The 71,758-nt window shown below is 42.5% G+C and overlaps 2 protein-coding genes and 1 pseudogene across 3 annotated transcripts; 2 read left to right on the forward strand and 1 right to left on the reverse strand.

Moving 5' to 3' along the window:
* Positions 1 to 410: 410 nt before the first annotated feature.
* On the forward strand, positions 411 to 24,901 carry Fem1c (fem-1 homolog C). Of its 2 annotated transcripts, none has more exons than XM_045133961.1 (3): positions 411 to 497; positions 1,402 to 2,005; positions 20,403 to 24,901. In XM_045133961.1, the coding sequence occupies exons 2-3, from the start codon at positions 1,462 to 1,464 to the stop codon at positions 21,710 to 21,712; spliced, it is 1,854 nt and encodes a 617-aa protein (XP_044989896.1). In that variant the 5' UTR covers positions 411 to 497; positions 1,402 to 1,461; the 3' UTR covers positions 21,713 to 24,901. The 2 variants fall into 2 exon arrangements, with proteins under 2 accessions (XP_044989896.1, XP_004651624.1); XM_004651567.2 differs by having other exon boundaries at positions 424 to 497; positions 1,291 to 2,005.
* A 35,327-nt stretch (positions 24,902 to 60,228) lies between these two features.
* LOC101605376 lies at positions 60,229 to 61,862 on the reverse strand (annotated as a pseudogene).
* Positions 61,863 to 64,829: 2,967 nt separating this feature from the next.
* Positions 64,830 to 65,481, forward strand: LOC123454569 (vesicle-associated membrane protein-associated protein A-like). Its single transcript, XM_045133243.1, has one exon. It carries the CDS (start codon positions 64,830 to 64,832, stop codon positions 65,442 to 65,444), a length of 615 nt encoding a protein of 204 aa, XP_044989178.1. The 3' UTR covers positions 65,445 to 65,481.
* Positions 65,482 to 71,758: the final 6,277 nt, after the last annotated feature.

The following is a 71,758-nucleotide window of genomic DNA, read 5'->3' on the forward strand; positions in this document are numbered from 1 at the left end:
GAGCGCCCCGCCCTCTCCGCGCCGCGCGCAGGCGCATTCTCCTCAGAGAGCGCGAAGGCCCCGCCTCCCCTGCGGTGCCCCGCCCCATCCATCCCGCCCTCGTCCCGCCCCGAGGCGGTTGCTGCCGGCGGCCGCCGCCCTCCTCGCGTCCAATGGCGCGGCAGCGGCGTCAGTAAATGTGAAGCCGTACGCTGGCTTGTCCGGCCCTCCTCCCTCTGGGCCCCGCAGCCCATTACACCACCGGCCGGGAGCGGCGCGCACGGCCTGGGAGGGCGGGTGCCGGCGGCTCCGCGGGGCGGGGCGGGGCAGGAGGGGCGGGGCGAGCAGCGCGGCCGGATTCATTCCTGTGGGGCGCGGGGCATGGAGGAGCTGCGCGGCCTCCGACGGAGCAGGGCGGCCCGGGCGGCGGCGGCGACGGCGACGACGACGACAACGGTTTCCATTTGAGCAGGCGGCCCGAGCAGCTGGCGGCGGCGGGGGGCACCGGCCCCGGGCAGGTAGTGGCGGCCGTCGGCCAGGGCTGCGGCCCGGGGAAAGGCAGGCCTGGCGGGAAACGGGGCGCCGGCGAGGCGAAAGGCTGGGGAGGCCCGGGCGGCTCGGCCCCTCCGGGGGGCTGGAGGTCAGCCGAGCGGTTCCCGAGGGCCCGGCGCCCCGGGGTGGAGGGGAACCTGGGCGGGGGCGGTGGTGGTAGTGGACGAAGGTGACCGCGGGGCGGTACGGGCCGACAAGTTGATGGCTCCGAGGCGGCCGGATTTCCTGAGAGCCTCGAGGACTTGGCGGGCAGACGAGGTTCGGGCGAGGAGCAGAGCTGGCCCCGCGGTCGGCGTGTGCGACCTTTTTTGTTCCTCCTCGGAACCCGTCCCGGCCACCATGAGGCCTTCCAGCCTGGCGCCCTGGGCTACCGGCTCTCGCTCGCTCTCTCTCTGCAGATGGAGAGAGAGACATTTGTAAGCGCCCCGCGTCCCCCCTGCCTCTGCCGGCCACTCGCCCTGGGCGTGTGCCGAGCAAAACTAGAACAAAGATGGGCTGCCTCGAGCCCCGGACCCCGAGAACCAGTTGCGCGGAGTGTTTTTAAATTTTCCGCACGCTGGGAAGACACTACCTCCCCACCAAAACATTGTGTGAACCCGTTTGTATTTTATTTTCCCAACCTTTTTTGGGTGTGTGTGTGTGTGTGAAGAATCGTCCCTCCCCCGTTTCTTCCCACAGAAATAGAAAATAATCCTAGACAGTGTTTCCATCTTTACTTATATGGGAAACTCAAAACTGCTACTCCCCCCCCCCCTCTAGTTTGGTGCTCTGCTTGTCGGATGTTGGAGTGCAGTAAAACAGAACACATTCTTCGGGGTTTTATGTCCGTCCTGGGGTGCAGTGACTAACATTGAACTTTGGCTCCTGTAGCGTTAAGCTGGAGCTTGGCTCTGAAGGATAAATAAAGCACAGCCTCTCGACTGGACATAAATGGATCTAAAGACAGCAGTGTTTAACGCAGCTCGCGATGGCAAACTCCGGCTCCTCACCAAGTTGTTGGCAAGCAAGTCCAAAGAGGAGGTTTCCTCCTTGATTTCTGAAAAAACAAATGGGGCCACGCCACTCCTGATGGCTGCGAGGTATGGGCACCTCGACATGGTGGAATTCCTTCTAGAGCAATGCAGTGCATCCATAGAAGTCGGGGGCTCTGTCAATTTTGACGGCGAAACCATTGAGGGTGCTCCCCCTTTATGGGCCGCTTCTGCAGCTGGACACTTGAAGGTTGTCCAGTCTTTGTTAAACCATGGAGCATCAGTCAACAACACGACTTTAACCAATTCAACTCCTCTTCGAGCTGCATGTTTCGATGGCCATTTGGAAATAGTCAAGTACCTCGTAGAACACAAAGCTGACTTGGAAGTGTCAAATCGGCATGGTCATACGTGCTTGATGATTTCATGTTACAAAGGACATAAAGAGATTGCTCAGTATTTACTTGAAAAGGGGGCAGATGTTAATAGAAAAAGTGTTAAAGGTGAGTTGTGCTTTGTTGTTATTTTTTTAAGTGACTACCACTTATTTTCAGGAAGTTTGGTACACAATTATAAGCACTGGTGTTGAGTAACAACATTGACAGACCTGTTTTGATGAGGTAAGCCTTCCAGAATTACTTTGTTGAACGTTTCTTTGTTATAATAATACATAGAAAAAATATTATAGAGGCTAGACACTATGTTAAACAGCGTTTTCTCTTTTATTTGAAGTACTTCCAATTCCTGGAAGTTCTCTAAAGTCAGAACATTTTCATGGTAGTTGAGCTGAACCTTTGCTTTATAATTTAATCTATTTAAGGAATATAATTAAATGGAATACATTTTTTTTAGAACAGCCTTGGAGTAGAAAACTACTATATTTAGTGAGTCATCATCTTGTTTCTTTTAGGTAGGCATTTTATTTGTTACTCGTACCGGGGAAGGCTAGGCCAGACTGACTTGAAAGGGTGGAATCTGAAGAATGACAATTTATATTCCCTGATTTCTACATTGATTTGTCACCAGTAATACATGTCCTTTTATGGAGGACATGTATGAAACGTAGCAAGAGAGAAAACATATTTTTAAAAACTGCTCCGTACTGAGAGAGCAAAGAAAGGACCAGGTTAAACAGAGGTTTGTTGGTTAGTATCAATGTTTTAAAGACCTTTTCCAGAGAGAGTAGGTTTACAACTGTGTAGTTTTCATTGAGTGTAATAAATTAAAAGTAGCAAATAAATCATAGGTTACAATTGTTTTAAATTAAGCTATTTTTTGACAACCTGGCCATAGTTTTCTTGCCTAAATCTGCACAACAGCAGGGTAAATCATTACCTAATTTTCAAAAGCTATTAAAATTAAAAGTATAAATTCAAACAACCTAAGTTGGTTTACATTATTTTAGACCTCCAACCTACCACTATAATTTGTTTTTACCTTTAGAGATAATCTATGCAAATACAAGCATCTTTCCTTCTCTTTGCTTCCCTCATTGTTGGTTGACATACTGGTCTTTTTTTTTTTTTTTTTTTTTTTTGAGATAGAGAAAAAGGGGGGGGAGAGAGAGAGAGAGAGAGAAAGGGAATGAGAATGGCAGATGCATTGTATGCGCCACCTTGTGCGTCTGGCTCATGTGTGTCTTGGGGAACTGAACCTGGGTCCATTGGCTTTGCAGGCAAGTGCTTTAACCACTAAGCCATTTCTCTAGCCCCTGGTCTTTTTTTTTTTTTTTTTTAAACCTTAACTTGGATGCCAATTAGCTACAGCACAAGTGGCTATCTCATTCTTGTTGCATGGCTATAGAGTATTATGTTGAATGTACACAAGCTAGTCTGTATTGGACATTTAGGTTATATCCAGAACTGTGCTAATATAACCAGTGCTGCTGTGAATATTCTTGAATGATGGTGTAACTTGGTACACTTGCTTGTGGATAGCTATAGTATAAAAAAATACCTGGCTTTTGGAATTGTTAAAAGTACGAATGCACTGTGGTAAGTGTTGGATTGTCTTTTACTTCAAGTATTTATGTATCCATCTCCTCATAGAAAGGACTATAAAACAGGGCTTGCCAATTGCCTGTTATGATTTTCTTTTGTAAAAAACATTTTTATTTATTTATTTGCAATGAGACAGGGAGGGAGAGAGAAAGAATGAATATGGGCACACCAGGGGTTCTTGCCACTGCAAATGAACTCCAGAACATGTCTCACTTTGCATCTGGCTTTATGTGCGTACTAGGGAATCAAACTCAGGCTGTCAGGCTTTGTAAGCAAACACCTTTAACCACTGAGCCATCTCTCCAGCTCCAGGAGATGATTTTTTTTTTGAGGGGGGTTTTCCGAGGTAGGGGCTCACTGTAGCTCAGGCTGACCTGGGATTCACTATCTAGTCTCAGGGTGGCCTCAAACTCATGACAATTCTCCTACCTCTGCCTCCCGAGTTCTGGGATTAAAGGTGTGTGCTACCACACCTAACTTTCTTTTTATTTTTGAGGTAGAGTCTGTGTAGCCAGGCTGACCTGGAATTGATGATGTAGTCTCAGGGTAGCCCTCCAACTCATGGTGATCCTCCTACCTCTACCTCCCAAGTGCTGAGTTGGCGTGCACCAACATGCCTGACCCTGCAGATGATTTTCATAATGGATGGGATAAGCACGAGGTCCCTGGTCTCAAAGACTCAGTATGCCAGAATGTAGTTATATGACTTTCTCTTTTAAAGATTCTAGTTATTTATCCACTGAAAAACTTTTGGTGGCTTAACATTTATGACAAGTACAATTAAACTTCTTGATCTAGAATTCAGTGTTTTTTGTAATCTAGACCTGAGTGTCCTCTGGTCCATGCCTATTTTCCAGTTCCTGGACCCTCAAAGCATGCTACTCCATGCACTTGCCCTGTGCCATTTTCTAAGCCTGAAAAACTATACCAAAACCTTTCTCCGCATTTGAACCCAACATTCATATCAAAGTTCGTTCTCCATGAAGCTTACATACATTTATTCCATTCATTTAGCAGATAGCAGTTGTAATGCCCTTACTCTCACAACCTACAGAAAGTTCAAGAAAATTACTTGCCTACAAAGTGTCATACTAGTGATTGATAAAAATGTACGTCATGGGCTGGAGAGATGGCTTAGTGGTTAAGCGCTTGCCTATGAAGCCTAAGGACCCCGGTTCAAGGCTCGGTTCCCCAGGACCCACATTAGCCAGATGCACAAGGGGGCACACGCATCTGGAGTTCGTTTGCAGTGGCTGGAGGCCCTGGCATGCCCATTCTCTCTCTCTCTCTCTCTCTGCCTTTCTGTCTGTGTCTGTCTCTCTCAAATAGATAAATAAAAAAAATTTAAAAAAAATGTACGTCATTACCTTGAATATCTAAAGGGACTGACCACAAGTGAAGATGCAATGTCTTCTAGACCTGATTTCCTAATCCTATCATAGAATTAATTGATGTTACATGTCTTAAATCAAGCATGCTTAGCTGCTAAATTTTCCAGATTTGGTGTAGAAGCAGATTTGAAGGGTATAAGTAACTTCACCTCAGATTTGAAAAGTCCTCTTTAAGTCCAAGCAAAAATAAGAACAATCTCAAAACAAAAGAACTAAAACGTGAAGTGCTGAGAAGGGTTTATATAAAAATCTATTCAAGAATTGTAGGACTTTGGTTTTAAATAGCAAACAATTCATGTCTTAAAAATCAATTGTTATCTTAAACCAGAAAGTTATTCCTGAATATCTGAACAATTTTCTTACCGTTTGGAATTTTGGGGGTCAAGGGGGAGAGGATCTTACTCAGTGCCCCTGTTGGTAATACGTTGTTATAGATAAAGTTATTTCAAATATTCAGTAGAAGAAAGAATTGTTGTTGTGTTTACTGTACTATGGTTTAAGTATCTACTTAATTAATCTGTCTCTTGCATCAAACCTCTACAGTAGAGAGAATCAAGAACTGGCAATCTTGTATTATACTTCTTTGGCTATCTTAAGTTTAACAGCCTGGCACACTAAGGGACTCAATAAATGCTCTTTCAATGAATGAATTCCACCACAGGTTAAAACATGTTCAAAATGTCAACAGTCTGTTAAAAAGTAATGGAAAAAAGTTAAGTAATACAGTCAATTTTCAACTGTTTGTTAGAAAGCGATGGAATGTAGAAGTCACATGTATTTTATAGTTAAACAAACCAGACAAAGCACAATCTCTTGACATTTCCTTTTTTCCAGAACCATTTCCAAAGGATGTCATACATTTCCTAAGAAATTGGGCTGAGGATATAGTTCAGAGGTAGAACATTTTGCTTGACATACATGAGATCCCAATACCACAAAACATAGAAAAGAAGTTGTTTCATTTTATCTAGTCTTATTAGCATTTTCCACTTTTTTTTTTTTCCCCGAGGTAAGGTTGCACTGTAGCCCAGGCTGACCTGGAATTCACTATGTAGTCTCAGGGTGGCCTCGAACTCACACTGATCCACCTATCTCTGCTTCCCAAGTTCTGCAATTAAAGGCCTATTTCCACTTTCTGAGATGAGCCAAAAATGTGGAGAAAAACCCTTATTCACTACTATATCAGATAATTCTCCTGTCCCTCCCTGAATTACAATTCGTTTTTTATTTTTTATTATCATTCACAGCCCCTTCCCCCCTCAGTATTAAGATAGCAGACTAAGTGTACTTGTTATGGTAGATAGGTTATTCTAGTGTACTTTAGTACTGAGAATATTGGAAGAAGAAATTTCTCTGATATTTGTGTTTGGCTGTTGGTTATCACAATATACCTGCATGTAAAGGAAAATAAAACGAGGCCCAAACCTTCATTGTTCTGTGTAATATATCTGATTTTATTTTAATTTACTAATGATTAAATATTTTGCTTATTGAATTCATTAATATTTTTATTCCAGATCTTTAGTTTGTTTTATGTTCTATGTGTGTTCTGCTTATCTTCTGGCTCATAGTGCTATCTATCTCCTCAGTGGGCCTGCATGCTAGTTGGGTAAGATAAGCCGTAGACATGTAGATTGAATTCATGGGGAAATATTCATATGCCAGGCTATCCCCAAAGATTGAGTTTGTAATTATGGAGTGTTACAGAATTTAACCGAAGTTGATGAGAGTGAACTAATTTGGATTGCTGCTGCCATTTCTGAGTTGTTTGTTACAGCAACCTTTGTGAAGACAAACAGTAGAGCATTTAACTTTTTGTGAGCTCAAGGACCTACCTGGGATGTTGAGTTTCTGTTTCTAGTGGCTAATTGAAAATAGTAATGAAAGGAGGGAACATAGTCATTAGTACAGTTTGTCTTCAGTCTGTGCATCCCTCCCCCTTTAAAAGTAAATTTCCAATTTCTGTTTTGAGTATCTTCTGATAGAGTATATATGTAGAAAGGGAGACACTCAAAGCAGAAGCAGCTTCTAGTACTCCTTTACTGTCATGAATTATTTCTACCCTTCCTACTTCCCTCAGTGCCCACACATTAGTAATGGAGGGAATGAAATTCTTGGGATCTGTAGTATTGTGCAGTCTAACTGCACCCATCTCCATTCCTGTTTGTATTCTTAGACCTCTTCTAAACTCAGCCAAATGGGTTGGTGCCAAGCATAGTAGCCTGGAGAAGAAAGTTATTTTTGTTTACTTCCAGGCACATCTGTTACAAGACCCTTTAATTACTGCTTCTGTTAGTCAAAATACTTCCCAGAAAAATATTTGATTAAAACTGGATGATGATGATGATGATGATTTTTTGGGGAGGGGGGATTTTCAAGGTAGGGTCTCACTCTAGCCCAGGCTCACCTGGAATTCACTATGTAGTCTCAGGGTGGCCTTGAACTCATGACGATCCTCCTACCTCCTGAGTGCTGGAATTAAAGGCATGCACCACCACACCTGGCTTATAACTGGGTTATTAATCAGCTTTATTGAGAAAGTTCACATACCATCCATTGACTTTAGGGTCTCACTGTAGTCCAGGTTGGCCTTGAATTTAGCAGTTCTCCTTCCTCCTCCTCCCCCCAAGTGTTGGGATTAAAGGTGTGCGCCTGGCTCCATTGCCTTTTTTTTTTTTTTAATTTGTTTACTGAAGTGGGCAGGTATTACTAACGTTTTATCATCCTCAAAAATCCCATGGTCACTAACAAGTATACCGTACTCCTACTGTAGCAACTTCATTAGTTCTCAGGTGATCATTAATCTTTCTGTTTCTATAAATCCACATGTTAGTTTTATTTAGCATAATGTGTTCATGGTTCATTGTTTTTAGCATGTTTCAGTACTTTCGTTTTTATGGCTGAGTAACAATTCTATTGTGAAGATACCACTTTATCCATTCATCTGTTAGTGGGCACTTGATTGCTTTTATTTATTTTTATTTTTTCATTTTTTGAGGTAGGGTCTCACTCTAGCTCAGGCTGACCTGGAATTTACTATGTTGTCTCAGGGTGGCCTTGAACTCACAGTGATCCTCCTACCTCTGCCTCCCAAGTACTGGGATTAAAAGCTTTTATGGACATTTATATAAGAGTTCTATGGGTATATAACTTATTTCTCTCAAGCACACACATGAAAAGGTAGAATTGTTAGATATTATTGTAACTCTGAACCAAATTGTTTTCAAAACAGCTATATGGCTTGTATTCCTGTCAGCAATTCCGGGAACCTAGTTTTGTCACAATCTTTCCAGCACTTGCTGTTATTACTCTTTTTAATACAGCCACCCAAGAAGTATGAAGTGTTATCTCATTGTGATTTTGATAGTTTTCATTTACATGGCCCATGTGTTTATATCTTTTCAGTACTTAATTCATGTGCTTATTTACCATGTCTATATCTTTGGAGAAGCATATTCATGTTCTTTTTTCATTTTTTTTTTAATGAGAGTGCGCGAGTGAGAGAGCAAGCATTGGTGCTCCAGGGCCTCCAGCAGTAGTTGAACTCCAGATGTGTGCACCATCTTGTGTGCTTGTGTCACCTTGTGTGCCTGGCTTACGTGTGATCTGGAGAGTCAAACATGAGTCTTCAGGCTTCACAGGCAAGTGCGTTAACTGCTAAGCCATCTCTCCAGCCTTTTTTTTTTTTTTATTTTTAATGTATGTAATCAGTGTGTGTGTGTTCATGTGTCTGCATGTATGCTTGTGGAGCCTTGAGGACCACTTTTGATGGTTTCCTTCTGGAACATCAGCCCTCACTCTTAGGCTAGGCTGCCCAAACAGCAAGCCCCAAGTATTGTTCTGGCTCTTGATTCCCCACCACTGCATTTACAAGCCACCACCACACCCATCATTTTTAAAAATGCTTTATTTATTTATTTATTTGAGAGAGAGTGCGCACGCGAGAGTGTGAGTGAGGGCATGCCAGGGCCTCCAGCCACTGCAAATGAACTTCAGATGCATGTGCTTTCTTGTGCATCTGCCTTATGTGGGTCCCAGGGCATCGAACCTGGGTCCTTTGGCTTCACAGGCAAACGCTTTAACCGCTGAGCCATCTCTTTTATGTAGATACTGGGACTCAAACTTAGGTCCTAATGCTTGCAAGGCAAGAACATTCCCAACTTAGCTTTTTCCCTAACCCCTTTTTTATGTTCTTTAATTGGGCTATTTAATCATCTTAGTATTTAGCTTTAAGAGCATTTATGTGTATGGAATATAAGTTCCTTATCAAATATTTGATTTATAAATATTTTTCCCATTCTCTAGATTGGTTTTTCTTTTTTTTACTTTTCATAGTAATGTTTATAGCAATATGGATTATTTATTTTATTTTATTTATTTGAGAGAGAGAGGGAGGCAGAGAATGGGCATGCCAGGGCCTCTGGCCACTGCAAACAAACTTCAAATATATGAGCTACCTTGTGCATCTGGCTTATGTGGGTCCTGGGGAATGAAACCTGGGTCCTTGGCTTTGCAGGCAAGCACCTTAACCACTAAGCCATCTCTCCAGCCCACAATTTGGATTTTTAATTTGCAAATTTAAAAAACTTAATTGCAGATCACTTAAGACAATTGTTAAGATTCATCTATAGAGTTTACTGATGCTGTTACTACATAAGAACTTTTCCATGCATGAAACTGTGATCTACTTGTAATACATATCATATTCCTACTTTGGTGTGCTTAAATCTAAAGTAAATAACAGCATGGTGGCATACATGCCTATATCTCAGCCCTCAGGAGGCAGAGGCAGGAAGATCCCTGAAAGTTCAAGACAAGCCTGGTCCATATAGCAAGACCTTATCTCATAACAAAACAGAAAAATTAGAATAAATAGGAGTGATGAACAGTCTTGTTAAAATATTTGTTTATTGGAGAGAGAGAATGAGTACTCCATGGGTATGCCAGGACCTCTTGCCATTGCACAGGAACTCCAGACACAAGCACCACTTTGTGCAACTGGCTTTACATGGGTACTGGGGAATCAAACCTTGGCCAAAAGGCTTTGTAAGGAAGCACCTTGATCTGCTGAACCATCTCCTCAACCTGGAATTTTATTTCTGTATGGTTTAAAACAGGCTGCAACCTAAATGTTCTTTTAAACACACACACACAAATACCTCAAAGAAGTTGTTAGATGTTAGCTTTTTGGCAAATACGTATTGACAAGCAAAGAAATTAATACTTCCTGTATCTCCTTTGTACTCAAGAAGAGCATCATAGAATATCATTTGCAACCATCCCAGATAAGCTGAGTTAAAAACAAAACAAAAAAAACCAAAAACTAAAAAAACCTCTCCATTTTATCATGATCTCCTGGCAAATTTGTACATTAAGGTTTGAAAGCCACAGCTTTGTTTGACCTGGGCTAAAACATACACATTATGAATAATGTGAACACTTTACAAACAGTAAAATCAGTTGAACTGTAATTGCAAAAAAAGGAATTTAAATTACAGTAGTATTTTGTATTTGTTAACTATTTTATATCCTCCTGACATTTTTGCATTATTGCAATGTTTAGTTTATTCTGTCTAATGCTTGGGAAGTTGAGAAACTGAATCCTGATCCTGGTTAGTTTCAGTAATCTTATCCGAGTTGAGATATTTCTGTATGCTATTTTGGAGTTTTTTTATGATTATGGTGTAACAGTTACTTGTCCTTATCATTTAGCCAAAACCCAAAACATCTCATCTGGACACATAGCATGTGTATGTGTCTGTCTGTCTGCCTAGATTGAGTCATCAGGGAAGGGACTTTATCATATGGACATATTCTATCCCACGCAGTCTTTTCATGGTTTTCTTTTGAGACAAGGTCTGACTAAGCCAAGTTTCCCAGGATGGACTTTAATCCACTTTGTAGGTCAGGCCTTGAGAGCTTTCTGCTTCAGTGTTTTCAGTAGCTGGGATTATAGGTTTGTGCCAGTAGGCAGGGTTGAGTTCAGAGAACTCTTTTTTTTTTTTTGGAGGTAGGGTCTCATTCTAGCCCAGGCTGATCTGGAATTCACTATGGATTCTCAGGTGGCCTTGAACTCACAGCGATCCTCCTACCTCTACCTCCCGAATGCTAGGATTAAAGGCGTGCGCCACCATACCCAGCTCCCGAGTTCAGAGAATAATTAAGCCTCAAATCTAGATCTTACCCAAAGTACTAGTATGGTTTTGGGTTACTGATTTTGAGAAACATAACTTTACAGTTGTGCGTGCATTATCGAATCTCTTATATATTTACAATCAATAAAATCACAGATGTCTTTAAAATAAGATGATTCACACTTCAGATACTCCTTGAAGAATATTACCATGCTTTAATTCATCAGCACATCTCATAGTTTCCTGTTCCTAATGTCCATCCAGAGTCATGGAAGTGAACTGGTGCTAAGAGCAAGATTTAGAATGGAATACTATAAAGAAAGCACATGCAGAATTTGCCTTTAATTGTGTAAGTGTGTTAAGATGTAAATTTGAGAGTAGGTAGAGGCAAATTTGCCCAAGGATCAAAACTGGCCATTTCCCATCTTAATGCTGAGAGCTAAACAAACTAGTTTAAAACAAGATTTTTTTTTTTTGAAGGAATGGTCTCACTCTAGCCCAGACTGACTGGAATTCACTATGTAGTCACAGACTATCCTTGAACTCACAGCAGTTCTCTATCTCAGCCTGGGATTAGAGGCGTGTGCACAATGCCTGCCTAGTTTTTTTTTTGTTTTTTTTTTTGAGGTAGGGTCTCACTCTAGTCAAAGCTGACCTGGAATTCACCATGTAGTCTCAGGGTGGCCTTGAACTCACAGGATCCACCTACCTCTGCCTCCCAAGTGCTAGGATTAAAGGCGTGTGCCACCACGCCCGCCCGGCTTCTGCCTGGTTTTTTTAATGGTTGGTGGGAAAATGAAAAATATATCATGATATGTGCAAATTATACAAAAATAAAATTTCAGCTCTATGAGTAAAGTATTATTGGACTGTAGTCACATCCATTAATTTAACATGCAATCTATTGATTCTTTCAAGCTGCCTGGCAGTGTTTAGTGGTTAAGACATTGACTTTTTAGCTTACCAAGCCTAAAGTACTCTGATTTTTGATAGCCTCTGGGTTAGATTACTACTAGAGATGTTGCAAAATGAGGGTGCAAAGACGTTAGGTAACTATTTCTGGTTTTTTTTTTTTCCCCAGCAAAAATAAGATTTGTGGGGGAAAAAAATCAGGACCGGTAGGTAGAGAGGAAAAAAAAAGTAGGGGAACACAAAATTGATTTCTGTTTTTTAAGTCTACATCCCATAGTGTATCTGTTATATCCCATTAGCCCAGATTAAACTTTATTTCACATAAAATGCTTCTTAAAACTAAAGATTTCATCTTCAGAGAGAATCAAGGCTATAGAAATTTAAAGGCCGTCATGATTTTTTTTTTGCTAATTTTTTAGAAAAGCATGCTTTTGAGTTGGAATGATGTGATTAGTTGAACTTTTATTATGAAGTTTGGCTTATATTAGATAAAACGTTCATTGGGGTTTAGTTATGACTGGCATTTAAAATGTGGTTTCAGAAATGAGATCAACAGAGTTGGTGTCTGGGAAATGTGGGCTTATGTTTTACCATTGAGCTCTCTTTTTATGTAGAATATCTCTTCTACCTTGTTTCACTGTAAATATAAGACTAAAAGGAACAACAGGTAATATGATTTTATGACAGCAAATAGTAGATTTTTTTTTGTATTTCTTTTTGTTTTCTCTGCTTTCTCTTTTTACTGTTTTGGGGCTGGGAAGATGGCTCAGTGGTTAAAGGCACATGCTTGCAAAACCTGTTGGCTTGAGTTCAGCTCCCCAGTACCCATGTAAAGCCAAGTACACAAAGTGGCACATGTATCTGGAGTCCCTTTGCAGTGGCAAGAGGCTCTGACACCCCTTACACTTACTTTCTCTCAATAAATAAATTGAAATATTAAAAAAAATTATTGTTTTTTCACCTCCTTCTTTAGATGGAAGTGAGCTATTTTTTAAGCCTGTTTTTTTTTAATTTAATTTAAAGGCATGAACTACCCTGTAAAGCACAATTGTAACAGTATACTGAAAGATTTGTTATTTAGTATTTGTTGCTCAGATAATTTTCATTGGCTTTTTAAAAAAATATTTAATCATTTGCAAGCAGAGAGAAAGGGGGGGGGAGAGAATGGGCGTGCCAGGGCCTCAAACCACTGCAAACGAACTCCAGATGCATGTGTCACCTTATGCATCTGGCTTAATTGGGTACTGGGGAAAAGAACCTAGGTTCTCAGGCTTCATAGGCTAGTACTTTAATTGTTAAGCCATCTCTCCATGGGCTTTCTTTTTTGACTCCAGTTACTTATTTAAAAATGAGTTTTTAAATGTTAATATAGAGCTTTTTCTTTTTTAGTTACATTTTTTTTTTTTTGAGGTAGGGTCTCACTGTAGCCCACCTGACCTGGATTTAGTTCCAGGCTGGCCTCAAACTCACTGTAATCCTCTTTTACCTCTGCCTCCCAAGTGCTAGGATTAAAAGGCATATGCCACCATGCTGACAATGTTTTGTTTTGTTTTATTTTACTTTATTAAAAAATTTATTTATTTGAGAGCAACAGAGAGAAGGAGGCAGAGAGAGAGAGAGAGAGAATGAGAATGGGCACTCTAGGGCTTCCAGCCACTGCAAAGGAACTCCAGACGCGTGTGCCCCCTTGTGCACCTGGCTAACGTGGGTCCTGGGGAATTGAGCCTCAAACCAGGGTCCTTAGGCTTCACAGGTAAGCTCTTAACTGCTAAGCCATTTCTCCAGCCCCTTACTTTACTTTTTCTGAGAGAATTGGCATGGCAGGGCCTCCAGCCACTGCAGTGAAATTCCATGCGTCACCTTGTGCAATCTGGCATTATGTGGGATTTGCAGAGTCAAATGTGGGTCCTAATGCTTAACTTCACAGGCAAGTGCCTTAATCGTTAAGCTCTATCTCTAGCCCACAGTTTGTTTTTAAATATTTTATTTATTTATTTGACACACACACACAGAGAATGGGCACACTAGGGCTTCCAGCCTCTGCAGATGAACTCCACATGCATGTGCCCCCTGTGCATCTGGCTAACATGGGTCCTGGGGAACCGAACCTGGGTCCTTTGGCTTTTCAGGCAAACGCCTTAACCGCTAAGCCATCCCTCCAGCCCCCACAATTTGTTTTTAATATCTGACTTTATTATAGTCTTTTTATTTTTATTTATTTATTTGAGAGTGACAGAGAGAGAAAGAGGCAGGTAAGTAGATAGAGAGTGGGTGTGCCAGGACCTCCAGCCACTGCAAATGAACTCCAGATACATGTGCCACCTTGTGCATCTGGCTTATGTGGGTCCTGGGGAATCAAGCCTCTAACCAGGGTCCTTAGGCTTCACAGGCAAGGGCTTAACCACTAAGCCATCTCTCCAGCCCTGCTATAGTATTTTGACATTCTCAAAACTTGTGTTATGGCCTAGAGAATGGTCAATATTTATCTGTATTCCATGTGTCTAGAGAAAAATGATAAATTTCCCCCCATCTTTTTACTTCTGGAGTTTCTCTGTCTTTTTAAATTTAAATTTAAATTTATTTATTTGAGAACAACAGACAGAAAGAAGCAGAGGGGGGGAATGGTTGGGGAATATGGGTGTGCCAGGCCCTCTAGCCACTGCAAATGAACTCCAGACGCATGTGCCCCCTTGTGCATCTGGCTAATGTGGGTCCTGGGGAATTGAGCCTGAAACCGAGGTCCTTTTAGGCTTCACAGGCAAGTGCTTAACCACTAAACTTCTCCAGCCCTGTTCTTGTTTTTGTTTTTTTTTTCCAAGGTAGGTTCTCACTCTAGCTCAGGCTCACCTGGAATTCACTATGTAGTCTCAGGGTGGCCTTGAAGTCATGGTGATCCTCCTGCCTCTGCCTCCTGAGTGCTGGAATTAAAGGCTTGCACCATCATGCCGGGCTCTGTCCTTGTATTTAAGGTATTTTATGCAGTATGTCTTAAGTTTTTTTTTGTTTCATTTCAGTGAGATGTTTTTTATTTTCTTCCTGCCTTCCTCCCTCATTCCCAGGCTGGTCTCAGATTCTCTGAGATCTGCCAACCTCTGCCTCCCACGCGCTGGGATTAAAGGTGTGCGCCACTGTGCCCAGCTAGTGGAACCATTTAGATTGCTTGTGTTTGATGCGGTTACTTTTAATCTATTTTTTTTTTTGTCTTAACTGTTAAGTTTTTTTCTATGCCTTCCCTTGGATTACCTTTTATTTTCCCTATGTAGATATCTTGCATTATTTTAATAGTGATTGCCCCAGTTGTTACTATTTTGGCCTATCAAAGACTAACAAATTTCTGGTTATATTTTTCAACTTAGAACATTTTTAACTCTAATTACCCTCCTATTTTTATGCTATTGTTATCAAGTATTTTATTTCTGTTTATATTATTTCAAGCCCCACAATATTTTTAATCTGTTCCCACGTCTCTTGGCTTACATGTATCTCATTTTTCTTCAGCCCCCCAAAATGCTCCAAGATATTTAGGTTCTTCTACTAATAGATTTTATGGCTTTCTTTTTATATATACATATATATATATTATTGACAACTTCTGTACTTACAGACAATAAACCATGTTTCCCTTCCTTCCCCCACTTTTCCCTTTACAACTCTGCTGTCCATCATATACCCTCCCTCACTCCATTAGTCTCTCTTTTAAGTTGATGTTGCCATCATTTTCTCCTATTATGAAGGTCTTGTGTAGGTAGGTATTGGTAGGCACTGCAAGGTCTTGGATATCAGGGCCAATTTCTGTCTGGACAGTTGCATTGTAAGGAGTGGTACCCTTCCTTTGGCTCTTAAATTCTTTCTGCCACTATAGTTTTCTTTTTAACCTGAAATAGTTTTTTACTCATGATATTGATACAAAATTCTAACTTGGCAGATAATTTTCCTTAGCTTCTCTTCCTGGAGAGAGCTTTTTGCTCTGTGGCGGGTGATTCCCCCACCCTCCCATTCTCTGATTTAAGACTTCTTTTTGTCCTGAATTTTCATCAGCTTTGCTATATTGTACCTTAATGAGTTTTCTTTTTTCTTTATTCTTTTTTTGGCTTTGTAAAACATACTACATTTATGGTATACTCTTTTATCTACTTCAGAAATTTTTCAGATTTATCTCCTTAAATACTGTTTTTGGTTCATGCTATTTCTCTAGAACTAGGACTGTAAGTACATTGACCCTTGTGACATTGTTCCTCTGTCTCTTAAGAGTATTGCTTTCCCATATGTGCTTTTCTCTTTATTTTCATCTGGCCTTCCAAGTCATGAACTTTGTATTCATCTGTGAGTAACCACTGTTTTTCTTTCTTCTCCTCTCCTCTCCCTCTCCCTCTCCCTCTCCCTCTCCCTCTCCCTCTCCCTCTCCCTCTCCCTCTCCCTCTCCCTCTCCCTCTCCCTCTCCCTCTCCCTCTCCCTCTCCCTCTCCCTCTCCCTCTCCCTCTCCCTCTCCCTCTCCCTCTCCCTCTCCCTCTCCCTCTCCCTCTCCCTCTCCCTCTCCCTCTCCCTCTCCCTCTCCCTCTCCCTCTCCCTCTCCCTCTCCCTCTCCCTCTCCCTCTCCCTCTCCCTCTCCCTCTCCCTCTCCCTCTCCCTCTCCCTCTCCCTCTCCCTCTCCCTCTCCCTCTCCCTCTCCCTCTCCCTCTCCCTCTCCCTCTCCCTCTCCCTCTCTTTTTTTTTTGAGGTAGGGTCTTGCTCTAGCCCAGGATGACCTGGAACTCAGTCTGTAGCCCCAGGCTGGCCTCAAAATCACAGGGTTCCTCCTACCTCCAGCCTCACAAGTGCTAGGATTAAAGGCATGCACCACTTTTTTTTTTTTTGAGATAGTGTCTCACTCTGTAGCTCAGGCTGACCTGGAATTCACTATGGAGTCTCAGGGTGGCCTTGAACTACAGCGATCTTCCTACCTCTGCCTCCCGAGTGCTGGGATTAAAGGCGTGCACCACCACGCCTGGCTCACATGCACCATTTTTAAAATCACCCATTTCCAGTTCTAGATTGTCTGTTTGGCTCGTTTTTTGTAGTTTCCAGCTTTTCCTTGAAAGTGTTGAAGATCTCTTTGAATATGCTAAGCATAATTGTTTGAAAAACTGAAGGACTTTCTGGACTTTCTGTCAAGTCATCTTTTGGTTTTTATGATATGCTTATTTTCTCTTGTGTACATTTTGTTTGTTATGAATTAGGCAGTGTGGTGAGTGTGTAATGTGATATGTGTATGTGCACGTGTAGCAGATGTACTATTTGTGCACATGCGAAGAGGCTAAAAGATGTCCTCTTTTTTACACATCTGCCTGCATTTTTGAGGTAGAGTGTTTACTCAATCCAGAGCCTCTGTGGTTTTGTTTTCCCCCTTTAAGTCAGCAAGCCTCAACAATTTTCCAGTCTCCCCTCTGCTCTGTTGGACTGGGGTTAGACTTGCATGACCACACCCAGCTGTTTATGTCCATCTGGGGAATCAAACCTCTCATAGCTCAGACCCTCTTGCTTGAACAGTGAGTGCTCTTTACTACTGAGCCATTTCCCTAGCCCCTCCATTAGTTTTATATTGGATATACTTATCACTACATAAGAAGAATATTTAAAAAGATTTGAGCCCTTTCTATGATGATAACCCTAACTAACTCAATAGTCAGGAAGTAGAAGCAGGAGCTCACAAATTTGAGGCCAGTCTGGGCTTTGCATAATGAGACCCTGTCTCAAAAAGAAGCAAAGGTAGTCTCAAGGGAAAGGAATGACAAAGGACAGATGGACTAGGAAAGATGAAAAATGTATTTTGCTTTGTTTTTATGAGACAGGGTTTCACTGTAAGGTCCAGACTGGCATGTTTTAAAAATACACTTGGCTGGGCTGGAGAGATGGCTTAGCGGTTAAGCGCTTGCCTGTGAAGCCTAAGGACCCCGGTTCAAGGCTCGGCTCCCCAGGTCCCACGTTAGCCAGATGCACAAGGGGGCGCACGCGTCTGGAGTTCGTTTGCAGAGGCTGGAAGCCCTGGCACGCCCATTCTCTCTCTCTCCCTCTATCTGTCTTTCTCTCTGTGTCTGTCGCTCTCAAATAAATAAATAAATAAATAATTAAAAAAAATACACTTGGCATAGTAGTCATGTTTAATTGAAATTACTTTGAACTAGTGAACAGCATTAATCTGTTCTGGGTGCTCTCAGTGCTTGATTACCTTATATATTGTTAAAACATTTTATCAGATATCATTTCATTGTAGACTATTGAAATTCTGGGTCAGAATAAATATTCTGAATTACTATATAATACTTTTAGATGCCATGGAAGACTCAACAATGTAAACTTATGAAAAGGTTAAGGGTTCTAATATATATTAACTTGAGTTTTTTTCTAACTTTTGTTATAAAGTAGATTTGTTATTTGAAGTATTCGGGCTTAAACCACTTTCAGTATACTTGCTGTGTTGGGGTCCCCAAGGCATCCTGATGCTTGAAGGTGACTTCCCCTAAGATTGACTACAGTGCTGTCACTGTGGACACACAGATAGATCATAAGGTGGAAGGCACAAGTGAGGTCTAGAGGAATGTGTTCAGGCTTCTTTATTCTTCCTCCTGGTCATGAAGAGTCATGTACATTATGTTCTCCTCTAACAGTGAAAATTCACAGAACATTTCTGTTCATGGGAAGCTATGACAGATTTAGCATTCATGGCTATCAAGACTGTTACACAGGCACTCTCTTTCTTTTTTAATGTAGGGTCTCACTCTAGCTCAGGCTGACCTGGAATTTACTCTAGTTTCAGGGTGGCCTTGAACTCATGGTGATCCTCCTACCTCTTGTCTCCCTAGTGCTGGGATTAAAGGAGTGTGCCACTACACCCAGCTGCACAGGCCCTGTTTGTCTAACTAACGTACACAACAAATTTCTGACTTACAGAAGCAAAGTAGGTATTATAACATAAAACTGTATAAGTAATAGTTTGACACACTAAGCCACCTTAACATTTAAGGAAAGTTTTATATAGATGTAGAGAACTATTGACTGTTGACCAGAGAATTTTAGGTGCCAGTCCGTGGTCAACTTTTCACATGGGTCTTGAAGGATAGTTGTCTTAGCCTGCATTGTTAACTTTTTAAATTCAAAAAAAATTTATTTGTGTATGTGTACACACATGTCGGGTGCACCCAGGGCCTCTCGTCACTACAAATAAACTCCAGATGTTTGTGCCACTTTTTGCATCCAGCTTTGTAGATGGCAGGGGAATTGAACCCTGGACCCACAGGCTTACAAGCAATTGCCTTTTTTTTTTTTTCCCAAGATAGGGTCTCACTGTAGCTCAGGTTGACAAGGAATTCACTCTGTAGTCTTAGGGTGGCCTCAAACTCATGGCGATCCTCCTACCTCTTCCTCCCAAGCGCTGGGATTAAAGGTGTGCGCCACCACGCCCAGCTTGCAATTGACTTTTAACTGATGAGCCATCTGCCCAGCCATTGTTAACTTTTCTTTTGTTTTTTTTTTTTTAACTTTTGTTAACTGTGCCAGAAATTTAGGCCTAAAATAACTCAGTGTTAAAAGTTCCACAAACATATGTACATACTAGAGGTTTGCACGACAACTTCTCTTTTGATAATTAATGAAATCTTTATTAAACTTACACGTTACACCCGATGCTTTTGTCTTTCTGTGTTTCCTGTAGGTTTACTAATGTGTGGTGCCTGTTGCCACTCTTCATGTGTGTGGGAAAGAATAGGACAGTGTGAGAACATTTAGTACATCCAAAAAGAATGCTTAAAAATTAAATTATCTACTATGAAAAGATACTTCAGATGTCTCCTTTTAAAGTTCATATTGAACCACCCACATATTTTTCAGATTTCAGTGGACTTATTTTTCCTATGGAAGCAGCCGTTTTGGAGAAAGTACTTTGTAACCAAGAATTTTGGCTCACATGGCTGAAGCTCATTTGACAAACAGAAATGTTTAAAAGAAAATTGTTCCCACTGTTATAATCACATGGAAAAATCTTAGATCTGAATAACTGTATTTCTCACTTATAGATGTGGAAACTGACATGGAAAGTTAAGTGACTTGTCAGCAAAGCTGCAGGTGGTGCATTGATTTTTATGTCACCTGTTTTTACCCATAGAATATGCATTTGAAATCATCCATAAAAATACCAAGAGTTCATGAATTAAATCTGACCTTTATAATGACTCTGGGTGTTTTCATGTCATGCCTAATTTAGTCATTTATTCAGTAAGCCTAACAAGTATCTTTTTTTAGCTCCTGCTGTGTGCCAGACACTAATTTTGGGTGCTAAGGATAATTGTTTCCTTTGTAATTAAATTGTAATATATTCTACTTAGGGATGGTTTAGAATTGCCTGCTATTATTTAGGTTGTACATACATGTATTACATTCATTATATCCTGGTCCTTCAAAGAATGTTTTTTTTTCTCCCCTTTCTTTAAGGTAATACTGCATTACACGATTGTGCAGAATCTGGGAGTTTGGACATCATGAAGATGCTTCTTATGTATTGTGCCAAGATGGAAAAGGATGGTTATGGAATGACTCCCCTTCTTTCAGCAAGTGTGACTGGTCACACTAATATTGTGGATTTTCTGACACACCATGCGCAGACCAGCAAGACAGAACGTATCAATGCTCTAGAGCTTTTGGGAGCTACGTTTGTAGACAAAAAAAGAGATTTACTTGGGGCTTTGAAATACTGGAAAAAGGCAATGAACATGAGGTACAGTGATAGGACTAATATCATTAGTAAACCAGTACCACAGACTCTAATAATGGCTTATGATTATGCTAAGGAGGTGAATAGTGCAGAAGAGTTAGAAGGTCTTATTGCTGATCCTGACGAGATGAGAATGCAAGCGCTGTTAATTAGAGAACGTATTCTTGGCCCTTCTCATCCTGACACCTCTTACTATATTAGATATAGAGGTGCTGTCTATGCAGATTCTGGGAACTTTAAACGATGCATCAACCTATGGAAGTATGCTTTGGATATGCAGCAGAACAATTTGGACCCTTTAAGCCCAATGACCGCCAGCAGCTTACTGTCTTTTGCAGAACTGTTCTCCTTTATGCTACAGGATAGGGCTAAGGGCTTGCTGGGTACTACTGTTACCTTTGATGATCTTATGGGCATACTGTGCAAAAGCGTCCTTGAAATTGAACGAGCTATCAAACAAACTCAGTGTCCAGCTGACCCACTGCAATTAAATAAGGCTCTTTCCATCATTTTGCACCTGATTTGCTTATTAGAAAAAGTTCCTTGTACTCCAGAACAGGACCATTTCAAAAAACAGACTATCTACAGATTTCTTAAGCTTCATCCAAGAGGAAAGAATAGCTTCAGCCCTCTGCATCTGGCTGTGGACAAGAATACTACCTGTGTAGGGCGGTACCCTGTTTGTAAGTTTCCATCTCTGCAAGTTACTGCAATACTGATAGAATGTGGTGCTGATGTGAACGTCAGAGACTCTGATGACAACAGTCCCCTGCATATTGCTGCTCTGAACAACCATCCAGACATCATGAATCTTCTTATTAAGTCAGGTGCACATTTTGATGCCACAAACTTACACAAACAAACTGCTAGTGACTTGCTGGATGAGAAGGAAATAGCTAAGAATTTGATCCAGCCCATAAATCATATCACATTGCAGTGTCTTGCTGCTCGTGTCATCGTGAATCATAGAATATATTACAAAGGGCATATCCCAGAAAAGCTAGAGACCTTTGTTTCACTTCATAGATGATAATTTGACTATTTTAGCATTGTTAAAGCACGAATTGGTAACAGTTGTTTCATAAATGAGCACTGTTGTGATAACACCAGCATTCATTTGGCTTGATGTCACTGTGCTCTCATTGGCTAATAAGCATCAAAGTTACAGGATTGGTTTCCCAGTATTTAATATAAATATACCATATAATATATTGTTTGTGAATTATTGAGAAAAGTAATGTCATATTCAAATTTCTAAAGTTGTCTGCCAAAGGCCATTCTGGTTTTGTTTGCTGTTGGGTATTTGGGACAGAGTTAACTGTTTTTTTCAGTGGTGTCTATACTTTTTGAGTTTGTGAACTTTATACAATTGAAAGTCTTTTTTTCCTCTTGCTTCTTCCTTTTCAAGCTTCACCCCTGTTTTCTCCCTTTTCCTCCTGTTTCTGCTATTTTTCCCCATGATGGACCCATGCTAGGTCATAAACCTTATGGACTTACCATTTGCAGTTACCATAAGTGCTTTATCTTCTCTATGCATCGGCTTAAACTTGACTGTTGTATGTTAGCATATATTCTATGCAGCAGTTGGTCAACTTCAACTTGACACTGTTTTCTTACATTCATTACAAAGTTTATTTCATGAAAGTACTCCTGTAGCATGACGATTTTTAGAGCTGCCAGCTAGCTGAGATCTAGCTTTTTTGTTTTTGTTATTTTCCATTACATCTGAGGTTTCTTTCTCATTTACAGAAGTTTTTGTATGCTAAACTTGAGAAACAAATCTATTATAACTCATTAACCCAGTTGAAATTTAGGTCTGCCATCTTAATACGTCATGCTATAAAGGGAAGACTAAAGTGACCCGCCTTTCATACTGCTCCAGCGTTGTCCTGCTTGTGCTGATGGTGTGATTAGGTTTAGAGAATTGCTAAAAGTTAACCTAAAAGTTTACACACAGCTTAACAGATCACATTGAAATACTCCATCATTGAGCTGCAAATGACTTTTAGTTACAAAAAGAGCTAAAGCATGTCAGTGGCGTGATGCTTGCCAAGCTAGATCTGGGCATCTAAAAAAATTAAAGTATTTTAGTGTGCAACTTACTGCCATAGTACCAGAAGTTAGCAACAGTGTTCTTTCTTCGAGCTTAAACATACTTTTTAAAGATAACTTGCATGAGTTACTTTGATCTCTATTATTTGTCACTAGTTAAAACACAGAAGGTTGCACAGTGATTTCTATTACTGAAAGCGCCTCTCTTCTCTCTGCTTCTCTCCCTCCCTGCCTCCCTCTCTCTGCCCTCTCTTCACCTTTCTCCTCATTCTTTCCATCTTTCTCCTCCTCCTCCTCCCCCTTGGTTTTCTTTCTTTGATTTGCTAATGCCACAGAAAGGGCTCTTTTGACTTAAGAAAAGATAAGTGAAAATGACTAAAAAGATTCAGGTAGTAATCATTCAGCACTTTATTTTATCAGAATAAAACTTATAATGGTGTATTCGCCTACAAATGTCTTAATGTAATTGCTCTGAATAAAAAGCTCCGTATTGATTTGAAGAAAAAAAAAATCAGTTTACCCGTGAATTTAATGAGCCGGATCGCTGGGATTTGGGGGTTATATTTTATTCCTAGGGTTGATGTAATGCAGAGTCATCATTTGCAGTCATGCTGCACTTACCTTCATCTTTATGCAGTAAAAACTTGTAATGAGTATAACATTATACTTTTCAACTAAGATTAAATAAAAACTAAAAAATTCCATTTTAATTAATTGTGGTTCAATTTTTAAAAAAATATATCCTTATTTTACTATATTGTTTATTTAATTTACCACTGAAAAGACTGCATTAGATCAGTGGGCATTTTCCAACCTCCTGATGAAAAGATTTTATTATCTTTGATTTACTATGGGCAAACCTGATAAAACATTTAAACTGCCACATATATTAAGAATAATTTGTCATTTAGATAAATCCTGTAGAAATGTCAAGCAATATTTTGAAATCATCTTCTGACTGTGGTAGGAGAATTACATGTGCATGAGCTACTTTGGAAAACTTTGCCAGTTGGCTAAACCTTCATTGGTTGATCTTTCTGCATTTTTAAGGGATTTAAATTTCTCCTGCCTCTTGGCAGGGAGAGTGGGAGTTAATGTTCTTAGAGCAAGGCACATCTCTAACACTGCCTTATGGATGGACTTGAATTGTGTGACTCAAATCACATTATAATTCATTTTCTGTCATTTAAAAACAGGTAACTTGGAGGTAACTATAATGCTGCACTGCACTTAGGATACTTCTGTATCCTTTCTCTGTTTGCCCTCTCTAGATATGTTATTTGAAAAATTAGTTTAGTAGCTCACGATAATGATTTTTATTTTAGGTGGGTTCAGAAATGTGACATCAGATACTGTTAAGACCATCAAAATGATTTCAAAATTGTGAGACTGAATAACATAAAATTCTTAATTTTTTTAACCACAGGTGAGTAAATTAGGTAATTGATTACTCATTTGAATGAAACTACACTGGACATTGTAGTTGGTAGTGTTAACTGGCAGTGTTGTGTAGATTTTGACTGTTTCTACAAAAGTGCCCTGTTGGGGGCTCTCAATTCAGATCATTTTTCTAAAAGAAGTAGTTATTTTATTCAGATACCAGCCTACTTTCTAAAGGCAAATGGATTACCGACTTAAAAATGGCCATTTCTTTTATCCTTAAATCTGACAAGCGTGAGCCCAAGTCAGCAAAAAATAATCTGGTGCCCTTTATGATTTTGAAGTTGGATGTTGTTCATTTGTAGAGACAACTTGTATTATATTTTTAAAAACTCCATTTGCTGTCACCTGGGAAAATTATTCAGATATTTGGAAAAATAGCTTTTCAAAATCATATTGCCCAGCCAAAACCCTCAGCAGAATTTATAAGTGCGTCTTTTCTCAGCAGAGGCTGAAAAGGAATAACATTCTTACACACTATGATAGTGGCTCTTTTGCTTGGAACTTCAGCCACTTCAAGGTTAGATACGAAGGAAATTTTAATTGGTTCTTTCCCCCTCATGTATCACTACAACTAGTTTTCCTCCCTTTTGTAGTACCATTGTGTTTTGTTTTTTTTTTAAAGAAGTACTGTATTCAGATGCCAGCCAATAAATTGTTACATAGTGGAAAATGATAGTGCTACAACATTCATTGTAAGGTTTAATAAAGTTAAATTTGCACCAACTTTTAAGTGTACATTTATTAACTCTTAATTCTCCCCCCTCCCCCAGGTAAGGTCTCACTGTAGCCCAGGCTGACCTGAAATTCATTATGTAGTCTCAGGGTGGCCTTGAGCTCATGGTGATCCCCCTACTTCTGCCTCCCAAGTGCTGGGAGGAAAGGCATGCGCCACCACGCCTGGTTTAGTTCTCTTGATTTTTGATGGGCATTACCTTGAAACATATTACAGTGGAGTTCACTTAGGAAAAATAAAACCCAAAAACAAAAACAAAAAACACCACTTGGTAACTTAAAACCAGTTAGAACTTCAGTGACCCCATTTTATTGTTAGTAACTTGTGTGTTACTAAGGTAGTTTGTGTACAAGTTTCTGTATTCTTTTAGTAAAGACCACATGACTTAGAAGGCTTGTGAGATAAATAGCAAGAGGGCTGTTTTTAACTTGACTTTGATGTTTGTTAGATTTCATGAGTATATATAGTAGTATGCATTAGAGTGAAGGTAACTTTATAAGTTTGTATTTCCAGTCTAAGTTATCTGAGTTTTTGACCTAGAAAATGTGTTGATCATAATTTCTAAACTGATCATAAATTGAAATGCAGTATCGATGTTTCCCCCCTTTGTACTGTTGGTAACCTCACTGGTGACAGGTGTGGACTTTGCCATCCTTTTATTGAGGCCTTTTAAACATTTGTCTTTATCCCTGGTTGTTACCTTACCACCACAAATACTAGAAGTAAATCTTACCAGGCTTACAAGGAAAGACTGTTTGAAAGGACGAACAACAAAGATACATACCCTTGAGATGCTCCTTTCCATCTTTTTATCTTGGTACCGTTGGGAAGAAGGAGGCTTGTTGATAAATGTAAGGCTTTGGGAGGTAAGAGAAATAATTGGTAGCATGTTACCTTATATGTTTATTATACAGGTTGCTTTAAAATTTGCTCATAAGGTGCTTGAGAGATGGCTTAGCAGCTAAGGTATTTGCCTGCAAAGCCAAAGAATCCCAGTTCAATTCTCCAGGACCCATGTAAGCCAGATGCACAAGGGGGTGCATGAATCTGGAGTTGCTTTGCAGTGACTGGAGGTCCTGGCATGCCCATTCTCTCTCTCCCCTTTCTCTCAAATAATAATTTTTTTTTTTAAAGATTTGCTCATAAAATTAAAACTTTAGAGCCAGAGAGATGGCTTGGTGGTTAAGAGTGTTTCCTGTGCAAGCATGAGGTCCTGAGTGATCCCCACCACCCATGTAAAAAGTTGGACATAGCTGCACATACTTGCAACCCTAGTCTGGGCTAGAGTAAGACCCTGCATATATATACTACTGAACTACAATCCCAACACTAAAGGCACACACACACACACACCCCGAGAGAGAGCTTCTAGTGTTGGGGATGTAGCCTAGTTCAGTGCCTGCCTAGCATGTACAAAGCTCTGGGTTCAATCAATAGAGCAGCACAAATGAGGTATAGTGGCACACAACTTAAATCCCAGTGCTTGGGGGAGGTGGAGGCAGGAAGATTGGAAGTTTAAGTCATCCTCAGCTACATCTGGAGTGTGAGGCCAACCTGGCCTACATGAGATCCTGTCTCAGAGAAAAGAAAAGTTCAGAATTGCAAACCTAACACACCTATAAGAGGCTCATCTGTGAGAGTGCTTAATGCACATTTTCTTTTGTCTTCAACTTTATGTTATCCAGTCACGACACATACTACAGAGTTAATATGACTGTGCCAACTAAATGTTTTCTTCAATGAATCTTTTTTTTAATTTTTAATTTATTTATTTGAGAGTGATAGAGAGAGAAAGAATGGGCAAGCCAGGGCCTCCAGCCACTGCAAACAGACTCCAGACACGTGCGCCCCCTTGTGCATCTGGCTAACATGGGTCCTGGGGAACCGAGCCTCGAACCGGGGTCCTTAGGCTTCACAGGCAAGCACTTAACCGCTAAGCCATCTCTCTAGCCCCAACAAATCTTTTTTAGTGACCTTGTTTTTGAGGGGGTGGTTCAGGGTAAGGTCTTGCTGCAGCCTAGGCTAACCTGGAATTCACTTTGTAGTCTCTCAGGATGGCTTTGGACTTGTGGTGATCCTCCTACCTGTGCTGTCTGAGTGCTAGGATTAAAAGTGTATCCTACCACCACGCCCAGCTAGTGACTGTTTTTAACAATATTTTTATTTACTTATTTGAGTCAGAGAGGGAGAGAGGGAGAATGCCAGGGCCTCTGCAAACGAATTCCAGACTCATGTGCCACCTTGTGCATCTGGTTTACATGGGCCTTGGGAAATTGAACCTGCGTCCCTTAGCTTTGCAGACAAGTGCCTTAACTGCTAAGCCTCCCTCCAGCCCATAGTGACCATTTTTTAATGAACATAATGATCCCATTTAACTGAATATGTAGTGAAGCTAGTACAAAAAACAAAAGAAAAAAGAAACCAATCAGAATGGCTTGCTGCTTTAGGCCTTCAAGTTGGAGGTCATTTGTCATGGCAGACTTAAGAACTACTTCAACACATACAGCTGGTTTAGCTGAGACATACACAGTGCATCTTAGAATGCCTTGACTTACAAAATTACCCTCATTTTTTAGGTTACTGTAAGGTGTTGGTTTCACCTTGGTTTTAAGCCTCTTTCCTCCAAAGACATCTGTAGAATGTGTGCAAATGCCCTTGTTGGTAGATTATACATTACTTGCCTCCCATTATTTCTGTGGAAAGTTTCTTCTTTCTGAAATACTTCCTTTAATATCTTCTTTTAGGCTCAGGGCAAGGAAGTTGTGTGTGTGTGTGTGTGTGTGTGTGTGTGTGTGTGTGTGTGTAAAACTATGTCTCTCTTTTTTTGTACTAATTTATTTGAGAGAGAAAGAGGCAGAGAGAAAGAGAATGGGTGTGCCAGGGCCTCTACCCACTGCACACAAACTCCAGACACATGCACCACTTTGTGCATCTGGCTTTACATGGGCACTGGGGAATTGAACTCAGGCTCTTAGGCTTTGCAGGCAAGCGCCTTACCTGCTGAGCATAGTAGTCTTTGTGATTGGTTCTGTTCAGCACTTTGAAGATGCTAATCCATTGTCTTTAGCCTTTATCACTTTAATCACTTGTTTTCTCTCATTTCCTTTTAGATTTTCACTGCCATTTCTCAGTTGTGTTATGATGTGACTAGGTTTAGGTCTATTTATTTATCCTTTTTGTCTCCTTAGGATAATTCTTCAATCTGTAAATTTGTATTTTTCTTTGTTTCTAGAAAAATTACACATTATCTTTGTGTACTGACATTCCCTCCTTTATTTTTTCCTTCTGAAACTCCTATTGGATATTGCTATACTTTTCCAACCTATTTTTTTTTTTTTTGTCTCTTAAATTTTCTCACCTTATCACTCTTCTGGACTCTGCATTTCTCCCCCTCCTTCACTGCCCCACAGAGCAAGCCTTGGCTTTTATGATTTAAAAAGGCTTCATACTTATTTCGCTTTTAGACTCTGTGCTGTGCCCTCAACACCTTCCACAGTTTTCTGCTCCTCGCCAGACCCTGTTCTGGATGTGCTTAGCACACATGCAATCCGTAGTCCTGGCTGACATGCTGTTTTGTTTTGGACAAGGTCATAAGGACTTTAGGTCTCACAGCACAAACCCCTTGACGTCGGCCTGGGCCCACATCATATGCTGACTCTGGAGCTTTCCCGACCTGCTTGATGCACAGGTAAATAGTTCTTCTAGAAGGGCTTCTGGACAGCCTAGTTTTGTTCAAGGCCGTATTGTAGGAAGGCCTGCGATGGTGTATCACACACTGAGCCATTCTGAGTGCCTCTAAACACTGGCCCAGGAGAGTGCTTTTCTTCCTTTTTTAATCTTGTGTGTGCATGCAAGAGCCTGGGTGTGGAAGTCAGAGAACAACCTTGGGGTGGTGAGCCTATCTTTCCACCTTTAGTTATGCTTTGTTAACAGATCAGAAAAGTATAGCACTATAATTGTGTGGAGAATAAAGTATGACCTTGGGCACACCCAAGAAATTCAGTTCTCAATGTAAGCATTGTCTTTCCTCTGCCACAACAGCAAATGAAGTTGCTTGGAGCAACCTGGATTGAAGCCAACATTCTGAATGGAAACCTTTTGAGCCACACAGCCTGTCTACATTTTATAGTCACTAGAATGTAGGCCCAGCTCAAGCAAACCTTTCTTCAAGCATTAGGGCAAAAGGAAGGTGAGCATTTGCATAACACATTTCCTGTCATTTGTTAAGAAAATTTATTCAGATTATTTTCACCTACAAAGTACAACTATTATTTTTCCTTAGTTACTTGCATAATACTTATAACAGTCCTTTAAGGAAAAGTCATATATTTCTAGCAGTAGACTAATATCTCAAAATAGCTAAAAGAAGAAGCATGTATTTAATGTCCTTTCATCATGAACATACCTTGGGATATATGATATATTGACATCTAAGACAGTCAGTGCATATATATTTATTTACATGTACATTTCTATACATAGAACGAAAAGGAGATGATATTCTGAAGACACTACTTACTATATAGCTAAATAGGAAAGCGCATTATTGAATTGAGCCAACAGTGTTACAGATAGCCAATTTGCTAGAGAGCTTGTGTTCATGTTAAGGAATGGATTGTTAATAATGGCAAGACTGTTTTCAGCCATAGAAAATGCAAGCCATTCAACTGTCAGATGCATATGAAAGTTAGATCCATCAGATGGGATCATACTTCAAATAATTGTGACTACATTTGTTTTGCTTATTAGTCTCCTAGTAACCCACAGGGCAGGACATGACAGAATTGCAAACATAGAGGTGTGGTCAATTACCCTGTTTATCAAACAGCTGCAAAATTGTTTGGCCTTTACAGCAAAAATTTTTTTCAGAAAATAACACACAGCTCATGGGCTCTTTTATTTTTTTACTGTATTGAAATTTTCCAACATACCTTATTTACAAATATATGATAATAGTGTCATAGGATTAAGTGTTAATTATGCATGTATTCAGGTTCCCTTGGAGAACTACTAAAGGTCCTTATTAGAAATGTAAGATGGCTTGATGGTTAAGGCGCCTGCCTGCAAAGCCAAAGGACCCAGGTTTGATTCCCCAAGACCCACATAAGCCAAATGCACAAGGTGCTACATGTGTCTGGAGTTCGTTTGCAGCAGCTAAAGGCTTCGTGTGTCCATTCTCTCCTCTCTGTCTGTCTCTTTCTGTCTCTGTCAAATAAAAAAAAATAAGGATTAGAAAAGTAGCTGGCTATGGTGGCACATATCTTTAATCCTAGCACTCAGTAGGCAGAGATAGGAGGATTGCAGTGAGTCACCCTGTGCTAGAGTGAGATCCTACTTCGAGAAATCAAAAAAAAAAAAAAAAAAAAAAAGATTAGAAATGTAAAATTACACATGGTTTTATATATTCATCCAGTTAGGTTCAACAAATGGTCAAAGGCAGACATGAACAGAGCACATCACAAGTGTTTAAAAGGTAGCTAATGGGTAAAATAATCAGAAAATGAAGATAAGTGTTTATTTACTAGCTATCTGACCTTCAGTCTCAAGTCCATGTTTGATAAAAATTAAAATTTGTCTCACAAAATAACTAACAGGTATAAATAAAGCATTTCAAGGCTAAGTAGAGCTCCTAGCGTATAATTTCTTAATAAATATAGTAGTTATTATTTTCTGTGGAAAAGTAGAGCATTAAAGTACCTTAAATTCCAGCTCTAGTTGAATTTTAACCTGTAAGTGAACCTTAAATCTAGAGTGAGCTTATTTTATATTTGAGCAAATAGAAAAAGTTTTATTTTCTAAAATCTAGAATATAAAATTTAAAAGTGTACCTGATACTTGAGACAAGTAAGCTGGTATATTTCCTTGAAAGGTGAACTTGAGAGGTGGTAGGAGGAAAGAGCTTAGAATTAGAAAAGCCTCATTTTTCATTCTGAATCATGACAAGCAAGGCCATGAGACCTACATCAAAATCCTGTATGATCTTTTAAAAATAAGCCCTAAAACAGCATAACCTGGAATAAGGAATGTGTTAAACTTTTCAAAAGTTTTCCTTTGAAGAGTCTCAAGTGCACTCTTTCATAGGTGGAGAATAGATTTCAAATGCTGCATTGAAGGGAAAATTGGCCACATTGTGAACAGGTTCCTAATGCCCAAAGGGAATTATGTTCTGTCTTCTACTGCCTGTGAGAAGGGTGTTGCTAAGAAACAGAATTCCTGATACACTCTGAGGAAAGCAGCTTGTCATTTTAGTGGTGCAGGGAGAATAAAATGCAGTGAAGGCAATGTGTTTTCAAAAACTAAGGCTGTTAGTAGCCAAGGAAAACTACCTCTGGTTGATTAGACACAACTCATCTGATTATTGTGAGGCTCAGAAAACACTATGTTTCTGAGTTCTTATGCTCTAAAGCACAGAGGACATGCCAAATCGTTCTTGTGTATGTGACGTTTCAAAGGGAAAGAGCTGCAGAGTTTGAAGGACGAAAGGAAGCTCACGTGTGTGAGCACTCCCATGGAAGCATTGGGCAAGCGTTGTCATGGCCATTTCTCAAGGACTGTCTACTATCCCTTGTGAAGGAGGAGTGTTGTTTTTCCTCTCAGATGAAGGGAACGAGTTCACTGGAAATTTGACCAAACTCACAAAGCTAAAAGCACCAATGCTCATAACTTCAAGCCTATGTTTTCTGAGCCCAACGCAGAGTTCTTCACACACTTAGCTTGCATCCACTTCCACTTTCAGAGGTCAAAGTAGGGTCAGAGTCAGACCACAACTGCCAAGGAAATGAGGCAAAATCCTAAAAGCCAGACACAGGCCTAGAGGGCTAGGAAGGCCTCAGTTTCTGATTTCCCTTGTTTGCTAAAGAACGGGGGCTTCTTCGTCGTTTTTTAATACTTTCAGGTTCAGCAGCCTCACGTGAATAGGCTTTCTGCCAGAGATCGACAAGGCACTGAGGGGAGGGGTGATTGACAGTCATTCAGTGGGGCTGCTGTCTGGTTCCATGCAGGAAGCCACCTGGAGATGACTGGGGCCTCCAGGATCTCCTCTGATTCTGTTGCTGTTTTCAGGCCTTCCCTCACCTTTTCAGCACTGGCATCAGCTTTCTCCATTATGATTAGTGGGTTCATAAATAGCTCATGAGGGTTGACTTTGTATTCAGAAGTAGAAAAATTCATTCTTCCAACAAGAATTAACTGACAGGGTATTATGTGATAGGCAGCATTTCAGAGACTGGAGAATTAGCAATTAAGACAAAGTCCCCAATTTTACCCCACAAAAGAACAAATATTCCTCCTCCTGTCAGAATCTTAAACAGAAAGGTCCGAAGTGAGCTTTGCATGGTTGTTGGTTCACAAAAGTAAGTCTCACAATGAAAAATAAAAATAAATAAATAAATAAAGCGTTGGCCTGTTTAGAGACTCCTGGAAGAAAACATTAAGACACCCATGTGTGGAATACACATATTTATCCCTGATGTAGTGATGGCACTAACAGGGAGGAAATAAACGACAATATTTAACTTATGTTTATCTAAATAGTGCAGAAGTCTAAGTGTTAAAACACGAAATCCATGCATGGGGTGTAGCTAGCTCAGTGGTAGAGTGCTTGTTAAGCATGTGGCTAAGGTCAGACTCCTGCATGAAAAATTAAAATCTAAGGAGATTTTTTTAAAAAGGAAGGAAGGAAGGAAGGGAAATTAAAAGAGTGTGAATACAGAATAAATATATAGCATGTACACTGTAAGAAGCTGTGCTCTCAAAGGGAAAGAGGGCCACCCCTTTAATGGGACAAAAGATATTCACCCTAGAAGTCCACACAATCACAGCTCAAAGTAACTATTGCTAATCTTTAAGTAGACACATTTTGTAGTTAATTAGTCATTGTCATGAAATATATATATATATTTGTATGTGTATACACACACACACATACATATATAAATATGGTGCCTAATGAAAATGAAACACCATTACCAACAAGTCAATTGGTGGTGGAGGTGGGCACTCTCCCCCAGCCCACCCACCTTCCCTGACTCATCTGTTTTTTTTTTTCATGATTTGGTCTCCTGGTGACTGCAGCCTTGGTTGGATTTTCCTGCCCACACAGACTGATGTATCAGATGTGCAATCCCTGGATTCAAATCTACATTTACTATGAATACTAAGAAATAGCTGTTACCTATTCAACCATAATGCCAATTTTTAAGAAACCCCTATTTGTTCCAAGTATCTCAGTTCACCAAAGCAGCCTGATTCTTCTACCCACTGAGAGCTGGCCTGTAAGTGATTTGTCAGTAAATTATCAGCTACCATACTGCCCTAATAAATCCCTCCAATTTGGGTGCTATAGCTCAGGAATAGAGCATTTGACTGCATCAGTGCTACTAGTTTTTGGAGAGTGGGGATTTTCCTGGTGTTTCTGTTGCTTGCAAAAGGAGAATCATAGCTGAAACACAGCTGAATTACAGTTAAATTACATCTTTATCATAAAAGTTCTGCTTTTAATAAAATCTATGTTTGATTTTTTAAACAAAAGAATGCCAAAAAGACTTTTGTGTTTTGGGTATCTAGTTATAGCTACAACTTCAGAGGTAATTGTGTTAAGCATCATTGTATTTAGAAATGGGTTGAGATGTCACATTAGTTACTGTGACTTTCTCAGAGACACTTTTTGTGACATGGCTATTCAAAGTAACACTGCATTCATTCCTACAAGTTCTCTTTATATGTGGTTTATTTTAATTTTTTTTTTAAAAATATTTTATTTTATTTTATTTGATAGAGAGAGAGAGAGAATGGGCATGCCAGGGCCTCCAGCCACTGCAAACTCCAGATGTGTGTGCCCCTCTGTGTATCTGGCTAATGTGGGTCCTGGGAAATTGAACCTGGGTCCTTTGGTTTTGCAGGCAAACACCTTAACCGCTAAGCCATCCCTCCAGCCCCAAAGTAGATATTTCTTTTTTAAAATTTTTTGTTCATTTTTTATTTATTTATTTGAGAGCGACAGACACAGAGAGAAAGACAGATAGAGGGAGAGAGAGAGAATGGGCGCATCAGGGCCTCCAGCCACTGCAAATGAACTCCAGATGCATGCGCCCCCTTGTGCATCTAGCTAACGTGGGACCTGGGGAACCGAGCCTTGAACTGGGGTCCTTAGGCTTCACAGGCAAGCACTTAACCGCTAAGCCATCTCTCCAGCCCTTATTTTAATTTTTATTGATATGTGCGTGTGTGGGTGTGCGCGCGTGCACGTGTGTGCACATGCTAGGAATTCCAGATATATGCATTACTTGGTGTTTGGCTTTATGTGGGTGCTGGGAATTGAACCCAAGCTGGCAAGCTTTGCAAGCAAGTGCCTTTAACTGCTAAGCCATTTCCCCAGCCACATAATGTGGTTTTAATATAAAGCAACTATAGGTCTTGCAGAGTTTTTGAAGGCCCATATTATTTATTTTGCCTTTTCTGGCTTTGAATGTGTTCGTGATTTATTAATACACCTTTATTTCACCTGTAATTTGCTGTCAAGAGAAGCTATAGAACCCAGGTCAAACTTACAAGACTTACTGAGAGGAATAGGCCATAAGGATGTACTTACTTTGCATGGCCTGAGCAGAGCCTGTTCTCACATTCCAACATGTGGAGAATGAAGAGGGTTTGTTCAGGAAGATGGAAGAAGAAAAGAATGTTTAGCTCCTCTTTCCTCATTTATTTATGTCGTTGTCATCATCTTCTTTTCTCCTCTACCTCCTCCTTCTTCTTCCTTTTTTTTTTTTTTTTTGAGGTAGGGTCTCATTGTAGCTGAGGCTGACCTGGAATTCACTTTGTTTTCTCAGGGTGGCCTCAAACTCATGGCAAACCTCCTGCCTCTTCCTCCTCAGTGCTGGGATTAATGGCGTGCACCACCATGCCCAGCTCTCCTCTATTTTTAACTCCTTCAATGTGTGTCATGTGTGTGCTTCCATAATGCTGCTGTGGTTGAAATGTAGGACCTACAATTTAAGCAAGATATTCTCAGTAATGTGAAAGGAAAAAAAAAAAATTGAAGAGAAAAGCAACCTAATTTGTAAATGACATGGAAGGCAGAAAGAGTAAGAAGATTATCAAGTTATTCAACTAAATTTTGTTAAAGATTTTTTATTTTATTTATTTGTTTGAGAGAGAGAGAGAGAGAGAGAGAGAGAACAGGCATGCCAGGGCCTCCAGCCACTGCAAAGGAATTCCAGACACATATTCCATCTTGTGTATCTGGCTTATGTGTGTACTAGGGAACTGAATATAGGTCCCTAGGCTTCACAGGCAAAGGCCTTAACTACTAAGCCATCTCTCCAGCCCATTATTCAACTAAATTTATATAGATGGAGTGTTTGTGGGGAGGGGCAGTGTGCACTTTCATGTACCATAAGCAAGGTGCCAGTAAAGTGTGACCAGCATTCTGTATAAAAAGTAAGGCATTGGGGCTGGGCGTGGTGGCACACACCTTTAATCCCAGCACTTGGGAGGCAGAGGTAGGAAGATTGCTGTGAGTTTGAGGCTTCCCTGAGAAGACAGTGGTTTCCAGATCAGCCTGGGCTAGAGTGGGACCCTACCTCGAAGAACCAAAAAAAAAAAAAAAAAATTAATTAATTAATTAATTTTTAAAAAGTAAGGCATCGGATGCCATTGCTGAGATGGCACTGTCCCTAGCATTGGTTGAAAGAGCGTCTTTGAGAAATAGACTAGTTTACTTGCTTACATTTTAGCCAGTCACCTCAAATACTATGTCTTCTCACACTATGCTGTTAGAGGGAATCACACTCCCCATGCCTCATTCATTGGATCCTTATTTTCAGAAAGGATTTCTATACTCAGCCCTTCTCTGTACTACTTACTCCCAAAAGTAGAAGGAACTACCTATTGTAGAGGCTGGTGAGTCAGCCCACATTTCTCCTTGGCCAGCCAGCCTTCAAGACAGGCACCATCTCCATTCATCATGCCCCTCACAGGATGAGCACACCAGGTCAGGCGCAGAAGCCACTTGCACTTCAGGAGCTCTGTGTCACTGTTATCAGGGCTCAACAGGAATGAGGCAATACCCTCCTTTGGCATTGACTGGACTAAGTTTCCACTGCCTGGAGGCCTTGTTTCTTTTGCAGGCAAGCCAAGTGATAGAAATTCTGTCCATAGACAACCCTGGATCAAGCTAGCAGTAAATACCATGAATAGATGATAGCAAAACCTGGCTGTGGTAGCACATGCCTTTAATCCCAGCACTCGGGAGGCAGAGCTGAAGCTACATAGTGAATTCCAGATCAGCCTGAGCTAGAATGAGACCCTACCTCAAGAAAGAAAAGAAACGATAGCAGAGTTAGAGGCAGGAAGATGAAGGTAGGGGGAGCAGGAATACATGGTATAGTTGGGGACAGTCCCTCTTGAGGAGGTGACACCAAAACTGAGACATGAATGATGTGTAAGAGATTGGAGAATAGAGTTGCTCAGGCAAAGGGTAAAGGTAAAGGCCTTGAGGTGAGACCCATCTGGATTTTCCAGAAATAGAAAGAACAGAGTGGAAGAGTTGCAGGACTCATGGTCAGAGAGAGGCAGAGGCCCACCTAGTACCACTGAGGTCCTGGAAGGAGTTCATTCTGAAGAAGGGAAACCTTGGAGGGTGCTGAGCACAGAAGTGACAAGGTCAGGTTAGTGTTTTGTTTATTTTTCTTTCCCAAAATAGATAAGCAAGTTAATGTGCTAGAGAGCTCACACACAGAACCGTGGAGAAGAGATGGAGTGAGCAAGAGTAGAGCAGAGAGAGATGATGCTGGACAATGGAGAGACTTGGGAAAGACTTTGAAGAAAACTGATAGCTATTGCTGAAGGACTGAGTCTAAGCGGTGAAAGGGAGTGAGTGGATATCTTCTAGGTCTTGAGCCTGAGCAACTGGAATAAATGGTGCTTCTTTTAAGATGGGTGAGTAGAGAAAGAATAAGGGATAGGTGTCTAAGAAGAAAACAGCATAGCTAGCAAGTGTAGGCTTATCTCCAATTCCAGTGAGAAGTTGGTATGGACATATCTAGAATCTAGAAAGTAGATGATTATATCTGAAGCCATGGTGCTGTCTTGACCTCACATTGGAGACAGAGAAGAGGTTTGAGAACAGAGTGATTCAGACAGAGGTTACAGAGATGAGAACTTAGGAATGAGCTTTGGAATACCCTGGACATTTCAAGACTGGGAGGTAGAAAGAGTCTACAAAGGATTCTGAGAAATCAGTTAAGCACACCAATGGAATGATTATATAGGATTTATTGTAAGGAGCTGAGGAGTCTAAATTTCCACTGTGGATAAGCTGGCTTAAGACCCAAGAGCCCATGGTGCCAATAAATTCTGAAATCTGATGGAGACTTCTCTCTTACTTGGCAGGGTAAAGTTGTTTATGTTCCACTTAAACACTCAACTGATTAAGGTCCCACTTGTACTATGGAAAGCAGTCTACTTTGCTCTACCAATCTAACCTCATGTTAAAACCTAACATTTTAAATGTTAATCTAACTCAATATTGAAAATTACTATTTTAAGAGCTGAGTGTGGTGGCTCATGCCTAAAATCCCAGCACTTGGGAGGCTGGGATAGGAGGATTGCCATGAGTTTGAGGCCAGTCTGGGCTACAGAGTGAGTTCCAGGTCAACCTGGGTTAGAGAAAGACCCTGTCTCAAAAAGCAAACTAGAACCTCGCAGTGCCTACCACTACCTTCACAAGACCCTCATAATTGGACATCCACATAAAAGAGCAATGGAGGGAGGGAGGGGTTATGATGGAGTGTGGATCTGTGAGGGGGACCGTGGGAGAGGGGAGGGAGTTATCATGGTATATTGTCTGTTACGTCTGGAAGCTGTCAATAAAAAAAAAAAAGTTAAAAAGAACGAGAAAAAAATATACCATTTCAGGGCTAGGAAGAAGGCTCAGTCAGTACATGCTTGCCACACAAGCCTGAGGACCAGAGTTGAAAGCCTCAGCACCAACACAATGCTGGACATGGCAGCAAGTGCCCCTCTCCCAGTGCTTGGGGCTGGAGGCAGGGGATCCCCTGGGGCAACCTGGCTAGCTGGACTGGCCAAATCAGTGAGTTTTGGGTTCAGTTACAGACCCTGTCTCAATAAGTAAGGTGGACAGTAATTAAGGAAGACATATCAACCTCTGACCTCCACATGCACAACCACACGTGTGTGTGTGTGCGCGCGTGTGCACACACACACACATGCATGCAAAAATGGAAAATCTCCATTTTTAAATGTTAATCTTATTCCAAAACACTGTCACAGAAATACCCAAAATGCTGTTTGACCAGATATCTGAGTATCCTTTGGTCCAGTTAAGGTGACACATTAAAAATTAATTATCACAGAAGTATAGAAAAGAAGGAATGTTGGCTTTTTGGTGTGATCTGAACAAAGGTGACAAAGAAAGGTCAATTAACTTTGTAGCTAGTCCTCTAGATGGGTCCTTGAAGGCCGGGCAGAGCAAACTGCTATCATACATATACACATACGCATACTATATACATGTATATGATATATATGTGTGTGTGTATGTATGTGTATATATATATATTTATTTATTTCACTCTCTGCTTAGATATGTTTTATAAGATAAAAAGGCCATTGTGGGGCTGGAAAGATGGCTTAGCGGTTAAGGCACTTGATTGCAAAGCCTAAGAACACATTTATCTCCAGGTCTCACGTAGGCAGACACACAGTGACACAAGTATGCCATGTTTCACATGTGCACAAAGGGGTGCACACATCTGGAGTTCATTCACAATGGCTGAAAGGTCCTGGTGTACCTGTTCTCTCTCTCTCTTTCTGTCTGTCTCTCAAAAATAAAAAAAGAAAGAAAGAAAGAAAAAATATATATAAAAAAGGTTACTGTGGCCCTGTATTCATTATGAAAGTTATCTTTATACTGAACAGAAATTTCCATGAAGTCTGAGTATCTGTCATCTTCCTTGACGTAAGGTGAGCTTCACTGGTGATGTGGCTCAATGGCAGAGCGCTTGCCTAGTATGTTCAAGGCCTTGGGTTTAATCCTCAGCACCACATTCCAAATAAATAAATCTAAATAAATAAATAAATCATGCTGAGGAGTAGCTTAATTGGTAGGTGCTTGCCTGGTATACATGAGAATCTGGATTTGATCCTCTGCACCCTATCAGCTGGGCATGGTGGTACCTACCTGTAATTCCACACTGTAGGTGTAGGTGGGAGGATCAGAAGCTCAAGCTCACCCTCTGCCACCTGGAGAAATTAAGGTACTTGGGTTATGTGAGATCCTGTCTTGATTGATTGATCGCTTCATTATTTGATAGACGATAAATCATAAGATAGTTGATAGAGTCCCATCAACATGGGTCCAGAACACTGCAGAGTTGGGGAGCAGTTTTATGGGTCCTGGGCCAGAGACTTCTCTACCCTGAGAAGATACGTCCCCAGGCATTTGGGTCAGGTCTGATTCAAGAACTGTTTATCAGAAACCACTCCAGATAAGAAAGCCTTGCTGCAGAATATACCAGGCCGCTTCAAAATGATTAATTCATGTGTAAAGGCCCTTTGAACCTATAACCTGGCTTCTGTCAGAGCCTGACAGGCTGGCAGCCCATCTGTGCATGCTGGAGCCTAGCTGTGGATGCATTTCTATCCCCACCCCTTCCATTTAGGTCAGTTGACATAAATAGATCCGAGAGAGGGCCATGGCCCAGTTCCAAATACCTATGCAAATATCAACTCCATTCTGACCAGGGATACTTAATTCGGAATGACCACATACTGGTTGCATTCTGTCCCCTGGAGACACATCTCTTTTTACTCTATAGCAACTAAACTCAGCTTTGTCCCAATACTAGCATTATTTTAATGAAAATATTATTAAGTTGCAATTAGACAGTGATGAACAAGACATTTTGCTGGAAAATTAATATCCTGAATGAAAACTGCATCTTGGAGGCCACTCAGACCAGTGCTTCCAATGTTGCTGGAGAATCAAGTCTCAAAACCCTGGAATGACATGGCTCTCCAAGAACCTTTGATTGTAAATTGACCACAAACCTTAGAAAATAAAAATGTTAATCTAACAATGTGAAATTAGTACAGGGCTTGGTCCAACCTCTTTCAGGCCTCACTTGCTACTCTTCCAAGTGAATTCCTTAGGAAAAAGTAGTTACAGGGCTGGAGGGATGGCTTAGCAGTTAAGGCATTTGCCTGCAAAGCCAAAGGACCCAGGTTCAATTCCCCAGGACCCACGTTAGCCAGATGCACAAGGGGGCGCATGCGTCTGGAGTTCGTTTGCAGTGGCTGGAGGCCCTGGCGCGCCCATTCTCTCTCTCTTTTGTTCCAGAGGAGACTTGGCGCTACCATCCAGAGCCCCTCTAAACAACCTGGAATCTTGTGTCTTTCTCTGCTCTTCTAGACTACATGTTTTTTTTTTTCCCTCCCCTCTTACTAAAGGTGGTAGGAGGTGGGGCCCTTGAGAGTGATTAAGAGATGAGGGTGGTACTGCCAGACGGTGAAAGCGCACTCATGAAAGAGACCCTAGAGAGAGCATCTTGGCCCCTTCCACCACGTGAGGACACAGGGAGAAAACCGTAGCCTGCACACTAAATAGTGGGTCCTCAACAGGTAGCAGACCTAGTAGAGCTGAATCTCAGACTGCAGCCTGAGAACTGTGCAAATACATTTTTGTAGTCTAAGCCACCCAATCTACAGTATTTTTGTTGTCCAGCCAGTGTGGTAAGTTATTTGCTGTTTGCAAACCTTAGAATATAACATTATTTGTTCTGATTTGTTTCAGTGACCATGACTTTTTAAAATGTATTTTTAGTCCAGGAAAGGAATAATTACATAAACATGCATAAATTATATATATATATATATCTATCATTGCACTTTATGAAGAAACTCAAGGCATGTTGAACTAAGATTCTCAGCAAACATTAACTATCACGTGAAAGTTTATTTTCCTCCCCTATAATGCAATGAGCTACCTTCAATTCTTCTCCATCTCTTCCTCCCCTCACAGAAAGGCAAACTTCATATACTCAAGGACTGTGTATGTGCATCAGCAGTCACATTTCTTTCCTCAGAAATATGAACAATTTAGCTGGGTGTGGTGGCGCACGCCTTTAATCCCAGCACTTGGGAGGCAGAGGTAGGAGGATCACTGTGAGTTCGAGGCCACCCTGAGACTACATAGTGAATTCCAGGTCAGCCTGGGCTAGAGTGAGACCCTACCTCAAAAAACCAAAAAAAAAAAAAAAAAAAAAGAAAAGAAAGAAATATGAACAATTTATCTAAAGTATTTCTACAAATACTTGTGCGTTTTGTAGCATTTTTAATTTGTTACGCACATTTGTTTATTCAGTGGTCAACTTCTTGAGGAAGAAATAATGTAGCAAACATCTTTTAGGCTCAATTGTCTTAAATCCCATCTTGCACTTAATGCTATAAATGGATTATATCTACATATAAACATCTTGTTTAGTAGTAAATTGTTCTCTTTTCTAAAATGATTAGATACACAGCATACATATTTTTGAAAATTTCAAAAGAGTGGTTGTCATTACAGTTGCATTATACAGACTCAACCACTCATGACATCTTGGTGTGTTCACTTTAGTCTCTAAGAGTGGAACTGTCACATAAACAGCTTTCATCATCAGGCAATCGTTCCTCATGTCATTGTGTTTCCCACCTTAAGCTTACAGAAATGACACACTAAGAGGTAAAAAGAATGAATGTGATTTATTCTCTCTCACTTAAAGAGACTCCTTTCTGGGGCTGGAGGGATGGTTTAGCCATTAAAGCACTTGCCTGCAAAGCCCAAGGACCCAGGTTATGTTCTCCAGGACCCACATAAGCCAGATGCACAAGATGGTGCAAGCATCTGGAGTTTGTTTGCAGTGGCTAGAGGCCCTGATGTGCCCATTCTTTTGTCTCTCTTTCACTCTTTCTCTGTCTCTCTCTCAAATAAATAAATAAATAAATAAAAATATCTTTTAAAAAAAGACTCCTGTCTGGATTCAGGGGCAAGGGGCTTTGTTGACAAGACTGCTCAGACTTAGGAAGTGCACGTGGAGCCCAGGTCATTCCTCAGAAGTGACCCTGATGCATGTGACTGAGCTTCAGGGTTTTAGACCATGTCTGCAAGTAGGAAAAAAAAAAAAATGACTTAATCAATTATGTGAATGATGGAAAGGTTTTCTTTCTTTTTTTTTTTTTTTCTTTCTTGTTTTGGTACCTTTTGCCTTATTAATCAGGTGGTTGTCTGATCTGTGTAATTTTCACAGTTCTTTACTTCTCTATTTTTGTGGCTTTTACTAACAGGCTGCAAATACCAGTAGGTAACCTTTTCAGATACCACTTCCCCTCCAAAATAGGTAGGTAGCCCACAGATTTCAGGCTGAAAGTCCCTTGCCCATCAAGTGAAGCTCCCTGGGCCTGACAGCCTCCTGGAAGACCCTGCAAGGCATTTGCTCAGCACCATTTCAGTGCCCTTCTAGCCAGACTTCCCATTCAAGGAGGCTGGAGAACCAACCAGGCGCTCATTTCTCCCTCCATGGCAGGAGGGCTCTGTGTGTGTCCTCACTTCAGAGGCACTGACGCTTCTGTGTGAGGTGGATGTGGACTTGAGCTCAGGAAAGCAGTGGCTGCCAGCCAGCGGGGAAGCAGCTTCCCTGTCAGGCATGCTGCTAGAGGCATCAGGGTGGGGCTGACAGGCAAGGCAGGGATTCTGGCCTCGACCTTCATGCGGCAGAGTCACATAGTAGGGGGTGGCTTTTTCTCAGGGCTCAGTTCTCTGGTCCTTTCTGATGCTAACAGGTTGTCAGATCTTTTCATTCCTCTTTGCTTCCTGCAAAGAGCGTGGGTCCCCAGACTGCACATAAACCTACCTGCAGAATTGTTATACAGGCCAGAGCCCTGCTACTTTCAGCCATTTGAATTTTGCCAAGAATTTTCTGGAACTTTGTTAAAGTTACTAACACTTTGCCTCTCAAAAAAAAGTGTAAAAACACAAAATCAACACTCTATTACCATAATTTATTTTAAGAGATATTTTAAAACCCATAAAAGTAAGAAGGGCAAGCATTTAAAGAGAAAAGAAAAACATTAGCTTTATGAAAAACCTCCCAGTAAGTCTTTTTATTTTCCTTATATTGCTCTTGTTAAAACTCCTTGGGAAATCTTCATCTAGAAGAACTCAAAAAATTGCTGTGTCCCCTGTTCCCAATTTTTAAAAACCATATCTCGGTGTTCTCTATGGATGGCATGTTTCCTTGAACTCATTTCTGTGTTCTGGTGTAGAAAAAATATCCTCAAACCTATAGCTAGAATTTAGGCTTGTAGCTCTTGGTTATTTGTTCTAGTCTACGCAAGTTGACTGTTTCAAAGGTGGGGTAACCTGTGGCTGTGTTCTCTGTGGAAGAGGGAAGGGAAAGCACGCCAGCTCCCTGCTATGGGAAGGAGGGCTTTGAGGCACTGTCCTCCAGACAGGACTGGACCCCACAGTGGTTGTCATTACCTCTACAACAACCGGACAGTTGTGATCCCCATCAACATTTTGACATGGAGGATGGAGGAGGACAAAAGGAATGAGACATCGAAACAAAGGAAAACAGGAGGGCGCTCAGCAGAATTGTGTGGGCGAGGTGGAAGAAAGAATGTAATGGGACAGAAATATGACCAAATTACAGTGTGTTCATGTATTAAAGTTCTTTAATGAAAATGTTTTTAAAAATGGTAGCAACATATACTTTTACAGGTTCATTTGCTTTAATTTTGCAAAGTTGCCTTGTTGGGGATGGTGATATACTCTGTTTAAGTTGGGAAATCATTTTTTTTTTTCTTTCGTTTGTTTTTTTAAGGCAGCCTCTTGCTCTAGCCCAGGATGACCTGGTACTCATTCTGTAGTCCCAGGCTGGTTTGGAACTTGCAGCATTCCTCCTACCTCTGCCTCCCAAGTGCTGGGATTAAAGGCGTGTGCCGCAATGCCTGACTTTTAAGTTGGAAAACTATTAAAGAGGAAATTAAAAGTGATACTGAATTGGCAGGGAGGCATATGATTGTGATGCTGTTTTTAGCAGGACATTAGTTCACGTTAGGCAATTATCTTTATTTTTGTGTTGTTTCTTAATTTAAGGCATGTGTTCCTCGTCTCTATTTAAAAAAAAAATTCATAACACAAAGTAAACCAACATCTGTAGGCTGGTGTATTTCAGTCTGCATCTTTGACCAGCAAAACACCAAAATCAAACAAAAGCAAAAATAGTCTCAACTTTAGCACCAAAATAGTTTCTTGTCTTTTCAGGAAAGAGAACATGCTTGCATAATTACAAATACTAAAATATCAACAGTCTTGATTGGAACTCTGCTACAGCATTTGGTAAAATGTGAAAGATTTACACAATCTGAAGAGAAACCAGAGTATTGCTACAGCATTTGGCACTAATGCTGAAAAATAGACTATAGGTCCCTTGTTCAGACACCAGTGGCACCTGTTTGCTTGTTTTTGTTTTTTTAAAGGCAGATTTCTTACAGTCCCTGGTTGAGCATAGCTAATTCCTGATCTGTGGGAGCATGATCGTATTACAGTAATCTTAATTTACCCATAAATAAATTATTCTCCTACGAGGCCCATATAAATATAGTTTTAATTGCATGCCAACTGTTCGACCCTAAAATTAGACAGCTTTGGTCCTCCTTTGCCAAGGGGAGGAGGTGTTCTGGAATATTTGAGTTGAGATTTTTGTGGCTCCCAGGACACTTTGGGAGCGAGAAGAGGCAAAACGTTGTTTCAGAGGAGGGCAGGTATTTCAGTTGTAGAAACCTTATTTCTGGGTCAGACAGAATCCATGTTCAAATGTTTCCCAACAAGCTGTAGGGACAGTGCCGTCTTTCTGTCTTCTTCCTTTGAATCCCCGGGGTCTATTTTCCCAGGTGAGCCCCAGAGACTGCCCTCCTGGTGCGTTCCTGCATTCAGTTTTCCTTAATTAGCAGAAACAGTCCCTACTTAGAAAATATGTTTGTGCCCTGATGACAAAGTGCCTTCAAATAGTTGCTCTCTAAAGGAAAATGTAGGACAATCTTACAAATTAACTTTAGCACCAGGGTATATAGGTCATGTGCAAAATTAGAATAGGATAGAAGCAAGGTTGGGAGCAAATGGAGGATTTGAGCGCCCTCCCTGACCTCAGCAGTCCTCCTCCACCTCTTCCCAACACGGCTACTGAGGGCTTCCGCCAGACGAGGGCTTCCTGCTGCTCCACTTGAAACATGGAGAATACCAGCATTTACCCCACTGTTGTGGTGAGGGCTAAGTTGCATGGCATTTATAAACTGGATAGTAACCATCTGTTGGCCCTTCTGGAGTTTCTTTAGCAAGTTCCATAGCCTCACTTGACCTTTGTTCCTAGTTTTCTTCATGTTCATTCTGTGGAATGATGAAGGATTGATGAACCATGGTGGGTTTCTTTGAAGGGAAGGGGAATAACACTGTGCACTAACGCTGAACTGAAATCTTGGAACTTCTGTTTTACAAGACAATTTCTAGAAATCACAGTCAGCCAACCTGGGGGTCTCCTGTTGAGTGTGGTGAGGAACATCAGTGCATTCATGTCAGCACCAGAACTTTCTGGAAGCATTCTTTTTTTAATTATTATTAGTTATGTGTATAGAATATATACAGCCATGATGTACCATCATTAGCCTTCTCTCTGTTGTCCCCCTCTGCAGATTGTGGGTGTTGCATTATGGTGGTGACCATCAGTTATGGGGGTGTGGCAGTGTCTCTGTGAATAATGACCCAACTTATGGCTCTTCCTACCTCCTCTTCTGTGAATTTCCCTGAGCCATGTTGGGTTCATTTTAGGTCTATTTCAGTGATGGGAGGTCTTGAGAGGATTCAGTTTGGTAGGAGTTGAGTGTTCTCTGTGTCTGTCTCCTTCACCCTTGTGCTGATACCAGGTTCACTGAGAAAGTGCACTCTTGCTCACTACCCCACTAACTCTATGGCTTCAGCTGGTGCCCTGGTGGGGTGCAATGGGCTGATTCTCTTCTCAGGTTCTGTGTCTATCTGAAAAAGAGAAGCAAATTCTCCAATGGGCAGTGAGGTCAGTGCAAGATACATGGATACCCATTATTATGTTAGAGAGAATTTAATAGGTGTAGGCCCTCTTGTAGCCCACTGTTGGTAGGAGCTTGATATTGGAGAGCAGGCTCATTTCTGGATATGGTTCTGACCTGTTTCCCATTCCAGGTATGGGTTCTGTTCCACTGAGCGGATCCATTAGCCAAATCAAGAGCAGTTGGTAACCCACCATGGCTGTGTGCCACTATTGCACTTGTGTGAGCATCACATCAGGTTGTTTGCTATTGAGTAGCTTAGGCTACAAGTTGCTAAGACAGATGTTGGTCATTTTTCCCCAGTCGCTCATGTGACACCTTCTGGCACTAGATAAGCTAACTGTCTGGGGATTGACTCTCTTCCAGCTTCCAGCCAGGGTGCTCCATGTTCTGTCCCAAAAGCATATGGCATCTTTGGGAGTATGGTGGGTCAGTGAGTACTCTGACAGAATTCTGTCATCTTTTGGGAAACCTTGTAGGTCTCTCCGATGAACAGCTCATTGTGGATGTTACCCACATGCTGGTACTGGGAGTTACAGGTCAGTGCCAAGGGAGAAGAATGAAGAAAAATATAGGTAATATAAAAGAAAAGAGAGAGAGAGAAACAGGAGAAGATTGAGGATAGTCTTTATCTTACCCTCTTCCAGGCCCCTATGAATCAGGTATTCTCTCTTAGCACCTGATGAAGGTTCGACCTTTTAATATGTCTTTCAGGATGTAGGATTTTATGGTACCATTTCCATTTGGGTCCAGTTTTTGTCCCCCTCCTCACACCCTTACCTTCCCTTCCTGCCCCACCAACCCTATTGTCCAGTCCTTGAGATGTTCATTAGGTATGTCAGCATCATGGGCAGATTCAGGTTAGGAGCCACAGATGAGTGAGATCATGCGATGATTATCTTTCTGTGATTGGGTGAATTTGCTGAGAATGATCTGTTCCAGGTTTGACCATTTTTCTTCAAACTTCATTGTGTCATTTTTCCTTACTGCTGTGTGGAATTCCATCATGTAGATATACCACATGTTGGTTATCCATTCGTCTAATGATGGACATCTGGGTTGATTCCAGCTCTTAGCTATTATGAATTGAGCAGCTATAAAAATGGTTGAGCAAATCTCTCTAAGCTGAGGTTTAGAGGTTTTAGGATAAATGCCTAGTGAGGGAACAACTGGGTCTGTTGGTACCTCTATAGTCATCCTTTTTAGGAGTCTCCATATTTCTTTCTATAGTGGTTGTACCAGCTTGCATTCCACCAACAGTGAATGAGGCTTCCTATTTCTCCACAACTTCACCAGCATTTGTTGTCATTAGATTTTTTTCATGTTTGCTATCCTTATTGGGGTAAGTTGGAATCTCATAGTTTGTTTTTTTTTTTTTAAATTTATTTGAGAGTGACAGACAGAAAGAGGCAGAGAGAGAGAGAGAGAGAGAGAATGGGCACTCCAGGGCCTCCAGCCATTGCAAACGAACTCCAGACGCATGCACCCCCTTGTGCATCTGGCTAACGTGGTTCCTGGGGAATTGAGCCTCGAACTGGGGTCCTTAGGCTTCACAGGCAAGCACTTAACCACTAAGCCATCTCTCCAGCCCTCATAGTTATTTTAATTTGCATTTCCCTGATGATTAGGGATGATGAACATTTTCTTAAGTGTGTGTTTGCCATTTGTATTTCTTCCTCTGAGAACTGCCTGTGCAGTTCTTTGCCCCATTTTGTGAGTGGGTTGTTTGACTTTTTATTCTTTAGATATTTGAGTTCTTTGTAGATTCTGGAAAGTAGGCCTCTGTATGATATGTATCCAGCAAAGACTTTTCTCCCATTCTGTGGGAAATTTATTGGCTCTGCTTATTGTTTGTCTGTGAAAAAGCTTTTCAGCTTTCTGGAAGAATTCTTTATCCCCTTGAGCTAAGCACCAAGTGTCCTTTTATTTCTCAATTTGCATTTTTTAACAGTATAAAGCCAATCTTTTAAAATAATTACTCTAGCAGTGTTCAAGGATTTACCTCCCCTTTCCCTCTGCACACACATCAGATATTACTTTAAGGGTGGTGTTTGTTTGTTGGTTTGTTTGAGGTAGGGTCTCACTGTCACTGTAGCTCAGGCTGACCTGGAATGCACTCTGTATTCTTAGGGTGGCCTCAAACTCATGATGATCCTCGTACCTCTGCCTCAAAAGTGCTGGGATTAAAGGTGTGCGCCACCACGGTCTTTCAGTTTTACTAATTAAAAATGCGTGTACTCAAAACTACAGGTACAGCTCAGTATTAGAACATATACTTCGTCTGGGGTCAGTCTTCAGTACCACAGGCAAGCAAGCAAAGCATTTTCCTAGGTAAATCCAGAGTCAGAAAACCTGCAACTCTTTGCTCTGACGTTATAGAGTAGTATATTTAGTTAATACAACCATTATTTGAATTCCTTGTTTCTTTCTACTAGGGAGGAATATAGATTTTCATTTCTTTCTCACATGGTCCTTGTTCAAATTTACCATGCTCTCAAGCTTTCTCCCTCTCTCTGGCAGATCTGTCTTTCCACGTTTCTGAGCATGTGTAAGAAATCTCCACAGAGTTGACTAGGCTGCTTCTACTTTCCCTAACATTTTGCACCTTAAGTACATGACACCATTTTTGCCTCTTTGCCTGGTAGGGTCTCTTTTCCTTATGGTCTGTTATTTCCTCAAAAGGTAACAAAGTGTTTGTTGATCCTGGTGCTTCTGTTATAGAAGGAATACGTTGGGGGGGGGGGGAAGCTTTTTCAGACTGCAATTAATCATAGATTTTTCAGTGATTTCTTTAAAACTATCCCATGTGCTCAATACTGTGTTCCTAGGAGGAGAATCAAAAGGTTGCACCCATCCTCTGAGTGGGGCTGAGCATAGTCCTTAGTTCCCACAGCATCACAGAAAATGTTCCTATGGGTGAGGTACAGACTGCATCTCCCTTTTCTCATTTTTCGTTGTGAGTATAAAACCATGCATATGTTCAACTCTTTTGGAACTTAGTGGGACAATGTCATAAACTAGCACACCTCAGCTTTTGTTTTCTTTGCTTTCATACACATTCTCAGGAAGAACTTCTGAATTCCTCCCTTCCATTCCTGGTCCCCCTTGAGAGGAAGTAGGCAGCTAGGGTGACTGGGTCCCTGAAAATAAAAAGGCAGAAAAGTCTCCGCTTGCTGGAAATCAGAGGATGATCTGACTTTTTATCTCTTGCCGGTTCCCTAGACCTGTTTTTCTACAAACAACCTGGGCCTCTCCTGGGAGGGAGGTCTTTCCTAGGATTTAAATCTAATCCTAACACTGTGGTTAGTCAAACTTAGGCCTGAGAACATGCCTATCCCTAACCAACCAGCTGCCCCCAACTCTGATAAACCTGAGCCCACCATCATAAGGTTATAAATACATTTGTGTGGGCTGGGGAAATGGCTTAGCACTTAAGGCGTTTGCCTGTGAAGCTTAAGGACCTTCGTTTGATTCCCCAGGACCCACATAAGCCAGATGCCCAAGGGGGTGCATACGTTTGGAGGTCATTTGCAGTGGCTTAAGGCACTGGTGTGCCCATTCTCCCTCTATTTGCCTCTTTCTTTGTCTCTCTCAAATAAATAAAAATATTTTTAAAAATACGTTTATGAGGGTCGGGGGAGAGAACGAGGTCTCTGTGCTGCCTCTTCCCTCCTGAACTTTCAGATGCTGGTGAGTTCCTCCTTGGCTCTGCCCAACTGGCCCAAGCCGAGGGGAGAGCTCCCTACACCTCCTGCAAGCCCTTACTCACCACATGGGCTCTTTACTCCCTCAAGCTCCCCAAGTGGCAAGAGCTCTTTAAACTTTCTTATTTCTCCACGGTTTTCCCAGGCTCTCCACCTGAGCTCTCAAGCCATGTGAGTGTCTTTTCTTGGTTCTGTATTTCCCTCAATAAATATAATAATTTATTAATTATCATTCTCAGTATAACTTTATTCAATTCTTTGATTAAAATTAGAAACAAGCTGGAGAGATGGCTTAGTGGTTAAGATGCTTGCCTGCAAACCCAAAGGGCCCAGGTTCAATTCCCCAGGACCCACACAAGCCAGATACACAAAATTAGAAATGAACCTAGGGTTTGGGGTTCAAAGACTTTCCTGAACCCCATTATACCCCAATCAGCAGTCCTTGCCACCACTTTTTTCACCTTCTTTATGAGAGAAAGTGAGCAAGAGAGAATTGGTGTGCCAGGGCCTCCAGCCACTGCAATTCAGCTCCAGACATGTGCACCACCTTGTGCGTGTGTGCGACCTAGTGCATGCATCACCTGTGTATCTGGCTTACATGGGACCTGGAGACTTGAACGTGGGTCCCTAGGCTTCACAGGCTAGTGCCTTAAATGCTAAGTCATCTCTCCAGCCCTTTGCCACCACCTTTATCAATTCATTCACGTATCCCTTCTGGGATATTTTAAACATTTTTGTACTTCTTCCCTACCACGAAGCACTTGGTTCCATGCTTATCACAATGCTCATCCCCATGTTTGCCCCACTTAATGACACATCCCAGTCATGATTTCAAATCCGTTCATAAGGTTTCTGCTTCTGAAGGATAGTTTTCTTCCCCTCTTTGTTGTATGTGTGTTTGAAGCTTTCATTCAATAATATTTGTTTTGAGGGCTGGAGAGATGGCTTAGTGGTTAAGGCACCTGTCTGCAAAGCCTAAGGACCCACGTTCAACTCCTCAGATCCCACATAAGCCAGACACATAAGGTGGCACATGGGTAAGGTCATGCATGTGCACACGGTGGTACACATGTCTAGAGTTTGATTACAGTGGCTGGAGGCCCTGGCACACCAATTCTCTCTCTGATAAAAAATAATAATAAAATATCTCTTGATACATTTGATGCCTGGGCCTCTCTTTATTTTTTTTTAAGTATTTTTATTTATTTCTTTGAGAGAAAGAGATAAAAAAAATGGGTTCACCAGATCCTGTAGTCATTGCAAAGGATCTCCCGATGTATGCACCACCTTGTGTATCTGGCTTACATCGGTCCTAGGGAACTGAACCTGGGTCCTTTGGCTTTGCAGGCAAACACTTTAATCACTAAGCCATTTCTCCAGCTCCAACCTCTTTCTTTTCAAAAATAGACACACACACAAAAACCCCTCAAGGCCTCTCTTTAGTGAATCATGGCCTGAATGTGCCTGTTAACACCCCAAAATTCATGTGTTATAGCTCCAACTCCCAGTGAGACCGTATTTGGATATAGGACCTGTATGGAAGGAACTGTCATTAAATGGTGTCATAAGGTGGGGGCTCAGATCTGTTTGGGTCTAAGATGCCAGTCATAGAATTCATACAGCAAACAAAGGCCAAGCCAGGAAAAGAACCCACATCAAAAACTGAATAAGCTGCCTTCTTGATTTAGGACATTTGGGCTCCAGAACTGTGTGTGTGTGTGTATTTGGCGGGCAAGGGAGGGGGGAGCACACAGGGGAAGGTTCTCTTTTTTAAACCACCTATTCTGAGCCATGTCATGTTCCAGACTCCTGTTGCTTCCCTTTCTGTCTTGGATCTTAGACATAGGTACAAAGCAACAAAAAAGGATGTAGGGAAGGAAGGGAGAGAGGGAGGGAGGAAAGCGGTGGGTGGGGGAACAAAGGAAGAGGGCATTGGTTCGAGATATGTGTTCTCTGGGTATGTTCAGCAAAGGCTATGCCTCCAGATCTCACATAGAGTAAACAGCTCTTACAAGCCATGGGAGCTGTATCAGCTGTTGCTTTGAAGCCCTCTAATCACCCTTGCTCATGGCATCCTAATTTTCTTTTACAAATTCCTTCTTTACTTCTTCCTCATGATCCCAGGAAAGAAAACAGAGGCCCAGGTGGGTCCTTTTCCTGTCAGGAACAGCTTCAGAGGAGGCAGGTGCCTTGGGTTTGACCATTGAGTGGCATCACCTGGCCGCTTACAAACGGTGCCTCGGCAGGTGATGGGATGGCCTGCAGCGTAGTTCCAGGCAGCCCGGAGCAGGCTTGCTATGTAGAAAATTGCTATGTAGAGGATTCCATGTTGATCTGTGACTTCACCTGCAACTCCACAGAACACATGCATTCCAGGTGTCCAGGATCCTGACATTCCCTGCTTGGCGGCCCCCAGACCTGAGATTGCAGATCAAGCCCCCACTGTTTGTAGGGAGGCTTTGAACTAAGTTTTTGGAGGAAGCCTTGCGGAGAGCACTGGGAGCTCTGTGTGGCATACGTAGGGCAGGGCTGAGAGGAGGAAGTCTGGGGGCCATTGCACCAGCCTGGACTCCATTCCTGCTCTGGGCTCCAAGGGTTAGGAGTCAGCCTGGTCGTGGGCCTGATGCTGCAATGTCCCTGAATCAGCCTTGATTTCAGTTGTTTTTCACTCCTTACCCATTAGCCTTTTGTGGATTCTGTGAGCCTCTAATAACCTCCAACTGTGTTTTTGCTTAATGTAGCCAGACATGGCTTGCGTTGCATATTACCAAGAAAATAAGCTGAAATAAAAGTCTTGCAAGGAATTCATTCCACCTGTCATCCAATAAAGGCTTTGTTTACCTGACACCCTGGTTAGTGTCCTATTTCTTAGGGCTAAATACCTGAGTTAGAGATTGCCTTATCTCACATGCACTCTCTGCTTTCACCCTTGGGTAAAAAAAAAAAAAAAAAAAAGGATGAGCAAATGGAATTGGTAAGATCAGAAATGATTTTAGGGAGTTCAAGTTGCATCTCTTCTGCAGAAATGACATAAATCCAAATATTTAAAATATTCAAAGTTTCTAAGGAAAATTTGCCTTTCTTAGTAAATGCCTGTAGTGATGCTGTTTAAACTCAGTTCACTTCAAGTCCTTTGAAATACATCAGTCTTTCTAAAGTGCCCTTATTTAGAAGTGTTTACTTGCATACTGTTTGTTATTCACAAGTCTTAACTCCCAGACTAGAAGATCTTGGCTCTTAGGGGTTAAGAATTCCATGTGAAGGCTGGGCGTGGAGGTGCACGCCTTTAGTCCCAGCACTTGGGAGGCAGAAATAAGAGGATCGCTGTGAGTTCAAGGCATCCCTGAGACTGCATAGTGAATTCCAGGTCAGCCTGGGCTAGAGTGAGACCTACTCTGAAAAACCAAAATAAATAAATAAATGAATAGAGAAAGGAAGAAAGAAAGAATTCCACATGAGCCATGTCTGTAGCTCAATGTTCTGTACATAGAGGACCCCAATGGCTATTCGTTCAAACCATGTGTTCTATTTAGCTGTTATAATAAGCACTAGCATGTGATTATTTAGCATTGTACACGTGCTGATCCAGAACTAGTTCCTGTGAGCTGTGGAAAAAAAATGAATTTAAGGGCTGGAGAGATGGCTTAGTGGTTAAGCGCTTGCCTGTGAAGCCTAAGGACCCTGGTTCGAGGCTCGGTTCCCCAGGTCCCACGTTAGCCAGATGCACAAGGGGGTGCACGTGTCTGGAGTTCGTTTGCAGAGGCTGGAAGCCCTGGCGCGCCCATTCTGTCTCTCTCCCTCTATCTGTCTTTCTCTCTGTGTCTGTTGCTCTCAAATAAAAATAAAAAGAAAATTAAAAAAATGAATTTAAAATGAGCATATTTACTATTATTCAGCAATAGAAGTTTAAAAAAGATACACTTCAGAGATCAATGACAATAGTGCATGAAACAATAGTCCATAAAGATTTGTGCAAAGGGGGAAGAAAGAGGTCTTGGAGATTATGGGTAAGTAGTGACCAAGTAGAAAAGTATTCCAAGCAGGAATGGAAGGAACGTTGTGGGCAATGAGAGAGCAGAACCGTAATTGGGATCATGGGCAATAATCAGTATAATAATGTGACATTACGTGTTGGGTTTTGGCCTTCTGAACTTTGTGTTTGGAGCCTCTCTTCCCTAGGGAAAGAGATGGGACCACCCCATTGCTGAGGGGACACATGGCACCTGAATAAACGAGCAGGACTGGGTCCTGGGCCCCTTGCTGTTGCTTGTGGGAATGACATCTGCAGTGAGGGGCGGAGGCTGGCAACCGCATCTGTGTGATGAAAACAGGAAGTTGTCAACAGTCTCTGACCTTGACTCACAGTTTGCTCACTGGCTTCTGTGTTAGCTTGTTTCCTCTCTCCAACTTTGTGAGCTATTGCTCCATTTTGTAGATGAAAAAACTGAAGTGTAGCTGGTTCAGCAGCTTTCCCAAGATTACGTAACTCCCACGTCCAAGCAGATCTTGAATCCTGCTTTTTCTCCCCAACAACAGCCCTCGTGTTTTCTCCCCTCATCCTTGAACAGCCCTCTTAGGGCCAGGAAGAAAGAATCTGCCAAGGCAGCGCCCGTAGACCCATGTTTGTCCTTGGTAGCAGAGATGGGGTTGTTGGCAGAGCAACCTCGCCGGTTTTTGTGCCTGTTGCCAAGTCAGGAGTGCTCTCATTGGCTAAATTTTATTTTCAAGCATCCTTCACACGTTGGTCCTTCCACAGCTATGGGAACAAAGACACAGAGTAAATAACCTGCCAGGGTTCACGCAGTTAGAAAGAAGAGCCAAGAATTCAGTTTGGTACTCTGTGACGCCATTGACTTCTCTCTCCCTTAAGATCCCCGCTGTCCTGGTTACTTGTCTCAATGCTGCGACAAGATACCCAGCGAAGGGAACTTAGGGGAAAAAGGATTTATGCTGGCTCCTGGTTTGACAATGTCATTCATCACGGAGGGGACGGTGTGGCAGCAGGAGTGTAAGATGGATCGTCACATTGTGTTTGTTCGCAGTCTGGAGGTGAGAGAGGTGAATGCTGGTCCTCAGCTCACTGCCTCCCTTTTATTCAGTCTAGAACACTAGCCTGTGGAATGCTGCTTCCCACATCCAGGGTGGGTCTTTCCACATCAGTCAAACAGTCTTGGAAACATTCTCACAGGCGTGGCCAGAGGCTTATTTCCCAAGTGATTCTGAATCCCATCAAGCTGAAAGTCAAGATTAACCCTCACAGCCGGTGGGTTTTCCTCTTCATCTTGTCCCAGTCTCCCCCCCACCTCTCTCTCCCTTTGCACCATTCTATTCTCTAAGCACTCATAGTTTTTGCCATCATCATGTGCTGTCAGTTCATCTTCCAAACACCCAGTGCATACATCTCTTTTATTACTACAGAGCTATGACCTTGTTCATCTCTTTGGAGGCCAGCGACTGGTTCAGCATTAGAGGATGTGCAGTTCTAGCCAGTGGGATAAGTCTGCAGGTGCACATTAGCTTCTGGAAAAGTTTATCTTCGTCTTAAAAAGAATAATCTCTTCTTTTTCTTCTTCTTCTTCTTTTTTTTTCGAGGTAGGGTCTCACTCAAGTCCAGGCTGACCTGGAATTCACTATGGAGTCTCAGGTGGCCTCAAACTCACGGTGATCCTCCTAACTCTGCGTCCCAAGGGTTGGGATTAAAGGCGTGCGCCACCACGCCTGGCTGCTTCTTTTTTGAAAAAAAATCTTTTATTTTTTTTAATTAATTTGAGAGAGAGAGAGAAACAGAAATAGGCAGATAGAGGGAGAGAACAGGTGCGCCAGGGCCTCCAGCCACTGCAAATTAACTCCAGATGCATGTGCCCCCTTGTGCATCTGGCTTATGTGGGTCCTGGGGAGTCGAACCTGGATCCTTTGGCTTTGCAGGCAAGTGCCTTAACTGCTAAGCCATCTCTCCAGCCCCCCCTTTTGTTAAACCTGTGGAGATTGTTAGGAGATATGCTATATGGAGGGGTGGTCAGCCATCGCTTGTGTAGTGAAGAAACAACCCAACTTGAGAAACATGCAAGAAAAAGCCAAGGCAGAAAAGAGAATAGATAGTTGATGACGTCTCTGAGTCCTGGAATCTCTTATCGTCAGAGTCGCTTGTCATGAGAAAAGCATCATGTTCTTACTACTGTACTGTACTGTAGTCACTTCCGGCTTGGCTCATAGGTCGCATGCAGTTGCAGGTAGCACGCTGTACACAGTTGGTGTCTTCGGTGCAGCATTATCATTGACATAGTGCTCACTGTTGCCAGAAACCATCGAGCTGATTTGTGCATTATCTAACTCCGTCCTCTCTAACCCTGTGTGCTAGGTGATTTTATCATATTTTACAGATGAGGAAGTTACAGCTTAATTCTCTCTGTACAAAGACTCACCATATTAAGCTATTGAGCATCATCTGAGGTACTATGCACTTTACTACATCTTTATTTATTTATAACACCTACACAACCCCCAAAACTTTCCCCCTCCCTTTTTGTTGATATGGATCCTGTAGTAAGAGGTGGTTAAGTTTTGCCTTGCAGCTGAAAAACGAGGGTACCAACTGAGGTCTTTATGACTTTAAGCCCGTGTTTTCCTCTCTGTGTGTCCAAGCCTTTCCTGAACTGACAGGCCTCTGTGTTCTTCCTCTCCTACCACAGTTACCCTTGCCTGCCTTTTCTTTCTTCCTTCCTTCCTCCCTCCCTCCCTTGTTTTTTTTTCTTTTCTTTTCTTTTTTTTTTTTTTTGGTATTTTGAGGTAGGGTCTCACTCTAGCCCAGGCTGACCTGGAATTCACTCTGTAGTCTCAGGGTGGCCTTGAACTCACGGCGATCTTCCTATCTCTGGCGATCTTCCTACCTCTGACTCCTGAGTGCAGGATTAAAGGCGTGCGCCACAATGTAGTTTACCCTAGCCTTTCTTTACAGAGTGCTGAGCTGTTTCTGAGCTCTTCTGTCCCAGAGTTTGGCCTAAACCTTACCTGTTATTTAAGACCCGGCATAAATTCTATATTCTCTGAAACCTTTTGAAACATACCCTAAGAGGATGCTACTGAAAGCTGTCTCTCTTTCTGACATGTTCGGTCCTTGGAGTTGCTGACCCTTGAGGTCTGTGCCTGTGCCTTATGCAGTCTTTGCCACACAAGATTACTTTTCACTCGTGTTAGAAAACGTGAAATGTTTTGCCTGACCTATGTCCTTTCTTCATCTGGGAACATTACCTCAAACTTTCCTTGGAGGGTCTGGGGCAGGGCATGTGATGCAAGCTGACCAGTTGGCTTATTTCACTCTCAAGTCACCTGATTTATTCAGAGGGCTTATCACTTTGAGCACATCCTGTTCAAGTCCCAACAATAATTGATGTGGGACTTAGATGTGTGTGTGTGGGGGGGCTTCTATAAAGGAAAGGAAGGCATCCAAATTGGAGAGGAAGAAATAGTGGTTTTCTGTTTGCAGAAAAGGCATGGTTTTATCTCTAGACACCAAAGACTCCCTCAAAGCACAGATGTAATAAACAAACTCAGTAAAACTGTAGGACATAAAATCAGCCTGCAAAAAAAATCACTGTTGCTATATACTGAAAATAAACTCCCCCCAAAAGAAGCCAAAGATGCTACTTTTAGTACTAGTGGAAAAACAAACTTAAAAAAAAAAAATAACCAGGGGCTGGAGAGATGGCTTAGTGGTTAAGTACTTGCCTGTGAAGCCTAAGGACCCCGGTTCAAGGCTCGGTTCCCCAGGACCCACGTTAGCCAGATGCACAAGGGGGCGCACGCATCTGGAGTTTGTCTGCAGTGGCTGGAAGCCCTGGCGCGCCCGTTCTCACTTTCTCTTTCTCTCTCTGTCTCTTTCTCTCTCTGTCTGTCACTCTCAAATAAATAAATAAAAAATGAACAAAAAAAATTTAAAAAAATAACCAGAAAAACAACTAGCCTTAGGAGTAAATTAAATGAAGGAAGTAACTTATCTATATGCCGGAAACTGCAAGGCATTTATGTAAGAAACTGAAGAAGACACAAATAAATGGAATGACCTAAAATTGTCAAATTATCAGACCAAACATAGGAGAAAATGATACTTATGGATTGAAACAACTAATATGGTTGAAGATGTTCATACAACCCAAAGCAAACGGCATATTTAATGTAACCCCTATCAAAACGTCAGTATTTTCCACAGAAATGGAAAGCATTTCTGAAAATCATATAGAAGCCAAAAGAACCTGTATATAGATCTCCAAGGCAAACATGAACAAAAGACAAAGCCCACCCTACCTGATTTTTCTGTCACCATTTATCACAAAGCTGACAGTAATCAAAGCAGCCTGGTACCAGTGTATAAACAGACACACAGGCCAGCGGAATAGATCAGAGGGCCGAGAAATAAATCCATACATTTACCATGCAGTGATCTTCAACAAAGGTGTCAAAGATAAGCGATGAGGAAAGGATAGTCTCCTTCTAAATGCTACTGGGAAAAGTGGCCATCCATCTGCGTAGAAATGAAAAATGTGCAAAAATCAACAAAATTAATTGTGTCTCTGAAATGTGAGACCTAAAATTGTCAAATTATCAGACCAAACATAGGAGAAAACCTTCTGGGCATGAATCTGAGCAAGGTTTTTTTTTTTTTTTTTTTTTTTTTCAGTATGATCTCAAAAGCAAGGACAAAGAAAGCAAAAGTAGGCAGATGAGTCTGCATGAAACTGAAAATGTAATCTTCATAAACTGGGGGTAGTGGTGCACACCTGTGGTCCCAGTACTCTGGAGGCGGAGAATTGTGAGTTCAAGGCCACTCTCAGCTACACAAGGAGCCTCTGACTCCTTGTGAGAAAAAATCTATAAAAGAGAAAAAAATTATAAAAACAAAAGTAAAAATGATATGAATGAGCTATACAGAAAACTACTTTGTTAGCTCATTAAAAATAGAACAACAAAAAAGAGCTTCCTGGAAACCATCGGTTGCTACAGGAAAATCCCAGTGCCAGGGTTGGGATACCTCCCGGTGAGTTTTGGTTAGGGAAACCCCTGAAGTCTTCAAAACAATCCAAGGCTCTTGGTTCTCTACCAGAATTAGATAGAAAGACCTTATTGCCAAAGACACCACATGATTAGGCTGCAGGTCACCAAGAAATCAAACTGGAACTGAGCTAGGAGCTTCCTTCATGCCGGTTAACTGTCGAAAGAGCTAGAAAGTGCTATATAGGCTGCTGGGGGAGAAAATTCAGCAGTGGACCCTGCAAGTGACACAATTGGTCAGCAGGGAAAGATGTGCCCACTTGTGCAATAGTGACACAACAGTTATGGAGGTGACCAACTGCTCTCTAACTGGACGAGGCCTGCTCCATAAGACAGAATTCTCGTCCGGCACTGCAAGCCTAATCAAAAAGTCTATATATCTTGGAAGGTCAAAGCTCTAAGTAGGAGGCTACTGGTATTGTTTGGCTAAACGGATCTCTTATGCCCATCAAATTGCCCTCAAAATACTGACGTTCACAACCACAGAGAAGTGCTGCTCTCACTTTTGGTTAGAGAAGCTTTTCTTTTCAGATGGAGGAGCGAAGAGAGAAGAGGCGGAGAAGAGGGGAAGAAGAGAGGCAAGGCGACACTGTGGGGAAATCGGGGCCAGATCCTGTGGTCATTCACCTGTTCTCAGTCCCTTCTGTGCAGAATGAGCGGATCTGGGAAAGGCCACGGTGCCGTGGTTACAGGAACAGCAGCAGGAAGACATTTTCAGACAAAGGAAAGACATGAGGGGTTTCTGACACTTTCATCACTAAGTCCTGGGCTTTTGAGCAGGCTTGAACATGGCAGAGGCCTAGAGAAGCTTCAGGAAAGATAAAGAGACGCAGGGAGGGCGCGGGATGTAGCGATGGATGGCCAAACTCAGAACTGACACCGTGCTGCTCCTTGATGTTTTGAGCACTTTCCCCTCTCCTTCCTTCCCCTCCCTGCTCTCCCCTCCTCTCTCTTCTCTCCCCTCCCTCTTTTCTTTCTAAGCAGTTAAGGTAAGAACTTGAGTCATTGTACAGCAGTCACTCTTGTCTGGCTTTGAGTCTTCTGGTCTGGGGAGGCCTGGTTATGGGGTGTTGCCTGGAAGCCTCCTGCCTCACCTTTTCCTCTGACAGAGGGAAGGGGGTGCAGTGAGCTCCTGCACTGGCCTTGGCCTAGACACCCAGCGTGCAGACTTGCTCACGTTGTGCAGATCGCCAGACCCCAAGCAGGAGAGGAAACTGACATAGGACTAAGCGAGGTGGTGGGTCAGCAGTGTGTCATAGCTGAGGAAACTGCAAGGTGGACATTTTCAACATTTCTCTCTCTCTCTCTCTTTTTTTTTTAATTTTTATTAACATTTTCCATGATTATAAAATATATCCCATGGTAATTCCCTCCCTCCCCACCCCCACTCTTTCCCATTTGAAATTCCATTTCTCTCTCTCTTTTTTAAAGTCACTGTTAAGGTTTATTTGGTGTTTTAGTTGGCACGACACTTGGGTAGGTGGTTGCATTATTCTTACGTAGAGTTTACTTTTTACATTAAATGGCAACATACGTTACTGACACATATAATACACAAAATAAGATCCTCTGAACAGTTATGCACAAGACAGGTAATAATGGCTTTATACACTGGGTCCCAGGAGGTCACTGCTTGGGAAAAAACTGGGACGAGGCATATCGGCAAAGTCACATAGCACACAGTAACACATTAGGTTTAAAGGGCACTTGGAGCCCGTGCATCACTGGCAGTGGTATTTCAGAGATGGTGGCACTCTATACTAACCAGTTTCCTACCACACAAGTACCATTCAGAATCAGGATACACCTGTGCGGTTGTGCAAACCATTCCTATTTCCAACGTCAGGAGCTGATATCTCCCCAGGTCATCTTAAGACACCTGCACTAATCACAGAGCATGTGGAAAGGACAGCGCGCACATCTCCCACAGAAATCCCGCCGCGGCCGCGACAGTGAGGGGGTGTATCTCAGGAAGACTTCCAAACTGCAGCTCTTTCTGGATCCCCCAGAACGTATCCTCACTCTTCTTCGAGCACGCCTCTTCGTCAGGAGTCAGGGTCACCTTTACCACATCTCAGATGTCACTCTGTCCCAAGATGCAAGGAACACTAAGGAAGACATCATCCTTTATTCCATAGAGACCCTTAATCATGGTGGAAATTGGATGTACCCGCCTAAGATTTTTCATTATACTTCCTGCCAAATCTGCTACTGACGATCCAGTGGCCCAGGATGTATAGCCTTTCATCTTGATCACCTCATAGGCACTGTCCACCACCTGTTTGTGAACCTCCTTTCACGGCTCCTTGTCCGCATCGGTGCCTAGTTCTGCGGGCAGAGTTTTCAGGGAGACGCCAGCAACGTTCACCCCACTCCACACAGGAACACTAGAGTCTCCATGCTCCCCAAGGACCCATCCATGGCAGCTTAATGGGTGAACTCCCAGCCTTTCTCCCATCAGGTAGCGGAACCTGGTTGAATCCAGATTGCAACCACTTCCAATAACACAGTTTTTGGGAAAGCCATTTATCTTCCAAACATAGGTCAAGATGTCCACTGGGCTGGAGACCACAAGCAGCTTGCAGTCGGGGCTGTACTCCACCACATTAGGAATGATGAACTTAAAGATGTTCACCCAAATTAAGACGACATTCTCCCTCTTGCTGACGTGACCCAGCTTGGAGTTTGGAGTCACGTTACAGTCTTTGCCAGAGACGATTTTGGGTGTTCGAAGGAAAAGGCTGCCATGCTGGAGGTCCGTCATCTCTCCCTTTAGCTTGTCTTCCATGACATCAATGACAGTAAGCTCATCGGCCAAGTCCTTCATTAAGATGCTGATGGCACAGGCCATTCCCGCAGCCCCGACCCCCATGACTGTAATCTTATTCTGGGGCATCTGTTCTTCCTTGAGAAGGTTCACAATCAGCTGGTCCTTGAGACTTGCCATCTTGGACTTGGAACCAACAGGAACTGAGAGCTCGAAGGACGGACGTCCGCAATGCGGGTCAGTGAGATCCGGACTCTGCTGCGGCGAAGGCTCGAGCACCCCTCAACATTTCTTTTAACTAAATGACAATAGTTTAAGATGTATTCTTTTTTTTAAAAAATATTCTTTATTTATTTATTTGATAGAAAGAGAGAATGGGCATGCCAGGGCATCCAACTGCAAATCAAACTCCAGACATGTGCCACCTTGCGCATCTGGCTTACATGGGTCTTGGGGACTTGAACCTGGTAAACATCTGGCAAGTACCTTAACTGCTAAGCCATTTCTCCATCCCTTAAGATGTATTCTTGAGCAAAGGAACTCTGAAGTTTAACATCCCTTAAAGTAATCATGCCAGTATCACACCCTAACAACTTAGTGAACGGATGGACTGTGTATATTAGACAGAAGAGGAAATGAATCTCTGCTCCTGAATTCTTGTCTTCCCCGTCCTTTTCCCACACAGATGCTTACTTAAATATATGTGTGTGTGTGTGTGTGTGTGTATGTGTGTGTGTGTATATATATATGTATGTATGTATGTATGTATATATTGGCCAGTTGGGGTGGTGCATTCCTTTAATTCCAGAAATCAGAGGCAGAGATAGGAGGATCACTGTAAGTTTGAGGCCAGCCTTAAGACTACAGAATGAAATCCAGGTCAGTCCGGGCAACAGTAGACCCTACCTCACAAAAAAAAAAAAAAAAATTATTTGAAGATTTTTTAAAACCGAAAGCATATACACTTCATTACACATTGCCACTGTGGGCCTGGGAGATGGCTCAGAGGCTAAAGGCACTTGCTCGCAAAGCCTGCCAACCAGGGTTCAATTCTCCAGCACCCATATAAAGCCAGATGCACAAAGTTGTGCATGTGTCTGGAATTTGTTTGCAGTGACAAGAGGCCAATGCACCCGTAACACACACACTCTCTCTCAAATAAATAAAAGTTACCATGATAACCCTTAATTTTTTTTTTTAAGTTTCTTTTGAGGCAGAGTCTCACCCTAGCCCAGAGGAAATGGAACTCACTCTGTAGCTCAGGCTGGCCTGGAACTCACTGTAATTCTCCTACCCAGTCTTTGAGTGATGAGATTTCCTATTTTTAATTTCTTAATTAATTTAAATTTATTTATTTACGTGTGTGTGCACGTGTGCACGTGCACCAGGATCACTTGCCGCTGCAAACAAATGCCTAGTCCACTTTGTGCAGGTGGCTGGGGAACGGAGCCCAGGCTGGCAGGCTTTGCAAGCAAACACTCTTACACTGAGCGATTCTTCCTAACCCCAACGGATGACCTACTAGGTGTGCAATTCAGTGATGATAAAAGCAAGTTTACTTTCCCTCTCATTGTCACACCCCCTGCCCCCAGTTCCTAGAGCCCCTAGAGAGAAAAGCTGCAGGAATTAGTGATTTTCTTGGCACCGCATATCCATTTTCCTCTTAGAAGGAGGCGACACTTACTGTAGTGGAATGCACGAGGGGTTTTCGGAGTGGATCACAGTGAGCACAGAGCTTCCCCTGCCCCTCGAGACTGAAGCAAGAGGTGAGGAGCTGGTGCCTCCCTGTGTGTCAGTTGCACAGGTGTTTAGCCTTGACCTCTTCATCTGCAGGCTGCATGTTAGCAATCGAATCCAACAGGTGATACACATCAAGGGGGGAATCTTAAAAATCACACACGCACATTGGCTATTAGTCATGTGACATTCGGGTCCTTATTAATCAGTGGGCTACAAGCTCCTTCAGGGTACTGTCTGAATCTCGCCCCAGTTCGAGCACATGTTGGCATTGAGTAAATACTTGGGACGAGATACCTCATTGAACCGAAAGATTTTGTGGTTGTTTGATAAAACGCAGGGCCTCACGCAGGCCAGGCCAGTGTGCTACCACTGAGACAGCTCCATCCCCGGAGCAGATGCAAGTTCTTAATAAACCCAGGAGAGGCAACGCCACAGCACAGACGCAGGTAGCCTGGAAAAGGTGAGGCTGTGTGGCTTGCGGGATGCTGGGCTCAGCAGGTGGAATTAGCATTAGTCACGGAAAACTGGTACTCAGGCCACCCCACTTACAGACTGGCACAATCTTCCTGTTAGAACAGCTTTGGCAAAGTGCATCAGGCCCTTAAAAGCGATCCGAGTTTGACCCCAAATTCCAGTTCTGTTTCAGGAAAGTTAGCTGAACTATTCAAGAATTGTCCTATTAGGTGTGGTGGCTTAGAGGGAAGGAAAAGGAGAGGGAAGAAGAGAGGAGAGTGGGAGGGATGGATTTGAACGTCACCGTTGGCCCCCGGGCGTGGTGATTGATCGCACGCCTTTAATCCCCCAGCACTTGGGGGAGGCAGAGGTAGGAGGATCTCCGTGAGTTCGAGGCTAGCCTGAGAAGACAGAGCGATGTCCGTCTGGGTCATCGTGGGCTATACAGCGAGACACTGCCTCAAACAACAACAACAACAAAATATTTTGGTTTTTTGAGGTGGGGTCTCACTCTAGCCCAGGCTGACCTGGAATTCACTAAGGAGTCTCAGAGTGGCCTTGAACTCACAGCGATCCTCCTACCTCTGCCTCCCCCGAGCACTGGGATTGAAGACGTGCGCCACTCTCTCTCTCTCTCTCTCTGTTGAGGAATGATACATTAATTTGTGTGTGTGTGTGTTTTCGAGATAGGGTCTCACTCTAGCCCAGGCTGACCTGGACTTCACTATGGAGTCTCAGGGCGGCCTCGAACTCGCGGCGATCCTCTCCTACCTCTGCCTCCCCCCTCACCCCCCAGCGCTGGGATTGAAGGCGTGCGCCGCCACGCCCGGCTTCTGCAGCTTGCTGTTAGAAGTCCAGTCTTACGAAGACCCGCGCGCTCCGCAGTGCCGCGCAGTCCCGAGCGCTCGTGGCCGGAGCCCCCCGACGCGCGCGCTCTCGCTCTGGCGCTCGCGGGGGGCCGGGGCTCGGCTCGGCTCGGCTCGGCCCGAGGCGGCTGTTCACCGGCCCCGCGGGCGCCCGGCGGGTCTCGGCGGAGCCGCCGCCCCCCCTCCCCCCGCCCCCCGCCCCGTCCATGGCGGCGTCGCCGCAGGTCCTGGTGCTGGACCCGCCCACGGACCTGAGGTTCAGAGGCCCGTCGACGGGCGCGGGCGCGGCCACGGCGCTGCTGGCGCTGCACAACCCGTCGCCGCGGCCCGTGTGCTTCAAGGTGAAGAGCACGGCCCCGGGCCGCTACTGCGTGCGTCCGCGCTGCGGCGTGCTGCCCCCGGGCGCCGGCGTCACCGTGGCCGCCGCGCTGCTGCAGCCGGGCGCCCGCCCGCGGCCCGGGCCCGCCGAGCGCCGGCGGCACAAGTTCCTGGTGCAGACCATGTTCGCGCCGCCCGACGCCGACGCGTCCGACCTGCAGGCCGTGTGGCGGCGCGCCAAGCCCGGCGAGCTCATGGACTCCAAGCTGACGTGCGTCTTCGAAACGGCCAGCGGAGACGGCTCCCCGCAGCGCGATGGAAAGCTCCAGAAGGACCTCGCCGACCGCGACGACGACGACGACGGCGACGCGCAGAAGAAGCCCCCGGGCATCCCCGCCGCGTCCCTGCGAGCCCGCGATGCGCGTCCCCTCCTCCCGGTCCTCCTCCTGGTCGCCATGGCAGCCGTTTGCATCGGAGTCTACCTGGGCAAATTCATCTTGTAGTGAAGCACGGAACAAGGCTTTTTCTTTCTTTCTTCTTCTCCACCAGGAAAAAAAAAAATGTGTTTACTTGCCATTTTTTTTTTTTTTTTTGGTAGTGTGGCCCGCGCTGCCCATGGTGTGTTCAGCATCACCTAAGCCTTGCCTTTTAAAACATCGCCTTCACGTGGAAAACACCAACCCACTGACCCACCCACCCGCCCACCCACTGAGAAACTTTTGCCTGGCTACCGGACAGAGTGCCTATGATCAGATGTCAGCTACACTATTCAGTTTTCTAAATGAAATTCGTAAAGAATTGTTCCTTGTGGTTTTTTTTTTTTTTTAAATAAGAGTTCAAGAGTTGTTCAGACCGGTAAATGTTATTTTAATAATCTCTCTCTCTCTCTTTTTTTCACTTCTCTTTGTTGGTGACATCCCTTGAAATATGAGTTATTTACCATAGCTCATTCCACTCGCCCAGGAAGTGCCGTGAAGTATTGTGTGGGGGAAATGATGTCGCTCAAGGTGTCAGTTTTTCCCTTTCCTTTTGCCGATTTATCGTGGCCGAAGTTCCCTTCTGAGAAAGTTGACTGACATTTTTACCCGTACAATCCTCTTCCATGGTTTTTAAACATTCAAACAAAATCTTGAGGCAAGGGCTCACTTAAAGCCAGGCTGGCCTCAAACTCCCAAACTACGCCAGCCTCCCAAGCGCTGCACTTACAGGCGTGAGCTGCAACAGCCGCCTTGCCCAGCGTTTTCCTTGTTTGCGTCTGTTGTGTCATTGGTGAGTGGTGGGGGGTGGTGGGGTACAAGACAGTCCACTCTATGACAGTTTGAAATTTATAATGCATAACTTACTCTTGCCTTGAAGCCCTTCCACCTGCTTCATTATGTAATTTACAAATCTACTGAGGAAAGATATCGACATATTGAACAACCATAATTGATTGGATTTCAGAAATATAAGCGAATGAAGAATGGTGTCATTGCGATGAACGTGTGTGTGCATGGGTGAGTGTGTGTACACGCCACGTGGCTGTGTCAGTTTTAATTTATCCCATTTTAACCAGGTTCTTGTTACTACCTTCGCAGGGAGGGCCTAATCTCCTGGACATTAAGTTTTTATTAGCCAGCCTATAAATTTTTACTATGTAATTTTTTTTCTTTGGTTTTTCGAGGTAGTGTCTTGCTGTAGTCCAGGCTGACCTGGAATTCACTATGGAGTCTCAGGGTGACCTCGAACTCACGGCAATCCTCCTATCTCTGCCTCCCAGGTGCTGGGATTAAAGGCATGCACCACCACGCCTGGCTACTACTTTATAATTTATTTAATAAAGGTAGTCAAGATAGGGGCTGGAGAGATTGTTCAGCGGTTAAAGCGCTTGCCTGCAAAGACTAACAATCCAAGTTCAATTCCTCAGAACCCACGTGGAGCCAGATACAGAAGGTGGTGCAAGCCATTGGAGTTTGTTTGCAGAGGCTGAAGGTCCTGGTATGTCCATTTTCTCTTCTTTCTCTGTTGGGCATGGTGGCACACACCTCCAATTCCAGCACTCCAGGCAGAGGTAGGAGGATCTTGAACTGTGAGTTCAAGGCCAGCCTAAGACTACATAGTGAATTCTAGGTTAACCTGAAGTAGAGTGAGACCTACTTCAAAAATAACAAACCAGGGGGGAGGGTATTACCATGGTGTATTTTTTATAATCATGTAAGTTGTTAATAAAAATTTGAAAAAAAAAATAACAAACCAAAGCCCGGTGTGGTGGCACACGCCTTTAATCCCAGCACTGGGGAGGCAGAGGTAGGAGGATCACCGAGAGTTTGAGGCCACCCTGAAACTACATAGTGAATTCCAGGTCAGCCTGAACCAAAGTGAGACCCTACCTCAAAAAACTAAAAAAAAACCAAAAAACAAAAAACCCAAACCCAAACAATAGTAAGGCAAGTTGGGTATTTTTGTTGTTTGTTTGTTTTTCCTAAGAACACTCAAGGTAGACTTCCATTATAAAATTTTAGTATTACTGAGCAGGCCTTGGAAATGTTGTTGGTGAAAAAGGATTATTTCTTTTGCTAATCAATCTGCTGATCACATGACCCACCAGTCAGCATAAATGCTCCCTGAAGGTTTTACTGAGGATTCAGTCTTAGATCTTCAGTTGTTTCATTCCTTTTGGGACCAGAGAAAATATGTTGTTTTTAAACAAGTATATCCTAATACAATGGATTTTTCATTCTTGAAAGTAGGTATAAGTGTTGTAAAAGTTTTGCTTGAGCTGAAGGAAAATTAGATCTTGATGTGGTACAGTGAAGTAAGTCTGTGTATGTACTTGATAAGAGAGTGGAATGTTTCCAGGTGTTTTGTTGGTCTTTTTTAAAATTTCAAATGTGTGTGTGTGTGTGTGTGTGTGTGTGTGTGTGTGTGTATTTGGTTTTATGAGGTAGGGTCTCACTTTAGCTCAGGCTGACTTTCTCTATGTAGTCTCAGGGTGGCCTGGAACTCACAGCGATCCTCCTACCTCAGCCTCCCGAGTGCTGGGATAAAAGGCGTGCACCACCACGCCCAGCTGTCAAATGTGTTTTGATATGTCAGATCACATGTGTGTTATTGTGCCATATGGCGTCTATTCTGTAACTTGCTTGTGTGCAGAATGGACTAACCACAGAAGTAGCGCCACGCCATCTCTAGCCTGCTGCTGCAGTAATGCCACTGCTGCTGTTTGCGTGGCTGTCACTGCAAGCTCCCACCCCGTAACTAGGAAAGCATCATTAAGATGGTCCTATTTTCTTTCTTTCTTTTTTTTTAAAATTTTTTATTTATTTATTTATTTGAGAGTGACAGACACACAGAGAGAAAGACAGATAGAGGGAGAGAGAGAATGGGCATACCAGGGCTTCCAGCCTCTGCAAACGAACTCCAGACGCGTGCGCCCCCTTGTGCATCTGGCTAACGTGGGATCTGGGGAAGCGAGCCTCGAACCGGGGTCCTTAGGCTTCATAGGCAAGCGCTTAACCGCTAAGCCATCTCTCCAGCCCCAAGATGGTCCTATTTTCATCTCATACGTGCAGGGTCAGTAACTCCTTGGCTTAAACCTCTGCACATAATCAACGTCAGTGGTGGTGATGAGTGTCAAGGTTGATATTTCATAGCTGTCCTTTTAAAATTGTCATTTTTTAATATTTTCGCTTATTTATTTGCAAGTGTGTATGGTGGGGGAGGAGGGTGCACACGTGCTGGTGCCAGGACTGCTTTCTGCTGCCAATACCAGGCAGATCAGCCACTTGTGGGTGCTGAGGACTCAGACCTGGGCCAGCAAGTTTTGTAAGCAACTGCTTTTAGCTGCCAAACCTTTTCCCCCAGCCCTTCATAAATATCTTTAAAATATTTAGATTTTCAAAAATTTGGCAAAAAGTCATATTTTATTGGACAGCTTCTGAAAATTCACTTTGTTCAGGCCCCTAGTTTTACAGAGAGATTTGAGGCCTTGTGAGGATAAGAGAGCTTTCTCCGTGTTTCACAAGTGGGTAGAAACAGAGCTGAAACTAGAAATCTAGTATCCTGATCTTCTATGTTTTTTTTTTTTTCCTGGTAATTTTGCAGAAAAAACAAATGACGGAAATAATGCATAATGCCATTTAATAAGTGCATGTGACATTTCCTTAGCTGGCATAATGGTGCATGCTTATAATGCTAGCACTTGGGAGGTGGAGGCAGGAGGATTGGGAGTTTAAAGTCATCCTCAGCATCATGTTTAAGTTTGAGGCAAGCCTGGGCTGCATGAGTGACCCTGCCTCAAAAACAAAATAAACTATATATACACGTGTGTGTGCGCGACCCAGGCTACTGTTGACAGTCGGGTGTGTATATTTTAGTGTTTAGCAATGCTTCTCATGTCATATTGGAACAGTTAGTACAGAGTAGAATGTGTTGTTTTAGGTAAGCATTTTATAAAGTGCATTATGCAAAGATAAAGATAGGACAGTAGTCCTTCTGACTGTCCAGTGTGTGACTGTGTCAGTTTCTTGTTCCCAGGTTAGCAAATGGCTTTTTAATCATCGTTTGATCATGTTGGGGACACCAAGAGGAGCGGGATCACCTGGAATCTTACAGGCAGGGCCTTCTTACTCCTCTTTGTTTTTCTTGATGGCCAGGAGCACAGAGCTAGTTTGGAAGTCACTTCAGCAACTTTGGGAGCTGGGCTTTGTATTCTGGGTTCCTCTGGTGTTTTATCTCAGATCTCGATTCCACCACATTTGTGTTGATGGGGCTCCCTGTCTGGCAGCTCATCCTGGAGGATGAGCCTGAGCTGGTGGGTCTTACCCCCGGGAAAGCAGTGCATGCATTTCCCTAGGTCCCCTGGGATGTCTGCTGAGATCATGTCAAGGATTCATGCTTAGTCTTTGGAGCCACCTTTAAAGACTGGCCTTGGGAACCAAGGGACCAGCATGGGCAGGAAAGATGTTGAAATGTCTGTAAATGATTTACATATCATGAAAGTATATAGCTGTAAATTGGAAAACTGGGGCTAGGATGATGTTTTCAAATATTTAAACAGCTGTGATATGACCAGATAAGCTCCCTTGTTGGAATTATTCTGAGATCAAAGGTGTGTGTGTGTGTGTGTGTGAGGGGGAATTATATAGTGGTAGAGTCTAAGACCACAGATCAACTTCTGAGGAGTGACTGGTCAGGAAGCAGAGCTCTCTGTCACTCATGTGCCTAGGCTAAGAAGAACAAGTTCATATTAGAGCACTCCACAAGAAATGGTTTAATTCAGGAGAAAATTAGCTCATAGATTTGTTTCTTGAAAAATAAGAAATGGGAGTAATTTTGGAGATGATTACCCAAGGTTAGGAGATTAAGGCCTAGTAGCAATTTGATTTACCTTGTGCACGTTATTTCTGGCAGAGAGAACACTGAGCCCACATTTCTAGTTCTCCACCACCCAGTCACCCCTCTAATGCCCCATGCAAATTTCAGCTGCTCTTGTTCTACCTCTCTCCCAAGTGAACTCATGAAAGAAAGACAAATCTGCTAGGACTTGAATGATTTGCTCCCTGGACACTGTTATGGAGTAAAATAAATGCTGCCAAGAGTGCTTAAACACTTCCTTTCCACTGCCTAAGCGAATCCTTTCTACAGAGAGGTGTATCTCTTACAGACTGTATTAGTAGAGCTCTATGCTGTTCTCTACATACGCTTTCCTTCTTTTGATTGCCATTTCAGCTGGATAAATACATACAATACAAAGTACATAGGTTAGAAATGTACTTCAGCTTTGAGTCAGATCAACGGGGAAATGACTGACCATTGATGTCATACTTAATAGGATCAGCAGAGCTACTCAGGAGTGGAGGAGTATTCTTCATATGTAGTCTGAAACCACACTAGGCTGAAAGACATGTTTGGATTCAAAGACTGGGAGGTTTATTTCTGAATTGATGTACGTCTTTGAGACTGCGAGAGGCAGGTGTGTTATGAGTTATGAACAAGAGCTGTGTGTATGAAAATGTGAGCACTGCTATCAGATGCATCAACGTAAGGACTGGGGTGTAGCTCAGTTGTAGAGCACTTGCCCGAGGCCTTGTGTTTGATCCCTAGCATCACAAGAAACCAAAAATCTTCTTGCTGGGTCCAACAACTTTTATCAAGAAGCCTAGGCAGTAGAAGTAATCAAATGCATTTAGAGCAGTGAAAAGGGGAAGAAGAAGAAAAAAATTAAACTATTTTTTAACAACTATGACTTTCTCCTCTGAAATCCTTATTTTCAAAAAACTTCATTAATTAAGTTAGCATAGTAAGTAATGGGACTCACTGTGGTATTTTCATACACAAGCTATTTTTAGTAGCTAGAATTTCAAATCCATATCATGAATCAAAAGGTTTCAATAATCGCCGGGCGTGGTGGCGCACGCCTTTAATCCCAGCACTCGGGAGGCAAGAGGTAGGAGGATCGCCAAGAGTTTGAGGCCACGCTGAGATTACATAGTAAATTCCAGGTCAGCCTGAGCCAGAGTGAGACCCTACCTCGAAAAAACCAAAAAAAAAAAAAAAGGCTTCAATAAGCACAAGGTTATAACACCATCCCTTAGCGTTCTTCGTTTTCGTGCTTCCTCTCATTTCTTTTCCTTTCACCAGTTTTGTATCTCATAACTTCCTCTTTTATTTCTTTCTCTCTGAGCCTATCCTTTGATCCTCCAGGAATGTGTAGAGGCAGTTTAACCATGTCAGCACAGGAAATGAGGGCCATGACCACAGTCAACACTGTTTTGCATTTTAATTTAAAAAAGGCATTAGGGCTGGAGAGATGGCTTGCCGGTTAAGCGCTTGCCTG

This window comes from Jaculus jaculus, chromosome 14 (genome assembly GCF_020740685.1).
Source record: "Jaculus jaculus isolate mJacJac1 chromosome 14, mJacJac1.mat.Y.cur, whole genome shotgun sequence".
NCBI lineage: Eukaryota > Metazoa > Chordata > Mammalia > Rodentia > Dipodidae > Jaculus > Jaculus jaculus.

Bases quoted from the DNA above. Each gene is read 5' to 3' on its own strand.
- Fem1c (XM_045133961.1), top strand. From the start codon at position 1,462: ATGGATCTAAAGACAGCAGTGTTTAACGCAGCTCGCGATGGCAAACTC. The intron at 2,006-20,402 runs GTGAGTTGTGCT...CCTTTCTTTAAG, and splicing joins TAATAGAAAAAGTGTTAAAG to GTAATACTGCATTACACGAT.
- LOC123454569 (XM_045133243.1), top strand. From the start codon at position 64,830: ATGGCGGCGTCGCCGCAGGTCCTGGTGCTGGACCCGCCCACGGACCTG.